The sequence below is a fragment of the Halichoerus grypus genome, chromosome 6 (genome assembly GCF_964656455.1).
Source record: "Halichoerus grypus chromosome 6, mHalGry1.hap1.1, whole genome shotgun sequence".
Taxonomy (NCBI): Eukaryota; Metazoa; Chordata; class Mammalia; order Carnivora; family Phocidae; genus Halichoerus; species Halichoerus grypus.
Window position 1 is genome coordinate 75,458,173 of NC_135717.1, and position 69,883 is coordinate 75,528,055.

Here is a 69,883-nt window from a genome sequence, read left to right on the forward strand (position 1 = left end):
CTAGATATCTAGATTTAAACACCCTCCTCCCGCCTCACTCTGCCACTACATAACACTAAAAAGAAATGTTTTTAAATGTTTTAAAACATTTGCCTTGTTTAAGGGGCGCCTGGGTGGCTCAGTTGGTTAAGTGTCCAACTCTTGATTTTGGCTCAAGTCATGATTGCAGGGTCCTGAGATTGAGCCCCGGGTCAGGCTCTGCGCTGAGCATGGAGCCTGCTTAAGATTCTCTCTCTCTCTTCTGGTGGCCTTCTCCCCCCTCAAAAAAAAAAAATAATAAAATAAATAATAATAATAGTTATAAAAATAAAATAAAAATAAATAAAATACAAATAATTTGCCTTGTTTTCTGAAACAATTTCAAAGTATAACTACCTCAAAGCTATAAAACATGCAGTTACAGCCACTGTTTTAATTTTCAAACACTTTGAACCCAGATTTTCAAGAGTCATAGAATGAAGTTTTATGTTTAAACATCTAAATTTAGCTTTCTTCCAGGAAAAAAAAGGAGAGGAGGTTGGAGGGGGATTAAGACTAAAACACTCTGATTTGCACAATTTGACAAAATCTTTCAAATTTCTCAATATATATGCTCACTGACCCAGCAATTCCACTTCTAGGAATTTTTCACAATATATTCACGTGAATGTGTACATAAACGTGTAGTGCTGCATCTATACCAGTAAAAACTAGAAACAACATAAATGCTTACGAATTATTTAAATAAATGATGTACTTGCCATATTATACATCAATTTTTTAAAAATGAGGTTGACATATCTATGTGTTTTGCAATGAAAAGAGGTCCATCATATACTGTTAAGTGGGAAAAGGCAAATTACAAAATAATTTTAATGACTTGTATGGATGAAAATTTCTGGTAAAGTATACAGAAAAATGATACTGAATTGAGGAGTAAGAGAAATTTCGGTTTCTACTCTACTCATCTGTCTGCATTTTTTTCAAAATTTTTTACAAGGTTGCAACACTTTTGGAATTTCTTTTTAAATTAAAAACAAAACGCAAGAAGTCCAAATAAATATATCAGGTTGCAAAAAAATCATGGGTCCAATATATGTATGTAATGAATATAGACCATTATTATAATTTGCAAAATCCAAATAAATTCCTTGATTGCCCAGGTGGCATCTGAGCAAAGCCCCCTAGGATGTCTTCCCTGGAAAGAAAGCTTCCAAAATTAACACCAAACTTGCCTCAATTTCCACGGAAGCGTCAAACCTCCTCTGCGAAGTTCGATGTTAGGGAAACTCAGAAAAAGCTTCTCTAACCTTGCTGGCACCGAGCTCGGCGGAGAATGCACAAGCGCCGCGGAGCTGCGGCTGGGTCCTCCAGTCATCTGGCCTAGCGCTAGATCGCAGGCCGCTCCTCCCCGGTTGGCTCAGGCCCCGCCCACCCACCGCGGCCGCCCAGCTTTCGTTTCCCACTGAATAGAAAGTGAAACTCAGCGAGAGGCGGGCTGCGCCGCTACCTCGGCGCGCGGGGAGGAGGAGCGATGCACGCCCCCACCCGGGAGCGCGGGAGACCCAGCGAGCCGCGGGGGGATTTTGGCTTTTAAAGATGTATGCGATGCTTCTGGTACTTGCCCTTTGCCTGCGATTCCAAGAATACATGGGTCTTTTTATCTGGCTTTTTATGATCATGCATCATTGAGGAGGGCACGTAATGTGATGAGCACTGAGTGTTACAGAAACTGATAAATTATTGAACACTATACGTGAAACTAATGATGTACTATAAGTGGGCTAACTGAATTTAAATATTAAAAAAAGGATATGTATTACAGTCGTTTGGTGTTTCATAGTATACATAACATTTTGTCTTTCGTAATTTCTGAAATTGTGTATCTTAAAATCGATGACTTGTAGATTCAATGAAATGTGGCACACAGGTATAAAGTCTTTATTCCTTTGTTCTGCTGCTGTTCTGCAGAGCCAGCAGAAGAGGACAGACATGGTGAATAGGAGAGCACAAAGGGTAAAGAAAGTAAACTGTTTATTCCTCAGAACTTAAAATGGGACGATCTAACAAGATGGTGCTCTCTGAAAGCATTGGTTGACATTTCTCAAAACGAGGCAAGAAAGAGTTTAAATTGAAACTGCGTAATAGTTGCTTCAAAAGAAAGTTTGGGGGGCACCTGGGTGGCTCAGTCCCTTAAGCGTCTGCCTTTGGCTGGAGTCATGATCCTGGAGTCCTGGGATCAAGTCCTGCAACCGGCTCCTTGCTCAGCGAGGAGCCTGGTTCTCCCTCTCACTCTGCCCCTCCTCAGCTTGTGCTCTCTCTCACTCTCTCTCAAATAAATAAATGAAATCTTAAAAAAGAGGAAGGAAGGAAGGAAGAAAAAGAGAAAGAAAGAAAGAAGAAAAAGAAAGAAAGAAAAAAAGTTTGTGCCCTAAGAAGCATTTTCTGTAGCTTGCATGGTTTCGCTGAAAATTGCGGATGGATTTCCTTCTCTTTTTCAATTTGAAGTGCCAGACAAGAAGCCATACCTAACTGCCTCACTTGAAAATTCTGCTTAAAAATTTAGTCACAGTGGAAGACGTTTGGCTGACTTTATGGGATTATCTAGTTCTCCTTTACTGTGGAAAGCTACTTTTAGAGAAAAGCTCTTTGTACAAGTTGAGGAACAATTTATAGAACCTGATGCTAATTTTTGTTCTAGGAAAAGGACAGGCTTTGTTGCATGGGATAAGGGCAAGTGGTGTTTTAAGAAAAAGGGGGAAAAATCAATGACTAATAAAATATATATTAGTACTTCACATAGCTCATTTCTCCACAAACACTTCTGGTTTCATGTGACTTGTTTGCTCATTCTCCTCCACAACTCTTTCCCTTGTCTATTTTCCTCTGCATTTTGTCAAGATATGCTTTTTTTATTTTTAAACTTTATTTTATTTTGTATGGTTCCAAAAATAAATTACAAGTTTTCTTTTTAGGTGTGTAGATTGAATCTCTCCCATAGAACTCCTTTGGGCAAACACAATCTTTTAAGGAGTGAGTGGAGATAAATTGAAGCAAACAGAACTCTTAAGTTTCAATTTCCTGGCATGGATTTCAGGGTAGAACTAAAACAGATTATGAATTGGCATCTGTTACCTTTCCTAAATTATTCTCTATCCTCTGGCAATTTGTTGCCTTAATGGAGGACTTTTTTTAATTAAATATTTTATTTTGGGAAAATAAATTTAAACATACAGAGAAGTTACAAAAATATTACAATGACCCCATATACTCTTTACTCACTGTTAACATTGTGGCACAGTTGCTTTATTACTTTTTTCTCTTGTGTACACATGCGCACACACACACAAACCCTATATGTATATATTTTAAATCAGTGTTCTTTTGTTTGTTGCTGAACTACTTGAGAGGAAATTGCATATCAAGATTCACCACCCATAATAATCCAATGCATCTCCTAAAACCAAAGAAATTTTCTTACATAAAGTGAGGGCAATTGTCAAAATCAGGAAATTTAATATTGATAAAATACAATTTTCTAACACATACAGTAAATATTTAAATGTTGATAATTATCCCAACTTGTCTTTATATTAACTCTTTTTTACCAACACAGAATCCAAGCTGTAATATTATTCATTTGGGTTTTTTTATTATTAAATATTTTATTTTGAGATAATTGTAGGGTCATATGCAGTTGTAACAAATACAACAGAGAAATCGCAGTTTTCCTAACCTGTAAAACGATAGCACACGTCACAACCAGGATATTGACACCGATGTAGTCACTGTCAATGCAGGACATTCCCATCACCACAAGAATCCTTCATGTTGCACTATTATACCCACACTTACTTCCTTCCAGCCCTGCTCCCTCCTCATCTGACATTACTCATCTGTTCTCCTTTTCACTAATTTGTCATTTCAAAAATGTTATGTATTTGTAATCACACAGTGTATAAACCTTTGGAAAAGTTTTTTCTTTTTTTCCACGTGGTATAATTCTCTTGAGATTTATCCAGATTGTTGAGTATATCAATAGTTTGCTCCTTTTTATTGCTCAGTAGTATTACATTGCACCATATTTAACAATTCATTTGTTGAAGAATATCTGGATTATTTCCAGTTTTTTTATAGGATTCAGAGGGAGAATTCTGTGATTCATCAGTTGTATACAACACTAAGTGCTCATTACTTTAAGTGTGCTCCTAAATGCCCATTACCGAGTTATCCCATTCCCCCATCCACCTCCCCTCCAGCAACACTCAGTTTGTTCCCTAGAGTTGAGTCTCTTACAGTTTGCCTCCCTCTCTGCTTTTATCTTATTTTATTTTTCCTTCCCTTCCCCTATGTTCATCTGTTCTCTTTCTTAAATTCCACATATGAATGCAATCATATGGTATTTGTCTTTCCCTGACTGACTTATTTCACTTAGCATAACACCCTCTAGTTCTATCCACGTCCTTGCAAATGGCAAGATTTCATTCTTTTTGATGGCTGAGTAATATTCCTGTGTGTGTGTGTGTGTGTGTGTGTGTGTGTGTGTGTGTACACAACTTCTTTATCCATGTCGAGGACATCTCAGGTCTTTCCATTGTTTGGCCATTGTGGACATTCCTGCTATAAACATTGGGGTGCAGGTACCCCTTCAAATCTCTATGTTTGTATCCTTTGGATAAATACTTAGTAGTGCAATTGCTGGGTAGCTCTATTTTTAACTTTTTAAGGAATCTCCACACTCTTTTCCAGAGTGGCTGTACCAGTTTGCATTCCCACCAACAATGTAAGAGGGTTCCCCTTTCTCCACATCCTCGCCAACATCTGTTGTTTCTTGAGTTGTTCATTTTAGCCATTCTGACCACTGTGAGGTGGTATCTCATTGTGGTTTTGATCTGTATTTCCCTGATGCCGAGTGATATGGAGCATTTTTTCATGTGTCTGTTGGCCATTTGTATGTCTTCTTTGGAGAAGGGTTTGTTCAGGTCTTCTGCCCATTTCTTGACTGAATTATTTGTTTTTTGGATGTTGAGTTTGAGAATTTCTTTATAGATCTTGGATACCAGCCCTTTATCTGATAAGACATGTGCAAATATCTTCTCCCACTCTGTATGTTGTCTTTCAATTTAGTCGACTGTTTCCTTTGCTGTGCAGAAGCTTTTTATCTTGATGAAGTCCCAAAAGTTCATTTTTGCCTTTGTTTGCCTGGCCTTTGAAGACATGTCTACCAAGAAGTTGCTGGGGCCAAGGTCAAAGAGGTTGCTGCCTATGTTCTCTTGTAGGATTTTGATGGATTCCTGTCTCACATTTAGGTCTTCCATCCATTTTGAGTCTATTTTTGTGTTTTTTTCTGGTTTGTTTTGTTCTTTTTCTGTTGTTGTGGTTGTTATTGTTGTCTTTTCTCTTTCTTTCTTCTATTCTTTTCTGAACAAAATGATGAGATAGAGAAACTCACCCCAAAAGAAAGAACAAGAAGTAGTACTCACTGCCAGGGATTTAATCAATATGGATATAACTAAGATGTCAGAACTAGAATTCAAAACAATGATTATAAAGATACTAGCTGGGCTTGAGAAAACATAGAAAAGAGTAAAGAATCCTTCACTGTAGAACTAAAAGAATCTAGGGGTGCCTGGGTAGCTCAGTCGTTAAGTGTCTGCCTTTGGCTCAAGTCATGATCCCAGGGTCCTGGGATAGAGCCCCGCATCGGTCTTCCTGCTCAGCGGGAAGCCTGCTTCTCCCTCTCCCACTCCCACTCCCCCTGCTTGTGATCCTTCTCTTGCTGTGTCTCTCTCTGTCAAATAAATAAAGAAAATCTTTAAAAAAATAAAAATAAAAATAAAAGAAATAAAGGAATCTAATCAGGCCAAAATTAAAAATGCTATTACTGAGATACAGTCCCAAATGGAGGCTCTAACTGCTAGGATAAATGAGGCAGAGTCAGTGATATAGAAGACAAAATGATGGAGAATAAGGAAGCTGTGGAAAAGCAAGAAAAACAACTACTGGATCATGGGGGAAGAATTCGAGAACTCAATGATTTGATAAAGCAAAATAATATTCAAATAATAGGGGTTCCAGAAGAAGAGGAGGAGAGAGAGCGGCAGAAGGTTTATTTGAACAAATTATAGCTGAGAACTTCCCAAATCTGTGGAAGGAAACAGGCATTCAAGTGCAGGAGGCCCAGAGAACCCCCCTCAAAATCAACAAAAATAGGTCAACACCTCAACATATAATACTGAAGCTTGCAAATTTCAAAGATAAAGAGAAAACCCTAAAAGCAGCTCAGGACAATAGGTCCTTAACCTACAAGGGTAGAAACATAAGGCTGGCAGCAGACCTGTCCATAGAGACCTGGCAGGGCAGAAAGGACTGGCATTATATATTCAACATGCTAAAGGGGAAAAATATGAGGCCAAGAATACTTTATCCAGCAAGGCTGTCATTCAGAATAGAAGGAGAGATAAAGAGTTTCTACGACAAACAAAAACTAAAGGAATTTCTGAACACTAAACCAGCCCTGCAAGAATTATTAAAGGGGATCCTTTGAGCAAAGAGAGAGTCCCAAAGTAACAAAGAACAGAAAGGAACAGATAATCTAGAGAAACAGTGACTTTACAGGTAATACAATGGCACTCACTTCATATCTTTCAATAATTACTCTGAATGTAAATAGACTAAATGCTCCAATCAAAAGACATAGGGTATCAGAAAGGATAAAAACACAAGACCCATCGATATGCTGTCTATAAGAGATTTATTTTAGACCCAAAGACACCTCCAGATTGAAAGTGAGGGGGTAGATGGGGCGCCTGGGTGGCTCTCTCATTAAGTGTCTGCCTTCGGCTCGGGTCATGATCCCAGGGTCCTGGGATTGAGCCCTGCATCAGGCTGCCTGCTCAGTGGGGAGCCTGCTTCACCCTCTCCCACTCCCCCTGCTTGTGTCCCTCTCTCACTGTGTCTCTCTCTGTCAAATAAATAAATAAAATCTTAAAAAAAAAAAAGAAAGTGAGGGGGGTGGGGAACCATTTATCATGCCAATGGACATCCAAAGACAGCTAAAGTAGCCATCCTTATATCAAACTAGATTTTAAACCAAAGACTGTAATAAGAGATGAAGAAGGACACTCTATCATAATAAAAGGGCCTATCCAACAAGAAGATCTAGCAGTTGTAAATATTTATGCCCCTAACTTGGAAGCAGCCAATTATATAATTAATAACAAAATTAAAGAAATACATTGATAATAATACAATAATAGTAGGGGACTTTAACACCTCACAGCAATACACAGATCATCTACAAAAAAGATCAGCAAGGAAACAAGGGCTTTGAATGACACACTGGACCAGATGGATTTCACAGATATATTCAGAGCATTTCATCTTAAAACAGCAGAATACACTTTCTTCTCAAGTACACTCCAAGTGCATATTCTCCAGAATAGATTACATACTGGGTCACAAGTCAGGTGTCAACCAGTACCAAAAGATCGAGATTATTCCACGCATATTTTCAGACCACAATGCTTTAAAACTTGAAGTCAACTACAAGAAAACATTTGGAAAGGCCACAAATACATGGAAGTTAAAGAGCATCCTAGTAAAGAATGAATGGGTCAGCCAGGAAACTGAAGAAGAATTAAAAAAAAAAAAAATACATGGAAGTAAATGAAAATGAAAACATGACAGTTCAGAACTTTAGGGATGCAGCAAAGATGGTCCTAGCAGGGTAGTATATAGCAATACAAGCCTTCCTCAAGAAACAAGAAAAGTCTCAAACACACAACCTAACCTTACACCTAAAGGAGTTGGAGAAAGAACAGCAAATAAAGCCTAAATCCAGCAGGAGAAGAGAATTAATAAAGATGAGAGCAGAAATCAATGACGTAGAAATTAAAAAAAAAAAAAAAAACAAAAAACAGTAGAACAGATCAATGAAACTAGGAGTTGGTTCTTAGAAAGAATTAAGATCGATAAACCCCTAGCCAGACTTATCAAAAAGAAAAGAGGAAAGCCCCAAATTAACAAAATCATGAATGAAAGAGGAGAGATCACAACCAACCCCAAAGAAATACAATTATAAGAACATATTATGAGCAACAATATGCCAACAAATTAGGCAATCTGGATGAAATGGATGCATTCCTAGAAACATATAAACTACCAAAACTGAACAAGGAAGAAATAGAAAACCTGAACAGATCCATATCCAGCAAGGAAATTGACACAGTAATCAAAAATCTCCCAAAAAACAAGAATCCAGAGCTGGATGGCTTCCCAGGGGAATTCTACCAATCATTTAAAGAAGAATTAATACCTATTTTTCTGAAGCTGGTTCAAAAAATAGAAATGGAAGGATAACTTCCAAACTCATTCTATGAGGTCAGCATTACCCTTATCCCCAAACCAGACAAAGACCCCATCAAAAAGGAGAATTACAGACCAGTATCCCTGATGAACATGGATGCAAAAATTCTCACCAAGATACTAGCTAATAGGATCCAACAGTATATTCAAAGGATTATTCACCAGGACCAAGTGGGATTTATTCCTGGGATGCAAGGATGGTTCAACATCCACAAATCAATCAATGTGATATACTATATTAATAAAGGAAAGGACAAGAACCATATGATCCTCTGAATAGATGCAGAACAAGCATTTGACAAACTACAGCATCTGTTCTTGATAAAAAGCTCTCTGCAGTGCAGGGATAGAGGGAACATACCACAATATCATAAAAGCCATATAAGAAAAACTGACAGTGAATATCATCCTCAACAGGGAAAAACTGAGAGCTTTTCCCCTAAGGTCAGGATCATGACAGGGATGCCCACTGTCACCACTGTTGTTAAACATAGTGCTGGTAGTCCTAGCCTCAGCAATCAGGCAACAAAAAGAAATAAAAGGCATCCAAATTGGCAAAGAAGTCAAATTTTCACTCTTGGCTGATGACATGATACTCTATGTAGAAAACCCAAAAAACTCCACCGCAAAATTGCTAGAACTCACACAGGAATTCAGTAAAGTGGCAGGATATAAAATCAATGCACAAAAATCAGTTGCATTTCTATACACTAACAATGTGACTGAAGGAAGAGATTAAGGAATCGATTCCATTTACAATAGCCCCCAAAACCATAAGTTACCTAGGAATAAACCTAACCAAAGAGGTAAAGGATCTATACTCTAGAAACTACAGAACGCTTATGAAAGAAATTGAGGAAGGCACAAAGAGATGGAAAAACATTCCATGTTCATGGATTGGAAGAATAAACATTGTGAAAATGTCCATGCTGCCCAGAGCAATCTACACATTCAGTGCAATCCCTATCAAAATACCATCGACATTTTTCATAGAGCTGGAACAAACAATCCTAAATTTTGTATGGAACCAGAATGACAAATCAGAAAAGAATATCCAACGGCAAGAAGACAGTCTCTTCAACAAATGGTGGTGGGAAAATTGGATAGCCACATGCAGAAGAATGAAACTGGACCACTTTCTTACACCATACACAAAAATAAATTCAAAATGGATGAAAGACCTAAATGTGAGACAGAAATTCATCAAAGTCTTAGAGAAGAACATAGGCAGTAACCTCTTTGACCTCAACCACAGCAACTTCTTGCTAGACACGTCTTCAAAGGCAAGGGAAACAAAGGCAAAAATTACTTTTGGGACTTCATCAAGATAAAAAGCTTCTGCACAGCAAAGGAAACAGTCAACAAAGCTAAGAGGCAACCCACGGAATGGGAGAAGATATTTGCACATGTCTTATCAGGTAAAGGGCTGGTATCCAAGATCTATAAAGAAATTCTCAAACTCAACATCCAAAAAACAAATAATTCAGTCAAGAAATGGGCAGAAGACCTGAACAAACCCTTCTCCAAAGAAGACATACAAATGGCCAACAGACACATGAAAAAATGTTCAGCACCACTAGCCATCAGGGAAATACAAATCAAAACCATAATGAGATACCACCTTACACCATTTAGAATGGCCAAAATTAACAAGACAGGAAACAACAAATGTTGGTGAGGATGCGGAGAAGGGGGAACCCTCCTACACTGTTGGTGGGAATACAAGCTGGTACAGCCACTCTGGAAAACAGTATGGGGGTTCCTCAAGATGTTCAAAATAGAGCTACCCTACAACCCAGCGATTGCACTCCTGGGTATTTACCCCAGAGATACAGATGTAGTGAAAAGAAGGGGCACATGCACCCCGATGTTCATGCTAAACTGTGGAAGGAGCCGTGATGTCCTTCAACAAATGAATGGATAAAATACTCTGGTTTCTCTTCAGATTGCATAAATCATTCGCCTTTTACAAATGAATGGATAAAGATGTGGTTCATATATACAATGGAATATTATTCAGCCATCAAGATGAATACCTACCATTTGCATCGACATGGATGGAACTGGAGGGGATTATGCTAAGTGAAATAAGTCAAGTAGAGAAAGGCAATTATCATATGCTTTCACTCATATGTGGAACATAAGGAATAGCACAGAGGACAACAGGAGAAGGGAGGGAAAACTGAATGGGAAGAAATCAGAGAGGGAGAGGAACATGAGAGACTCTGGACTCCAGGAACCAAACTGAGGGTTACAGAGGGAAGGGGGGAGGGGGAAGGGGTAACCGAGTGATGGTATTAAGAAGGGCACGTGTTGTGATGAGCACTGGGTGTTATACGCAACCCATGAATCATTGAACACTACATCAAACACTAATGATGTACTCTATGTTGGCTAACTGAACATAATAAATAAACAAATTAATTATTAATCCATTAAAAAAATTAATTAATTTAAATAAATTTTTTTTAAAAAATTGTGGGTCATAACTAAAACAGTACTAAGAAAGAATTATATAGGCTCCTGGGTGGCTTAGTCGGTTAAGCGTCTGCTTTCTGCTCAGGTCATGATCCCAGGGTCCTGGGATCAGGCCTGGCATTGGGCTCCCTGCTCGGTGGGGAGCTTGCTTCTCCCTCTCCTTCTAGTGCTCCCCCAGCTTGTGCTTTCTCTTGCTCTCTCTCCCGCTCTCTGTCAAAGAAATGAATAAAATCTTTAAAAAAAAAGAAGAAAGAAATTTATAGCACTAAATGTTTTTGTTAGAGAAGAAAAGTCACTAATTAGTAAGGTAAGTTCTCACTGTAAGAAACTAGTAAAAAAGAGCAATAGAAACTGAAAAGAAAAAGAAGGAAGAAATATAGGATAAATCAATGAAATTGAAAACAAATACACAATGTAGAAAAATCAGAGAAATAGAAAATGTAATCTTTGAAAGATGAATAAAATTGACAAACCTCTAGCAAGACTGACAAAAAAAAGAGAGAATCATTGACTTCTACCTCTGAAACTAATAATACACTGTATGTTATTTAGTTGAATTTAAATAAAATTAAATTTAAAAAAAGAAAAAAGAGAGACAATACAAATTACCAATATCAGGAATTTAAAAGGAGATGGTATTACAAACCCTGCAGATATAAAAGCATAAGAGAATACTATAAACAACTATACACACATAAATTTGATAACTTATTTGAACTGAACAATTCTTTGAAAAGCACAAACTACCATACCTCACCAACATGAGGTAGTTTGAATAACTCCATAAGTTTTAAAGAAATTGAACTTTTAATTTTTACAATTCAAAAAAGAAATCTCCAGGCCCAGTTGGTTTCCCTGTAATAGTACCCTGATACCAAAATCAGACAAAGTGCAAAAAGGAAAGAAAACTGCAGACCAATATTCTTTATGGATACTGATGTGAAAATTCTTCACAAAATGTTAGCAAATAGAAGTCAGCAATATATAAAAAGAATTATACACCTTGATCAGGTAAGGTTTTATTCCAAGGATACAAAGACGGTTCAATATTCAAAAATCAATGTAATCCACCATATCAGCAGGCTAAAGAAGAAAATCACGTGATCAAAATTAACTGATGCAAAAATGGCATTTAACAAAATTCAACTCCTATTTATGATTTAAAACTCTTAAAGAACTAGAAATACAGGTAAACTTATATAATATGTAACTCCATCTGTACAACATTTTCAAGGTAACAGAACTATGGAGATGGGAAAAAAATTAGTGATGGCCAATGTTTAAGGGTTGGGGGAGGAGGATGAGTAGGAATAAAGGGGGTAGCAGGAGAGAGATCTTTGTAGTGATAGAACAGTTTCTTGTCTTGACTGGAGTGGTAATTACACAAATATACACAAGTGATAAAATGGCATAGAGATATGCCCACAAATGGTGTCAATGTCAATTTCCTGAGTTTGATATTATGTAAAATATAATTGTTGGAGGAAACTGGGTAAACCTCTCTATCATTTTTGCAACTTCCTGTGAATCCCTAATTATCTCACAATAAAGGTTTTTTAAGAAAAAGTAATGGGCAAAAAAAATAAAATGGGCATTTTTATTGGATTACATTAAATTTATAAATTACCTTAGGGAGAATAATATATTTATTTTGTTGACAGTTACTATCCAATAATAAGGAATGTCTTTAAATTTATTCAAGGCTATTTTTGTGTCTTTGAGTTTAAAGTTTTCTCATAAAGGCTTCTAAACCTTTCTAGTAAATTGTTATTTCTAAGTATTTCTCTTTTTGTTTCTGTTCTTAACAGAAGTTTCTTCCTCCACTAACCAATTATTGTTATTTGTGAAATCAAGGCTACTAATACCCTGCTACCATACTGACATATTTTGTTTAAGTTAGTCTTATAGAATAGGGTTTTCCAAATGTACCATCATATCATTTACAAATAGAAATAGTTTTACTTCTTCATTTCCAACTATTATTCTTCTATTTTCCCTCATCTGAATGCGTTAGCTTTCACATAATTCTAATAATTCACATAATTCACATAAGTCTAAAGGAAAGGAACACACCATGAGTGATTTACCACAGCCCTAAACCCTGGCCTTGAGGATGTGTTATTTTCTCCCTAATTAGGTCATAGTTACACACCCAGGAAATTTTGAGGCTTATCTGAAATCCCATGGGTAGGTCTCTCAACTTGCATCAAGAGAGAATATGCCCCTTCCTGAGTTCCTGACCCTAATTCTCTCATACAATTCTCTAATAAATTTGTCTATGCAGATACCTATGGGACTTGGTGCAGGAATGATCCTCAGATAAGGAAGCTCACAATGGACAGCAGATCTGGACCTCCTTTTTTTTTTTTTTTTTTTTTTTACCATGATCTCCTTCATAGAAGAGCAAGGAAGTATGGTTTCTCTGAAGACAATCCTCTAGAAGTGATTAGCATTACTTCTTACCTAACCTTCCTTTTCTTGGAACATTTTATTCTATTTTTCTCAGGGCTACCAAGGAATATACAATAAAAATTAGGGAAAATCAACAATTAACAAGATGTACATTTAATACACAGGGACCTACTGTGCTCCCAACCCTGGGTATCTTACCAATAGTAGTTGCATAAGAACAGCTTTTTGATTTCACTAAAATCCTACCAGAGCTGCCAACTTCAGAGAAGAGATGCATTAACTCATCCTCTCTTTTGTAAATGTTATATACTTTTGTTTCTCCTCCATCCATCATTCTATGAAGCAGCAGTTGAAACCTGGGCACAGATACCAAGGCATAGAAACAGTGCAGGTAGACAAAAGAATAGAATTGGTAGTCCCTGTTATCTGAGCTTTCTTACTATATGCAACATATCAACTCTGTAAACCCCAGTTTCTTCATCTATAAAATGAGCAGAGTATCCATTTGAGATTGTTGGGAGGATTAGAGATAAGGTATGTACATATATAAAGTATGGTATATCCTGCTTAAAACCTTCCAAATGTTTGTTTCACTTAGAGAAAAATCTAAACTCCTTACCATGCTCTGTATGCTCTGGCCCCAGCTTGGCTCTGGGATCTCATCTCCATCTCACACCATCCTCTAGGCACGTTGACCTCCTTTATGTTCTTCGGACATAAGCTTGTTCCCACATCTGTGTTTTGTTCTATGTCCAGCACTCTCTAACTCCAGAACTTCACATGATGGCTCTCTCCTGTCATTCAGGTCTCCATGAGGCTTTTTCTGACCACCCAGTCTAAAGGAGCATTCCCCCAGACACTTTCCCTCATCATGGTTTTTTTTTTTACTTCATATCAGTTAACACTACCTGAATTATCTCGTTCATTTATTTGTGTTTTTACAAGGGCAGGAAATGTGTCTGTCTTGTTTCTCACTCTCTAACAGTGTCACTCCCTTCCTTCCTTCAATCTTCCCAATGCCCAGATCTTTCCATAGCCAACAGGCTACATTTTAGGGTGGGCCAAGACTAATCCAGAATTTAAAATCCTGATTAGGTCTCTTCACAACATGTAACCTGGCTTCACCCTAACTAGAGACAGTGACTCTCATTTTTTGTGTGTGTGTGTGACACAAAGCTGCTTTTACCCAAGGGAGGGTCTGAACAGCTCCGCATTCATTTTTGGCCCAATCACCCACAGGCACTGGTGTTAGATACCTCTTCTAATGGAAAACAGAAATTAGTCTGGGCTTAGGAGTATAGTCTGTTACTCTTGGAATAGTTAAACGTGCTTTGAGTGGAGAAGCATAAATAAAGAGACACAGCCAAGGGGAAAGTGTTATATTTAAAACTCCTCCCCTTCATTTTCTTCTTCAAATGAATCAGTCCCCACTTCTTCATAATCCTTCTCCAGAGCAGCCAGGTCCTCCCTGGCCTCAGAAAATTCTCCTTCTTCCATTCCCTCTCCAACATACCAATGCACAAAGGCCCGCTTGGCATACATGAGGTCAAACTTGTGGTCCAGGCGGGCCCAGGCCTCCGCAATTGCAGTAGTGTTGCTCAGCATGCAAACAGCCCGCTGGACTTTGGCCAGGTCCCCTCCTGGCACCACGGTGGGTGGCTGATAGTTGATGCCCACCTGAGGAACAGAGAAAGAAGAGGAGCAAGAAAAGAAAATGCAGAGCAGCCAAAGGATAACTCAAGATGGGGTTACCTTGGTAACATGGTGTGGTAGCAAGACACAGTCATGGGGTGGGAATGGGAGCAGGCCTAGATGTGAAAAGAAGGAACCAAAAGGTTTGAGAAACAGACAGGTAGAGAGAAGTGAGTGTTGAAGAGAAATTAAAAGTGAGTAGAATTGGGTGAAGGCAAATTCAAGGGAAGGGTTATAAAATCTAAAGACTGCAAAAGGCTAGCTGGAATTTAAATAAAAACTTGGAAGAAAAAAATAAAAACTGCAAAAGAAAAGGAGGAGAACAGGGATGCCTGGGTGGCTCAGTTAAGTGTCTGCCTTTCACTCAGGTCATGACCCCGGCGTCCTGGGATCGAGTCCCACAGCAGGCTCCTTGCTCAGTGGGGAGCCTACTTCTCCCTCTGCCTGCCACTCCCCTGCTTGTGAGCTCTCTCTCTCTCTCTCTCTCTCCCCCACCCCAACAAATAAATAAAATCTTTTAAGAAAAGAAAAGGAGGAGAACAGGGCTGGTAATAGGTAGAAATGTTAGTGGGGGAGATTCAAGTAGACAAATGAGGGTAATGAATGAGATTATTATTAAGGGGGGGGTGTACACTACATGTTTATCTTGAAAAGGGAAATAGATCCTCTTTATAGGCAAATTAATTTCTAGACTTGAAGTTTACTCTTTTCCACATGGTCATCTAAAGTTTCTTAGTTATACTGTCAACAAATTTAGGGAAATTTCTCTGCCAAGGGCAAAGGGCTGTTTAAAGATCAGGGAGGTGGGTGGGGGGATGGGGTAACTAGGTGATGGGAATTAAAGAGGGCACATGATATGATGAGCACTGGGTGTTATATTCAGCTAATGAATCATTGAACATTATATCAAAAACTAATGATGTACTATACGTTGGCTAATTGAATTTAAATTAAAAAAAAAAAACGATCATGGAGATAATCCAGAGCAATAAATTTAAAAATCCAAAAGGTCCTGGAGATGGTGTTAGTGTTAACCTGGCCCCATGTCTCAGGGGAGTGAGGCTTGTTAGAAGAAAAGCAAGGACTTCAATCAAAGAAAGTTAATTAAAACTCTTGCCTGGACAAGCCAACTTTCCAAGATATGGTAGCATGGCAGGGTCCTCTAAGCTAACCCAATCTGATATTAGGGGCACTGAGAAATCTCCCTTCTCCCTATACACATATCCCAAATCAAAGCCAATCCCAGAAAACTGGAAGAAGTCGAAGGTAAAACTGTGATAATATTTATGGGACACAGAACCACAAAAAATACCTCTCCTACCCAGGTCATCATGCCTTATTTGTCAGCCTCTTAATTTCATAGCTTTAAAATGCATGTTCTCTTGAGATGTAGGTAGGAGTTACAGCAGGCTATATAGCCAAGTGTGTAGCCCATTAAATGAATTCACAATCATCTATCATTCCTCTTAGACAAAAGTAGTATCTTGGTGGTAGAGGTGAGGCTGCGACAGGGGCAAAGGACCAAAAATGAGAAGGGGATGTGCAACGAATATAAACTTTGCTGTATCACATATTTTGCTAGATCTGACCCTGACCAGCAAAAAACTTTGTGCCTGGAGCCAACTCTCCTCTCTCAAACAGTAATTATCCCTTCAACTGAGTCAAATAGGGACAAACTCCCTTGGGGAGGATGTGAGAGGATGAAGTTCAACAAACATAAGCTTTTCCAAAAAGCAGCTAAAGATGCTAGACCTACCTATCGTTCTGGACATAATCCCCAAACTTCAGCTTAAAATAGAAGAGAGAGAATGAGGGGCATCTCCTTTTTGTTAACTTCCCCACTACCCTCACATCTCATTTTTTCTTTTTTCCTATTCATTTTCCTACTAGCTTGTTTTGTTGTTTCCATTTTAAAAATTTAAAAAGAACTCCATATTTTGGAAGATCTTGATAATTTTCACATGAATGACCAAAACTGATCCATAAAAATAGGTGTAGTCTAGGAGGGAAAGATTGTGTATATAGCTAGGAGTATAGCAGTGAGGGAAAATGCTACAAAAGGAGATCAGCTAGGTCAAAGCCTCATATGCAAATAGGTCAGTCAAGAAACTGGCACATGATGCCTTGTTTTTGTAAGCACCATCAGGGAAAAACAGACATGCTCATCTCTTTATATCTAGCAACTGGTATAACCACCCCTGGTGCTGAGTGAACCTCTGAACTATTAAAGGCATGGCTGGGGGTTACTAATTAATGTAAATGATGGTAATTATTTTGATAATGGAATCTGATTAAAGACCATGGGAACACAGGACAAAGTGGTCAAACAGTTCACATGCACAGAGCCAGCTGCATGCCTTGCCAGTGCAACTCAAAGGAGTGACTTCTAACATTCAACATTCACTAGTCCTGAGATCCATGGGTTTTCCCTGGCTATTGTACCTACCCACTAACCCTCAGAGTCTGGCATTTTCCAGAGTGCGGACACCTGATCTACAACAGGCTTCCTCAGCTTCTTCTTACTCCTGGTTAATGGAAAATGTCAGGGCTTCACAAAATAAGTGACTCACAGTCCTATAGTAACCATAAAATTTCTTATCCTCACTCTAAGTTAATTAAGACTTACAGGATGAATATTTAACTTTTCAAAATAAATTGGGAGAGGAACACATCTTTTGTTAAAGGAGGGAATTATATCTCTCTGGTAACTTGAATTAATTTGGTTAACTCCATTCTCTGATCTATTGTCAGATTACATCTACCTCCACTCATTCATCCTGTTCATCCCACTTGCCTGCCTGGGTTCTTTCCAGCCTGTTCAGTCCTCCTTACTAGAGAAAAGCCCTTTTCTTCCTGACCTTTGAGATGCTTGCAGATGTTAGGGTTCAGGAGCAGTAAGAGCCTTCTCCCTACTGCAGTATTGCCCTTCTGAGTATTGCAATTGTCCTCCTCCTACTTCTTTCAATAATCCTTTCAAATAAAGTCTCTCCTTACCTAAAATGAATGAACTAATGAAATTACGGTTATATTTGTCTTAAGCCCTCCTCCCATATCATCCCATGAAGCCTGAAGCTCCCATGGAATTGTATGTCTAAGACCCTGGAATTTACACATCTTCCTCCCCCATCCCTGGTAATCTCCCTCTGCTTCTCTATTTGTCTCTCTTCTCCCTAAGTCATCAGCTCTCACCTTAAAGCCTGTGGGACACCAATCTACAAACTGAATAGTCCTCTTGGTTTTGATGGCAGCAATAGCGACATTCACATCCTTAGGCACCACGTCCCCCCGGTAGAGCATGCAGCAGGCCATGTACTTCCCATGTCTTGGGTCACACTTCACCATCTGACTGTTGGGCTCAAAGCAGGAGCTGGTTATCTCAGCCACGGAGAGTTGTTCATGATAGGCTTTCTCAGCAGATATAATGGGTGCATAAGTGACCAGTGGGAAGTGGATGCGGGGGTAGGGCACCAGGTTGGTCTGGAACTCAGTGAGGTCCACATTAAGGGCCCCATCAAAGCGGAGAGAGGCAGTGATGGAAGACACAATCTGGCTGATGAGGCGGTTGAGATTGGTATAGGTGGGGCGCTCGATGTCTAGGTTCCTGCGGCAGATGTCATAGATGGCTTCATTATCCACCATAAAAGCACAATCTGAATGTTCCAGTGTGGTGTGAGTGGTCAGAATGGAGTTGTAGGGCTCCACCACTGCAGTGGAGACCTGAGGGGCTGGGTAGATAGCAAACTCTAGCTTGGACTTCTTGCCATAATCCAGGGAGAGCCGTTCCATCAGCAGAGAAGTGAAGCCAGAGCCAGTGCCCCCACCAAAACTGTGGAAGATCAAAAAGCCCTGCAAGCCAGAGCAGGCATCTGTCTGGGGAGAGTAGAGCATGAGAAGAAATGATGAAGACAAGTTTACGAGAATACCCTCATGTCAACAAAGGCAAGCAATCCTCTCTACCTGCCCCACTCTATTCCTCAACATTTTTATGTAGGTAAAATCAAAACAGCCTTGAAGAAGTAAGATAAAAGGAGTTGGGTTGATCTTGAGAGGACTAGCTAAAATATATAGGGTGGCAAACAGCACAGGTACATGCCACTAGGTACATGGAAGTTTCCAGCCCAGTAGCTTGGTTGAACCAGGAATAAGAGTTTCAGAACCACAATGATTAATAACTTTGCCCTTTGAGAACCCCAACTCCTTGCCCATTTTCCCTGCCCTTGTCATTGGTTTTGTGGGAGCTGCTGAAAGGAGCCTTGAAAGGTGGCTCAGGGTACCAATTTCAGAAATATAAATGGAGTCAGAGAACCTGAGTTTTAGTATCAATTTTGTCATTTCCCAGTTGTAAAAACTTGAGCAAGTTATTGAACCTCTCTAGATTTCTGTTTCTTCCTGACTAAAGTAGGGCAATAAAAAATATACTCATCTCTCAAGGTTATTGTGATTATCAAATGAGATAGCATGATATGATTAAGTACTCAATGAGATAGCATGATTGAGTAAGTACTCAATGTTACCTCTCTCTTATCATAACAAAAGGAATTCATACAGTCACAAATTTTCCCATTGGGTATGATCTATGATACTGGTTCTGAACTTTAGGGGCCCACACACGGCTTTGAGACAGATAACCCCTATGAGCCCTCCACTAAACAGAAAAAGTGAACATATACAAAAATTTGGCATCCTTAGCTCCCAAGAATCCCTGATCAAGTCCAACCATTTCCATTGTAAAGATAAGGAAATGAAAGCTCAAAGAGATAAAGTGGCCCACCCTGCAACTCAGAGCTTTCTAGCCAAAAGAACCTGATTCAAATCCTAACTCTGCCACTTTCTAGTTGTGTGACCCAGCTAAATTATTAAGCCACCCTGGCCCTCAATTTCTTCATCTGTAAAGTAGAGGGAAATGACTTTCTCTTTCTCTGTATGATTATTAAGGGAATTAAGTGAAGGAACGTATCTAATTGACATTTGTAATGGCATTTGTAAGTGCTCAAATGTATCAATAATCTCTTCCTCTTCTCTTCCAAGGTAAATTCTGTGTTAACCTATGCTTCCAACAAGCAAAGAGCTAGCCTTCCTTATACCTGGAATTTCCCCCAGATACTACCATAGAGTATCAATAAGAATTAGTAGGGCATTGGCCTGTAGGGTAGTTCATGATGTCCAGGTGGAGAAAGGGGCATCATCACTGTGAATGCTTCTTACACAACATAAGCAAAAATTCCCAAATCTTAGGAGCTCTATTCTGTAGCCAGGGGTCATGTGCCTCCACTAATTCTGTTCAGGCTTAGGCCTGTCCATTTTAGCCTGACTCATCAATTCCCTACCCTTGTTAATACTTACCAGCTTCCGTATGCGGTCCAGCACCAGGTCGATGCTCTCCTTGCCCACTGTGTAGTGGCCCCGGGCATAGTTGTTAGCTGCATCCTCCTTCCCTGTGATCAACTGCTCTGGATGGAAGAGCTGACGGTAGGTTCCTGCCCGAACTTCATCTACCAAGAGACAGAAACTATCAGGTCTTACTACCTTGTTTCTAGAGGAGATGCGTCCCTCATTAAATATCATATAATACTTTTCTGGGTCTCCATTTCCTCTACCTGTAAGACTCCACTGAGGTAAAACCAGACAACCCTATAATAAATCTGCAAAAGGTTAAGAGAATTCCAGGGTAACATAGGCACTAATAGAACCAGAAGCCTTAGACTCAAATAGGCAAAGAGAAGCTTTCCTGCTCTGCTGGCAGGAACTTTTAAAAGCATCAGGTTCACAAAGTTCACCAAACACCAAAGTTGATTGCCCCTCTTTCCTTCCACTTTGGCCCCTCAAGTCTTCCTTTTTACTTTTTTTCTTTCATACTGCAAGGTTACCCAAAACTTTAACCCAATTTCACTTGCACTAAAATGTTCTAGGGATACAGAGAAAGATTCCAGGTGATCTGCTCTCCCAGGAATTGTCCCACCCCTAACCTAATATATGTCAGGCACTGGAGATATTTTAGAATGACTTTGAAGCAGAGCTATGTTCCAGATTCTAGAAGAGCAGGAACCCTAGAGAGGGTGGCTATTCAGCTCACCTCCAAGGGTCCACACAAAGTAGATATATAGCAGATCAAGATATATCAAGGCCCAACTACATGTCCTCTTTTCTTCAGAGTTCCTCTACGCCCCCACCCAGGGAAATCATCCATTTGCATAGTGCCTGGGAGGGTAATCTGCACATTTTGTATTTGTACAAAGTATCCAAGGGTTGTGTACCTGTTGCCCCTAGAAATTAGTGTTTAGGCATTACAGACATTAGCCCAGATATCTCTGTGAAACTTACCCATCCCTTGCTTGGTGAACCAGCCTTGAAGCTAAGGAAATCCTGATGTTGAGCTGAGGATTGACCCAGGAGTCAGACCCAAGGGAAGTGATGTTGCGGGGGAGGGGAGGGGGAATCAAGGGAAAGGTGAAGAACCAAGAACCCTGTCCCAACACAAATCAGAAGCCTTGTTTTCTAGGATCCTGAAGAGGTTCATTCTAGAACTACAGCAACCTCTGGCTGTAAGAGAATGTGTCTGCTATTACTCCATTTTTTGTAAGATATGTAAGGTTATGCCAGACCCATGAGAAAAGACTGCAATTATTATAGAATCAGAAACCTATACTTTGGAAAATTGACTATTTGGAGACCTCTCATAATTCCTAAAATTATTTTTATTTTTTACTCTTAGCATATAGTTAAGAATCTTGACAATTTGGATCTTTCTCAGCAGGTTTAAGGGGTTTAAGTACAGGGTATTTTGTTCTGCATAGGTTACAGCTACAATAGGGGAACAGAGATCTGTGATTCCTATTGTAAGACTCCCCCAGACTGTGGAGATTTCAAGAAACTAACAGAAATAAGTGTGGGGTGGGGTGGGGAGTTTCTAGCTGAGCCACCCCCACCTTCCAATTAGAGATTCTGCTGCCTTAGCTATTATGGACCAAAGGCTCTGCAGCTTCATGTTGTTTTCTGTGGAAAGGATCCTAGCCCATACTCACCTACTACAGTAGGCTCCAGATCTACCATGACAGCCCGAGGCACATGTTTCCCATTGCCAGTCTCACTGAAAAAGGTGGTGAATGAGTCATCGTCGTTGACCTTGCTGGCCTGGACACTAAAGGTGCCATCCGCCTGGATGCCGTGCTCCAGACAGAAGAGCTCCCAGCAGGCATTGCCAATCTGAACTCCTGCTTGACCCACGTGGACTGATATGCACTCCCGCTGTGAGGAGAGTGCAGAATCAAGGTCAGAGAGTCCTAGGCCTTCGTCATGCCCTTATGCTATATCCTGCACATCTGAGGACTTGTCTCTCCCTGTCATTCAACTCGCATGATATCCGTCCCTACAACCATGCCATATAAAACCAAGTGGTGTCTGAGGTGTCAGGTGTCTGGGCACCACTGCATCTGGACTGAGACTTGGCTCTGAGGCTTGCTCTAAAGGTTGTTTCCCAGGGTTAATCCTTTGTGCCAAGAAAAGGAAAAAGAGGACAGCTATACTGATAAAACAAGGGGCTAATTCCAAACCATGAAATTCCTGTACTGATGAAGGAGGTCAAAGGATGAACCAATGATAACAGCAGAAACTGTCCATAAATTCACTACCATACACAGTGGCAGCTCTCATATTCATGCCTAAACCCTGACCTTCCTAGGCAACAGCCCCTCTCAATCTCTCTCTTTCTCCTTCTCTTTCTCTCTTTCCTTCCCTCCCCTCCCTCCCTTTCCCTCTCTCTTTCATGCATGCGTGCGCACACACACACACACACACACACACATGCTCACACACTCAGAATATCATAGAGCAGATAAACACTCATGGAAGGAAAATACTTTGTAAGTAGGTATCATGGGTGTCTTTAGTATTCTGGTCACAAATGTAGGAAGAAGAAAGGATTGTTACATCAGCAAAGGAGAATTGGGAGTGTATAAATTAGGCTCTTCCTAAAGTTGGAAAATTTCTTTGTAGCCACCATAATCTGCTCCTTTGCCTATGTCAGGACACATATTAAAGCTGACCTTTAGAGGGTCCTTACCTCTTTGTTACTCTGGTATGAAGCCACAATTACCTGATTGGTCATAATACTAATAGTTGAGGATGAGAATGGGTGTGTGTGTGTGTGTGTGCACGAGAGAGAGAGAGAGAGAGAGAGAGAGAATGTGTGTGTATTAACAAAAGCTGGGGTTTTACCAGAAAGCATGGCCGCATCACCTCCATATACCCACCTGTGAGGAAGCAGTGGCCAGCACACGTGGCTCTGTGCCTGCGATGCCTGCTAGAGCCCAGCTGGGAAGCATGTGCTTCGTCCATGGGTTCTATTCTTATCCATGACCTGACCTGGCATTTTCCAGCTAGGTAACCCAAGCCAGAAGAAGGGCCTCCAGAGAATTTGGCTGGGCATTGAAACACACGGAGTCAGAGGGAACTTGGAGGTTCTCTGGTCATGGGAACAGGGCAGCTGCCCTGAATAACACCTCAAAGAGCCAGAGGTGCCAGGACCCATTACTCCCTAATTCAGTTTTAGAACTGGGCACCTACCCTACACCTGTCTCTATGCCCTTGCCTTGGGGAGCATAGGGCACAGGTGTTCACAGCAGCCAGTATGAAAAGTAGCCCTATCTGGGAATACAACCCAGCTATATTTCCATGAATCTGGTGGCCAAAGAAAGGCTTCACTCACAAAGCTGTCCACACCCCAGGGTTTAAATCTCGCCTTCTCCATTTACTTGCTGTGCTGTGTGACCTTGGCTGAGTTAACTAACTTCGCCTCATCTGAAAATAATAAGTTAGCCATGATTATAGTTGTTTTTGCCTTTAGCATTATCATTTTCATTATGATACTACCTTGTAGCTTTATTCTCCACCCAGAAACACAGGTGGAAAGTTAGAGACTCCAGGTCCCCATTCTACTCACCTTTACTGTGAGGTCTATTTTCTGCCTTCACCTTAGGTCTTAATTTAGACTTTAAAAAAGTGTCCTACACCCAGGAACCACCCCACAACCAGCGTGTTATCAATCAGTCCACATCTTTCACATCCAGGCAGCCATGGCTTCCTAAAGAGGTATGTAAAGCTGATGGGACTTTGGAGAGACCTAAAAAAAAAAAAAAAAGTCTGATCCTATGTATCACCTTCTAGGTGACAACATCTTCTGTGGCCCTGACCCTCAGTCTTTGGAACCTTGCACCCCCGCACCAACCACCACCACACCCCAACTATCCTCCAGGCCTATCTGTGGTGCTATTTGCGCTCCAGTCAGCCCTTCTTTCTGGAACACTCTTTCTTTCTTTCTTTCTTTTCTTTTTTTTAAGATTTTATTTATTTATTTGACAGAGAGACACAGCGAGAGAGGGAACACAAGCAGGGGGAGTGGGAGAGGGAGAAGCAGGCTTCCCGCTGAGCAGGGAGCCCGATGCGGGGCTCGATCCCAGGACCCTGGGATCATGACCTGAGCTGAAGGCAGACGCTTAACGACTGAGCCACCCAGGCGCCCCTGGAACACTCTTTCTTTTTCAGCAAGAATGCAGGGATATTTCAGAAAGATCAGAGGTCATAGGAGGAAGAGTAAAGGCTCTTTGGGACCAGAAAACTACCAATATGGTGATATTAATGATATCAGCCTCTTTTGATAACCCCTTTAATCTCACACATACTGATAAATATGCCAGTCTTCACAAACTCTCTCTCTCTCACACACACATACATACACACCCCTTAGGAAGAGCTATTTTCCCTGTTAAACTAATTTAGAGTAACTGGAAGTATAAAAGAGGTTCAGAAATAACTGATACGTTCATAGATGCTTCCAAAACCCAAAAGCCACTACACCAATCAAGAGAAAAGGAAGATTCCCTCAATACCATTCCCCACTAACAGGAACCAGGGCTCCTGGGAGAAATGAAGAGTTCTAGGTGTGGGGCAAGGAATATACAAGATGAGCCTGGAACATCTTATGGTGCCTGAAAGCACAGAAGCTAACACAGACCGGGATGATGTCGAAAGATCTCAGAAACCAACTTGAAGAAGCTCCCACTGCCAAAGATGAGACAGTATGAGCATCAAAAAGAAGAAGAATGGTACTTGATTGCAACAGGATGTATATAAAAATCCACAACTCCTTAGTGTTATTAAGAAAAGAAAACAAAATTCATTTGTCCACAAACAGCACTGTTGATGAGGGAAAGCTCTTTTTTTAAACTGAAGAATGTCAGCTAATAAATGTACAAGGAATGATATATTAAGAAATGTTGCCATATTACAGTTCTTAATTACATAATTGATTTGGACAAAGATGCCAACACCATTAAGTGAAAGGTTGATGGGAAAAGAAATGGATATTCAAATAGCGCCAAAAAATCACTGTTACTTACAGGTTACAAGGGGAAAAAGTAACCACAACAGTTACTAGCCAAACACTGGGATCAATCTTAACAGTACTGATAGAAAACCAGACATTAAGAACCTCCTTATGTGATGCAACATGACATACACAACACCACCCATGAGGAATTCTTATACTTAGCCTTGGAATGCCCGGGTGGCTCAGTTGGTTAAGCGTCCAACTCTTGATTTTGGCTCAAGTCATGATCTCAGGGTTGTGAGATCGAGCCCTGCATCAGGCTCTGCACTGGGCCTGAAGCCTGCCTAGGATTCTCTCTCTCCCTCTCCTTCTGCCCCTCCCCGCCCCACTCAGTCTTGCGCATGCACTCACTCTCTTTCTAAAAAAAACGAAAACAAAACAAAACAAAAAATACTCATCCTTAATCTATTAAACACTTTAAATTTAGTTTCCACATTATAGAAAACACCAGGATCAGAGTGATAAGTGACGTATTGAGAAAACAATAAAATAAATCCAGAAGGTGAAACATTCTACAGGGCAACTGATACAATCTTTTTAGTTCATAAAAAATAAAGATAAAAGGAGAGACTGTTCCATATCAAAAGAAATTCCAGAAACATAAATCCACATGTAGTATGTGCATTTTGCCTGAATTCTGGTTTGAACAAATCAAAATTATTTGGGGGACAAATAGAGAAATTGATTAATTTTGTTAAGCATGATAATGAAAGTATAGTTAGGTAGGACAATATCCTTATTTTTTAGGGTCACTTTTTTTTTTATTATGTTCAGTTAGCCAACATATAGTACATCATTAGTTTTTGAGGGTCACTTCTAAAGCATTTGGGGCAAAATGCCATGACGTCTGTTTTTTACTTTAAAATACTTCAACAAACACAGCAGGTAAAGTAAAACTGGCAGAAAAATTATTATTATTATTAAATCTAGATCGTATATGTATGGGTGGCATTATAGTACTATTCCAGATATTTAAAATTTTTCATACTAAAAAGAAAAAACTTAAAGAAAGGAACTAGAGGAAGAATGGGAGTAAAGATTTCCACTCACCATAATTACCTTATCCTGCAGGGCCCAGGCTCTTCCTGTCCCATTTCACTTAGTCATTTATTCAACTAACAATATTAAGAACTAATTTGTCAGGGCACTGAGCTAGCCTTCTCCAGTCACTGCCTGATCACCATCCCCCTCTTCCTCCCCAGAAGTTCTACATAGATAAACACAGAGCAGACCCAGTGCTGATGGCCTTGTGAGGTCACCCCTCATGCCAAAGAGAGGTCATCCATCTGGCATAACCAGGGATGTTATGTCAACTGTAAATGTTTAGGACACTAGAACCAGACTGGCCTCATGGATCACCAAATATGATTCCCTCCCCATTTTACAGATGAAAAATCTGAGGCTCAGAAAGGTAAAGGGACAGATTCAAGATTTCACAGCTCTGCCGCAAGAGCCCAGACTGGAATCCAGGTCTTCTGACCTCAGCCTGAGTTCTTTCCTTTATACAACACAACCACCAGCCTCACTTGCACTCTGAACTTCCAGGGCCCTGGGGTATGCCCACATCTACATCAATGCAAGCCTGAGAGTGTATATAGCAAGGCCAAGCTTGTATAGCAAAACTCCAAACAGAAAAAAGCTCCAGCGCAGAGAGAAACTGAGAATGGCTTATGGTGGTAGCCTCTTTGAAAATGGGTCATCCTTCTCTGATAGAACCAGGAATCTGTTTCTCAGGGCTGGTGTGTACAAGGAGAGGGAGGGGGCCGAAGTATAGAAGCAGCTGACCCAGCAGAGGATATTTAAGTCCTAAATTTGCTCCAAACTCAGATTTCAGATTCCCCTCTCTAGCCAATCAGAGCTCATGTTTTCTCTCTCACGCTATTTCTCTCTCAGTTCCATTTTGAATCTGGGCTTGTAGAGCTCAGACCACTTCTGTGCTCCAGGGATGCTGGGAGGTGAAGGGGGTTCTCTGTGTGCTGCTGAACCTCTCTGCCCAGCAATCCAGAAGGTGAAGATGAGGAGATGGAGAGACCTAATAAAGGAGTTTCCTTTCCTCAAGAAAAGTATGACATATCTTTACAGACCTAGTGCTGGTATAACTACAAGAGTTACCCACTCTGTTCATTCCTACAACAAATATTTATTGTGTTATTATGTGTAGGAAGGTATCAAAAGGTACTAGGCTAACTCCTACTCATCCTATTCATTAAATGTCACTTCTTACAGGAAGTCTGGAAAACCACAAACCAGCACAGGGCCCCTATTATGTGCTCCCACAATCCTCTTCTTCCCTATCATTGTATTTATCATACCATATTATGGCTGCTTGTTCAATTTTCTGACTTTCCTAGCAGAGAGAATAAGTTCTATGAGGGCAAGGAACTCTTGCTTACTCAGTGCATCCCCAGCCTCAAGCACAATGCTTGAATGTAGTGGGTGCTCAATAAATGTAGGGATGATTAGAATGAAAACTCTGCACTGAGGGGTCTTATAATCTATTAAACAAGAGAAGAGCCAGTGCCAAAGACACAATGGGAGTTCAAAGGAGAAAAAAACAACTCTGGCTTGGTTTCCTGGAACAGGAATATTTGCAGTGACCTTGACGAATTTAGACATGCCAAAATGATCATTTTAGTTGAGCTTAGGAGCAATGTGAACAAGCGGCAGGAAAATTTAGGGCAAGTCCCACAAACAGCACAGTTTGCCTGACGTGTAGGCTCATGAAAAGCAGAGCAGATGAGACATCTGTGCCACCTACCTTCATCTTCCATGGGGAGGGGACCCTATGTTTTGCAGAATATCGAAAAAGAAATTCTAGAACCTTACAGTCCTTTTATAATTCCACTATAAGAAACCTTTTCTTATATCAATCTTATATTTCTACTTAATATTAGTCATTCCCTTTTGTTTTGCTCTCAGAGGACTAAGATCAGCTAATTAGGACCCTCTGTAGAAGGAGGCTTTGTAGCTTCAAAAATCATTCTGAAGTATTGTAAAACTGGCATATTATCTAGGGAAGGAACTGACACAGACCAGTGGTATATGCCATGTGAAAACCTGAGACCAGTCCACATCCCCTGTGGTCAAATGCCACACAGTTGCTTTCAGGAAGCATATTATTACCAAATTATGTCTAGTTGTCAGGTTGGGCTAACAAATTACCTATATTTTAGGATCTAGGTCAAAGATGGCAAATAAAAAGTAGATCCACAGTGTTATGGAGGAATAACTAAAGTAAGAAGAAATGTGATTCATAAAAGATTGCTTGAATTATCTCTGCTCAAAACCCTTCAATTACAGCATATTTGTAATCACTCAGAACAAAGAAAAGATAGCAAGCCAGAAACAGCAAGAACAAAAACTTGACCTAAATTAACATCAGTGAGTGAAAGTAGCTCAAGAGAGGGGGCTCAGATTATAGGCACTGCATTTAGGGCAGCAATAGGGATGACATAAGACCATCTTTAGGAATGGCAGGGGTGTGCGGTAAGTAGACTCCCAGCCTAAGAGACCCACTGGTGTCCGAAGGCCCTTAGGCTTTAGCTGACCTCAGGGGCAAGTGTGAGAGACAGTTAAGGAGTTTTAATCTGGTGCATAACCACCTACTCCATTTTCCCATTCTTCCACAGTTCATTATGTGGGAGAAATTCTAACAGGAAGACACAGACAGGGGAAATGTCAACAACGGCCACAGATAGCGTTACTGGTCCCTTGGTGGCCAAAGGGAAAAAGAGCAGTTGGTCCACTTCCGCCCCCAAGGAAGGAGCAGTTGGGTCCACCCACCCCCATCATGGGTCCTGAATTCACCAGTTATTTCCCCCTCAGAAGTTATTTTTAACTTTTCATCTTCCTGTCAAGGTCACTCAGAAGCCCCCTCAGAAAGAAAACTCAGCAACAGCAGTGGCCCTCTAGCTCTGCATGGCCTGACCTGAGCCTGGAAGCTTCCTATGAAAACTCCTCCTCATTTAGCCAGCACCTGTGCCCTAGCTACTGCCGAGGGAAGTTCTGGTCATCAGGGCTCCTCTGCTGTTCAGAGGCATGTACCCCCACAACGTCTGGGGGAACCTGTCCTTAGTAATGGGAAGGGCAGATGCAGCAGTGACTCCAGAAGTGGTCTGAGGTCAGAAAATAAGTATGGACCCTGCAGAGCTCAGCCACACCTGCCTACATGGGGGCAGTTTGCAGAGGACTGCAGACACAGAAGCAGTGTCCCTCTCGCCCCCCCAGACACTCTCCCCTCCCCTCTATTTTTTTGAGGAAACATGCTCTTTGTTGCCACTTCATGCCTATCCCCATCTGAACCAGTGCTCCCTGGTTCAGAAGGAATGCAGTTAAGGAGGCTGCGCTGCAGATGTTCTCACCTCCCCATAAACCCAGACACTCTCTCTGTGCCCTGGTATCTTTGACATGGGCTTGGCTTGGGACACCTGGCCAGGAGTCTCCATCCCACTTTCTCCAAAGGTGTCCTAGTCTCAGTTCCCAGAAGAACTGCTTACTGGAAGGACACTGGGAGCAGATGGGAATGCTCAGTTATAGGATTAGTTATACATTTCTTACTCAGAACCTACATAAATGCTGAATCTAATTCTTCTTCACACAGAAGCAGCCTTCTCCCTCCAACCCCCACAAGGGAAGGGAATCCTGGAGGGTGGCTGCCTGAAACAATCTGTTAAAGTAAAGTTCTTTCTGCAAGGGTAGGATTCTTTGGGTCTTCGTTTATTAGATGTGTCATCCTAGCCTTTCAGGAATGGGTCAAGAGATTTTTAAAAAGAGGTTCTATGAGTAGGAAATGGCCAATAAAAAATGTTTTCCCATTAAGACAATGCTGCCCATGTAACTAAATATTTTAAACACAACCTGTTTTACAAAACTCAGTTTCAAAATAAATAAAAGATATTCTCTTTTCAAAATATTCAACCACAGGTTTTCAGTTAAACAGCCACATTTAAAATAAGGTTTTACTGTTAAACATTTTTATTTACCAGATATTTTCAGAAACTTGCCTATTGAATATATATCAAAGTTTGCTCAGAGGGCTAGATTACGATCCTTGACTCCCCTGTAAGCCTCCTTTAGGCTCTACTCTGAGAGTTACTACGGCATTCAGGTCAAAATTAAAACATGCAAGAGAAAACACTTTGAAAATTATACAGCACTACATTCTAGATATTATAAATATTAAATATCAAATTCTGAGTATGCTGCCTAGGATTTGCTTCAGAATAATGGGAAGTGAGGGAAAGGGGAATAAATGAAGCAAGACTTGTCCTAAGTAGATAATTGTTGAAATTGGATGAGGCATATACTGGGGTTCATTATATCATTCTCTCCCCTTTTGTATATGTTTGAAATTCTCCACAATAAGAAGTTTAAAATAGTAAAGCTAGGTGGAGCCTTGGAAATTGTAACCATAACCCCTCTTCATTTTGTAGATGAGAAAACCAGTCCAGAGAGGTTAATCGACCTTCTTGAAGCTCGCTGCAGAGCCAGGAGTCAAAATTCTTCTCTGGGCTTCTTCTATGACCTCACATCAGGGACCTCGGACAGGAATGGATTCCTTTGGCCACTATCACCAATATCCCCCAAGTTCTTCAAGCTCCCAGGTGGGTCTGCCAGCATGCTCCAGAGAGAGAGGCTGCTGGACAGACCTCTAGCTAGAAACAGGGCTGGAGCCAGAGCTAGAGGCCCTGGGCACTTTCCAAACACAGCAGAGGCTGGGGGAGGAGCGGAGTTTTCTCGCCTGCCCTGCTCGGTCACCTGACACCTAGAGCAAGAGTGCCCAGAGAACTGACCTTGACTTAGGAGACTTGCTTATTCTGTCCCCCTCCTCCACCCAACCCTCCCAACCCACCTCCCCGCTACCAAAATACCAGGGCTCTGAACAAGGAGAGTCTGGGTTTTCAGGCATTCAGGGAAGTGGATCGGGAACAATTTTACCCACTCCCGGGGGAGAGCGTTGGGGGGGGGGGCGGGATTCTAGAGGGCCTGGAGAGGCCCCCTCCAGCAAGTTAAGATCTGCGTCTGCAAAAGGAGATAGATTTCGGGGAGGGAGAAAGGAGCCGCCGCTGAGCCTTAACCATGATAGTAAACAAAAAGAGGTCTGAGGTCCCCTTGCCTTCGGGAGGGAGACTTCTGTGTGCCAAAAACCTTCCCATTTCGACAGCTGGAAAAACTGGGGAGTTGGAGTGGGTGCTAGGTGTCTGGGAGGCTGAGAGCACTCCAGTTTTAAATGCCCCCCCAAACCCAAGCTAATGTTCAGAGACGAGAAAGGAAAACAACCTCAAGCGTGGGGAGACTGTGACGCCCTAAGTCCTCTGTCACATTCTGGGGCTCTCTCACATTTGATTGGATTTGGGGACCTAACTGCACCCACTCCCCCAGCCGCCGGGGCCAGCTCACCCATCTGGAATCCCTGGACTGTCTCCTACTTACCCCACTCTAGACCCTGAGCTGCCCGTCTGGGGATCCCTCAGAATCTCACCTCTTCGGCGCGGGCTTCCCAAGTCCTCCCTCTCCTCACCTGCGTGCGCAAATCTCCCTTAGGTCCCTTTGAGGGGCGATTCGCCTCAGGTCTCTACTTTATGTATATTATAAAGGGTACTGGCACGGGTGTCCTCCGCCCGAGGGTACGGACCCCCTCGACCCTGAACTGACACCCCAAGAGACTTCAAGCTCTGCAGATCCAAAGCGATGGATCCATTAGCCCCCGCGTAGATATGGCTCTCCGCTGGGTGCCAGCCCCGCGCCCCAGATCCCCGGCCCCCAGCCCCGGGCCCTGGAAAGGCTCACCATCGCGGCTGCTCTCCTCGCCGGCTTGCCTCCCAGCTGGGCCTGCCCACCCCAACTGCTCTAGATACAGCCGCCTCCGCTGTTGTGACACACCGGGCGGGAGGGGGCCGGGGACAGACATGCGGGGCCAGCAGCTGCCCTGCAGCATCACAGTGCCCAGGGAGGGGAGGGACCAGGGCAGGTCACAATTGCTCCTCCCCGCCCACCCCCGGCTCAAATCCCGGGGCAGCAGAGGTGGCCCCACCCCGCCTCTGGGTCCACCCTCAGGCATCTTGGGCGCTGTTGTGCTGGGAATTGCGCGGTTGGGTTCCTAGCGCTTCCATGGCTCGGTGGGGGAGGCAGTCCTATTTATTAGCAAAGCGCACTTGTACACTCTGTGTGAAAGCTGCTTAGGAAAGAAATGTAAAAGTGCTGCTAAACAAAATGTTCATCACTGCCCAAACTTTCATTCTCTCCCTGCTGCCAAACACTAGCCACCTGACTGGGGTTTAGTTGACTGCAGTCACCCTAAACCCAGGAGAGCACAAGCCTCACTGCTAGGAGCGGGCTTCCAAGCTCAGCTCTGTTTCTTACCTGCCTGTGCTCGAGCAAGTTGCTGAGCCTCTGCTCTAGTAACCTGTTTCTACTTCCATCAAAGCCTATGTGGTCACTGGAGAGTTAACTGAGATAACATAGATAAAGCCATAAAGCTCCTGGTACACAGCAGGTGCTCGATACTTAAGCTGTTTCTGTTTCTACTGCTCTATCAGTGTACATCACTCCTCCACCATTATTTTCAAATCTCTTTCTTGATCCATTTATCATCACTCCCTCTTCCTACTTTTAAGCCCAGAATGTACTAAATGATACAAGAGTTCTGGCTTCCTCTTTGCCCAATAATAGGACCTCCTCTTGGTAGCCACAATGATGTTGAAGGGCAAGGGATTTCCTCTACTTTCTAGTTGGAGAGGGCTGGGGGCAACTGGGTCTGGCCTTGGTAAGAGCCCCTCTTTTTACACTTCAGATGTTGGCAACATTATTAAACCTCCATCCACTTTCCCCAGCAGAGGCCAATCAATCCCTGCTAAAACATGAAACCCAGTCTCACATCCCACTTTTCTCAGGCACCTGACCACCAACCATCGAGTCACTCCAGGCAAATTAATGGCTTTTCTGCATGATACTACTACACAGAGCTGCTTTGACAAAACTACTACACTTTACTCACTGATACATAGAGTACTTATTAGATTACGAGTTGAATTTTTGTCTGTCTTATAATGTAAGATCCTGAAAATTGAGAATCATGATTAAGCTAACTCCCAAGCATATAATGGTAAATGCTCAATAAAGGATGACTATTACTAACTATATATTTCTTTCTCTTCCAAATCCCATAGCATATTCCATTACTTCTTCCATTACATTTATTACTTTCCACTTTGGATTCTAGATATGTGTGGGTGTGCATGTGCTTAAACGTTCCTACAAAATTGGAACACCTTAAAGGCAAGGATTCTGTTGTCCTCCCCATCAAAAGTAGCTAGTTGAGCCTAGGTATTTACTCAAAGGATACAAAATTATAGATTCGAAGGGGTACATGCACCTTGATGTTTATAGCAACATTATCAACAATAGCCAAACTATGGAGAGAGCCCAAATGTCCATCAATTGAAGAATAAAGAAAATGTGGTGTATATATACAATGGAAAATTACTCAATCATCTAAAGAATGAAATCTTGCCATTTGCAATGACATGGATGGAGCTAGAGTGTATTATGCTGATATAAGTCAGTCAGAGAAAGACAAATATCATATGATCTCACTCATATGTGGAATTTAAGAAACAAAATAGATGAACATATGGGAAGGGGGAAAGGAAAAAAGGGAGAGAGGGAAACAAACCATAGAGACACTTAACAACAGAGAACAAACTGAGGGTTGATGGAGGGAGGTGGGTGGGGCATGGGCTAGACAAGTGATGTGTATTAAAGAGGGCACTTGCTGTGATGAGCATTGGTGTTGTATGTAAGTGATGAATCACTGAATTCTATTCCAGAAATCAATATTGCACTATATGTTCACTAATTAAAATTTACATTAAAAAGAGACCTGCTATGTGGCCATAGGATTGACAACAGACCCAATATGACTGGCCGTTCATGTATCTGCCACACAGAGGAGCGAGAGCCCCACAAAGTTACAGAGATCAGTAAGGAATAGCAAAGACAAGACTGAGAACAGCTGGGTTTGGATTTCCTGGAAATCCTGGGACAGAGGCCAAGACAGAATGCAGGGAGCAAAGTTGAGTGGTTGTTAGATCAACAAGCCCATGATGAGCTGCCCAAGGGTCAGTGTCCATGAGCCAGGCGCGGACACAGCAGAGGCTGGGGGTGGGAGAGAGCTGTCTGGGAGATCCGGATCTCTCAAAGCTCCTGAGCACCTACCCTTTCAATCAATTTCACTGATATTTATTGAGTATCTACAATGTGTCAGATACTGTCTAGGTGGGGGATATAGAAATAAATGCATCAGACAAAAAAAAAGTAGCTAGTTGAATGTATCAAAGATGCTCAATAAACATTGTTGAATAAAATGATTTTTGAGTTCTCTTTGTGAACCACTAAATTAAGAACCAGGTTCTTAATGTCTCATTATGACAATACTAGTGATTATGATGATGGCCTTTGAACTTTGTCATCCTTCCTTTTATGGGGTTTGGGCTGGAGGGAGCCATGACTACCCCATAAATGCTGGATTGTGCCCCCCCCCCCCATTCCTATGTTGAAGTCCTAATCCCCACTGTGACTATTTGGAGACAAGGCCATTAGGGAGGTAATTAAGGTTAAATGAAGTCACTAAGAGTGGGACCCTAATCCAATAGTCTGGTGTCCTTATAGGAAGATGAAGTGACACCAGGAGTTCACATGCACAGAGGAAGGCCATGTGAGGACACGAAAAGGAGGCTGTATATAAGTCAGAAAGAGAGGTCTCACCAGAAACTGACCCTGCTAGATGTTAGTCTTGGATTTCCAGGCTCCAGAGCTGTGAGAAAATTCATTTCTGTTTAATCTACCCAGTGTGTGATATTTTGTTATGGCAGCTGGAGCAGACTAAGACTGTGGCCTTGAGTCTTTGGAATAAAAAAAAAAAAAAAAAAACCTTGTTTCCTTTTAGTTTTTAAGTCCTCTGTCTTAAAATTATTTCACTTGTGGTAACCCAGATCTCATTGATAAATCCCCATCCCACTTCCACTCTATGCCTTTTATCCCTGAGTAGAAGTTTGGAAAGGAGGAAGGACATGTTTTTTCAGTCCCTGTGATGATTATTATGTGTCAACTTTACTGGGTCATAGGATTCCCAGATATTTGGTCAGAAAATTATTATGGGTGTGTCTGCAAGGGGATTTCTGAATGAGATTAACATGTGAATCGGTAGACTGAGTAAAGCAGACTGCCCTTGATAATGTGGTGGGTTTCACCCAATCAAATGAAGACTTGAAGAGAACAGAAAGCTAAGTAAGAGAGAACATCTGCCTACCTGACTGCTGGGCCAGGACATTAGTCTCTTGCCCTTGGACTAAAACTATACCATCAGCCCTCCTGGGTCTCCAGCTTGCTGACTGCAGATCTTGGGACCTGTCAGCTCACATAATCTTGTGAGCCAATTCCTTAAGTAAATACTTCTCTCTCTCTCTCTCCCTCTTGATAAAAATGATAACAAAAATACTAGTGATTATATTTATATTTATGAGAAAACAAGTTCCTATTCAGTGTAATTTAGGCCTCATAAAGAAATTACTCCACATCCCCGTTACTACATATAAGTGTATTTCTTGTATGAATTTTTGGGCTGTGAAGTCACATTCTCAAATATAATCATTATTGTGATAGCCTAAAAAGTTGAGCCACATCAATATGAGTAGGAGGTAAGGTAATTTCTATCAGTCACCCAAGAGAAGAGTTAGTCTTCATGATATTTATATATTTATTATTTATATAATATTTATTTACACTTACATCTAATATTTGCTGACACTGAGTACTTTCTATGTGCCGAACACTATGCTAAGGACTTATCTCTTTTATTCCTTACCGCAAACTTCTGAAATTAAAAATTTTATTATCCCATTTTACAGATGAAGAATCTGACTTAGAAATGTTAATGTCAATCGTGGGGTGCCTGGGTGGCTCAGTCGCTAAAGCATCGGACTTTTGGTTTCAGCTCAGGTCATGATCTCAGGTTCGTGGGATTGAGCCCCGCGTTGGGCTCTTTGCTCATTGGGAGTCTGCTTGAGATTCTCTCTCTCTTTCTGCCCCTCCCCCCCTCAAATAAATAAATTAATAATAATAAAAAAAAGAAATGTTAACTGAATCCTGATCACAACTGTTAAGAGGTAGAGCTGGGGTTTGTACTCAGGGAGTCTGGTACTAAAGGCTAAGCTCAAATGTTCCATCATTACCTATAAACTGGAATTGGAAGGGCAAACTGCAGGTAGAGAGGACTTCTCCTCATTCTCTTAGCTTAGACTTTGAGAGTCCACATATCTAGGTTGGTGCTCCCAGGGGTTATGTATTAAAGATGGAGTTCCCATGTGGAGGAAGACTGGGAACCCAGAGGAAGAGATATAAAAAAAGATCTGTTAATTTCCAGGCACCTACACTGATGGGAGACTACAAATTCCAGAGAGAAGATTAGATTTTATCATCAGATTATCTAAATTTAGGTATTCACCATATTTACTTAACTTTGGTTATCCTCTAGCCTTCAGTACACTTGCACATACATATTAATAGTCCAAGCCGTTTCTCCTCTGCTGCCTGGTACTAAAAAAAGGATGGGAATCTTTGGCCACAGTAATCACAGATGAAATGGGTCCCTTTGAGGTCTGCATGGTTGCAGCCACCATAATCATCAAGAGACCATCAAGAAGGTGAGTCTCAGGATAAATTTGGAGTCACACAATCCAGCTTACCTTCTCCCGGGCAAGTCTCCTTTCAAAATCAACCTTAGAGTCTGGGTTGTTTTGTTTTAAGCTGGGGAAGGCAGTATTTTCCTCTTGGCCCTGATTCTTCCCCTGCTCACACTTCTCCCAACTGGTTGATACCAGAAATAGCACCTTTCAGTGTATCATCTCCATAACTTTAGCTTTTAATCCCTGTTAAACTTAGCTCTCCTGGGAGTGGGCAGCCTTTTAGGCTAACATCAGCCAGCCACATAGAATTCAGCAGAAAGATGAGGCAGTGAGAATGTGAGGCAGTGGGCACTTAGGCCTGGGGGTCAAAGACAGACTAGCAAATTGCAAAGAACACTGAGGTTGGGGAACTAAGAAAAACTAATGTCCCTCACAAGTGGGCTCAAGCTGATTAGAGGCCAATGTGGAAGCCCTTACCCTCATTGCAGCTAAGGTTCTGTTAGAGATCAGGTAACCACTTTCTCAGCTGCCAGCCCCTAAAAAAGCATCAACAGATCTGTGTGGGATAAAGTGGCACCATAGGAAAGATAAGGCAGTTGAGTCATTACCTTCTTGAGTCTTACCTTCTTGAGTCTTAACTATAGACTATTCTGTCTATAGTTAATTCTTTACTTGTTAGATAGTTAATTCTTTACTTGTTAGCCTCCTGTTGGACACTGAAACAATTAGTTATCTCTTTTTTTTGTCCAGTTATTTCACATATTGCCATGAGTATTGCAAAGTGATCCAATCTCTCTGGACCACACCCTGGCAGTATGTTAAAAGAGCTGGAAACCTGTTCTCACCACTGACGTTAAAATTGACTTTGGAAAATTATCCCAAGAAAATAACAGACAAGGAAAATAATAGTACTGTCACGTGGCATTTTCATACGCATCCGTTTAGAGCTGCTATTCATATTAGCAAAAAAGTCAGAAAGAACTGAAATGGCCAACATATTAATAGGAAGGAATACGGGGCACCTGGGTGGCTCAGTCGGTGAAGCGTCTGCCTTCAGCTCAGGTCATGATCCCAGAGTCCTGGGATCAAGCCCTGCGTCGGGCTCCTTGCTCAGCAGGGGTCTGCTTCTCCCTCTCCCTCTGTGCTTTCTCTCTCTCTCTCTCTCTTTCAAGTAAATAAATAAAATCTTTAAAAAAAAAAATAGGAAGGAATACTATATGGCTACTAATGTACAGCAGTGGATTGAATTGTGGTCCCCAAAAGACATGTCCACTCGGAACCTCACACTGTTATTTGGGATACCAGTCTTTTTAGATGCAATTAAGATGTATCAAGATGCAATCATCTGGATTAGGGTGGGTCCTAAATTCAATGACAAGTTCCCTTATAAGCATCAGAAAAGAAGATAGAAACACAGAAGGCCAAATGAAAATGGAGGCAGAGATGGGAGTTATGCTGCCCCAAAGCAGTGAATATGAGGAGCCACTCATTTCTCCAGAAAGGGATTCTCTAGTGTCGTCTATGCTTTTTTCAAGCCCAGGTAGTATCTTTATAATCATTATTCTGAACTCTAGTTCCGACATCTTACTTATATCCATACTAATTAGGTCCCTAGCAGTCAGTACTGTCTCTTGTTCTCTTTTTTGGGGCGAGTTTTTCAATCTTGTCATTCTTGCAGAAAGTGGTCCCTTTTCTATTTGTAGAATTGCAGCAATTATCTTAGAGCTCCGGTTAAATTCACAGGTGTTCAGAATGATTTGATAGCTATCTAGCTGAATTCCAGAGGCCAGACAAAACTAAGGTCCCCTACTCCTCCACCATCTTCCTCCTTCTCCATGTGAGGAGCCACTCAGACCTGAAAAAGGCAAGGAAGGATTCTCTCCTACAGCTTTCAGAGACAGATGCCTTAATTTTGGACTCCTGGTCTCCAGAGCTATGAGAGAATAAAGTTCTGTTGTTTTAAGCTACCCAGTTTGTGGTAATCTGTGACAGCCACCCTAGGGAACAAACACAGATGGAAAGGAAGTAGATAATGTTGGAAACTGAGTAGATGATAATATTAAATGAAAAAGCTGCAGAACTCAAAGTAGTCCGTATGTGCTTGTGATAAACAAATATGAATGTATATCACAGAGAAGATTTAGACTAATTTTCATGGGTATTTTTTAGTAAAGTTGTTTGAATAAATAGAAAATATTTGATATGTTAAAAATATAATAAGTAATATGGACTGTTAGGAGCACCTGGGTGGCTCAGTCGTTAAGCGTCTGCCTTTGGCTCAAGTCATGATCCCAGGGTCCTGGGATCGAGCCCCGCATTGGGCTCCCTGCTCGGTGGGAAGCCTGCTTCTCCCTCTCCATCTGCATCTCCCCCTGCTTGCGTTCCCTCTTTCACTATGTCCCTCTCTGTCAAATAAATAAATAAAATCTTAAAAAAAAAAACAAAACCTAAAAATAAAGTCCATTCCATGTAGCACCAGAGCCAGGTTAGGACCCAGGCTATTTTTCACTCCAGTCAATTTGATTTTTGGTTTTTGACCCCAGTAATATTGCCTCATGAATCCATTTTTAAAACTCAAGTACCCACCAAAACCTTATCCACCTGTACCTGCTTCCCTGTCATGGACTCTTGTTTATAAAGTAGATTTACCCCTCTTGGTCCAGATGCCCCAGCCTTTGTCTTTAGCCAAACAAAATATTCTCTCACAAAAGGAACCCTTGTGCACTGTTGGTGGGAACATAAACTGGTGCAACCACTATGGAAAATAGTATGGAGGTTCCTCAAAAAATTAAAAACAGAATTACCATGTGATCCAGTAATTCTACTACTGGGTATTTACCCAAACAAATGAAAATACTAATTTGAAAAAGATGTATGTACCCCTATGTTTATTGCAGCATTATTTATAATAGCCAAGATAATGGAAACAACCCAAGTATCCAACAATAGATGAATGATAAAAGAAGATGTGGTATATATACATACATACATACATACATACATAATGCAATGGAATATTACTCAGCCATAAAAAAGAATGAGATCTTGCCATTTGTGACAACATGGATGGACCTAGAGTGATTTCATTTATATGTGGAATCTAAAAAACAAAACAAATGAATAAACAAAAAGCAGAAACAGACCCATAAATACAGAGGACAAACTGATGGTTGCCAGAGGGAAGGGGAGTGAGGAGAGGGGCAAAATAGATGAAGGAGAGTGGGAGATATAGGTTTTCAGTTATGGAATAAGTCATGGGAATAAAAAGTACAGCATAGGGAATATAGTCAATGGTATTGAATAGCATTGTGTGGTGACAGATGGTAACTACCTTTGTGGTGAGCACAGCATAACCATAGCATAAGCTGTCAAATCACTATGTTGTACACCTGAAACTCATATAACATTGTGTGTCACCTATACTTCAATTAAAAAGAAAATGGAAATATGGACACTGGGGAAGGTATGTGTTCTGGTAAGCGCTGTGAATTGTGCAAGACTGTTGAATCTCAGATCTGTACCTCTGAAACAAATAATGCAATATATGTTAAGAAAGAAAAAAAGAAGAAGAAGAATGTAGCAGGAGGGGAAGAATGAAGGGGGGGAAATCGGAGGGGGAGAAGAACCATGAGAGACAATGGACTCTGAAAAACAAACTGAGGGTTCTAGAGGGGAGGGGGTTGGGAGGATGGGTTAGCCTGGTGATGGGTATTGAGGAGGGCACGTTCGGCATGGAGCACTGGGTGTTATGTACAAACAATGAATCATGGAACACTATATCTAAAACTAATGATGTAATGTATGGGGATTAACATAACAATAAAAAAATTAAAAAATAAATAAATAAATAAATAAAAAGAAAATGGAAATATATATATGTATATATATATAGTACTAGTTTGAAAAAAAAATTCACTCACAAACTCAATTACCTCCTCACTCACCAGTCCTCACTCTCCTAAGTAAAGGTAAGGCAGACAGCATATTATTTTTTTCCCTATTACCTGATTATTTTAAATAGTTCAGAGAAAGTGTTAATTTGTAGTTGCCTATGTAACTATACACAGTTCTCTAGTGGATCATTTAAGTCTTACTTAATTCAACTAAATGGGCCTATATGAAAAGTCTATTTAGCCTTCCTATTTCATGCATCTATTTCAAATATTTTCTCTTTTTAAAAGATTTTATTTATTTATTTATTTATTTATTTATTTGAGAGGGAGAGAGAGAGAGCAGGAGCAGAAGACCAGGGGGAGGGAGAAGCAGACTCCCCACTGAGCAGGGAGCCTGACACAGGACTCAATCCCAGGACGCCAGGATCACGACCCAAGCTCAAAAATTTTCAACCTATTTTAATAAAAAGACTTAACCATCCTATTTTATAATATTAAATATTATGTAGTGTTTTCAGTACTCCACCCCATGTATAACACTTAATACTTTTCACAGTTTTTATAGACTTTTGATCACTTGAAACAAAATATTATAAGGCAGGTAATTTTTATCGCCATCTTTGAAGTGAGAAAATTGTGACCCAAGATTAAGTGATTTTTGCAGTTATAGAGCAAGTTAATAGCAGAGCCAGAACCAAAACCAGCCTAGACCTATTTCCAAAGATCCACATTAGAGTAACATATTTTCCTTTATCTCCCTCAAAATCATTCTAATTCTTTGAAAAAATAAAAAACAAGGAATAAAACAGTGTATATAACATACTACTACTGTGTTTGTAAAAAAAGAAAAAATAGGATCTATATCCATATATTTTTTAATATATGTACAAAGAAACTCTAGAAGAAGAAATTCAAAAATGAATAGCAGTAGCCAGTACTTGGGAGAGGAAGGAACTTGCTGGATGATAGACAGGAATGGAAGGTTCTTCACACTAGGCCTTTTCATACTTTTTAAAAAACTGTATGACTATACTGCATATTCAGAACTAAATATGTTCTTAAATAAACATACAAAAAAGGCTTGGCTCTTCTTTAAGTAGTTAGAGTCACCTGCAAAGCCTAGTTCCTGAGGTGAGAACCAGGAATTGGGGGAGGCTACCTGTTCACAGTTTGATGATGATGAATGATTTAACACTATGAATGAATGGATGATCTAACTCTACTAACTCTCCCCTCCCACATCTCACACTTAATTAATGGTAATGGTTAAGAATAACAAGCACCTGCTCACTTTATGCTATGAATTTTTTTACATGTTAGCACCATTTAATCTTCACAACAAACCAATGAAGTAAATATAATTTATATCATTTTGCAGATGAAGAAAGTAAGGCACAGGAAAGACAGTTTGCCCAAGGTCAAAGTTAGGAAACCAAGATATAAACTCAGGTATTAGGGTCCCAGGGCCCACACTCTCAAACACCATCCCACACTGCCTCTCACTTATACAGCAAAATTATCCCATTGGGTTTAAGTCTGATTTCTTTTAAAAAAAAAAAAAAGCTTTGTAAAATTCCCTGTGTTTCTTGGGAGGATTCATGGGGCATATCTTTTAACCATTGTCTTTAGCACCTCTAAAACAGCTAACTGTCACCTAGGAGATGATGAAATCCACAAATAGGACAGAACTGTAATGAATACTAAGAGGGAAGGGGGTAGGATCTTCAGAATGTTCCAGAGCAGTAGGTACCTGCTGGGAGGAGGCTGTCATCCACAGTCAAGAGACCAAATGCTCAGGGAGATCTGGAGTGGGTAGGGTGACTCTTTTAGGGTAACAAGTCAATTTTAGCAGCATTCCAGCTTGGCAATGGATTAGGAAGGGTGAGCAAAACTCTCAGACAACACTTTGAAAGGGATCAAAGAAACAGCGTAGCTTCCTTTCAGAGAAAGCAGCCCATTCCTTGGGATCCAGCTGAGTCTGCTGGTAACCAAGAGCCTGGCTTATCCATATAAGTTACCTGATAGAACCACAAGCTTGTATTTATATCTACACTGAAGGACACCTGGCAGACTGTCTTTGTCATCACTGGTACACTTGAGAAGGAATACCTCCTGCTCTTTCCCTCTGCAGTGAGCTGAGCAATGATACTGCTAAAACAGGTGCCAAAGTCCTGTGTCCTTTCTTCTCTTTCTACCTCCACCTCCACCAATAAGAATGAAGACCAAGAGTCTGGATGGGGGACTTGAGGAGGAGGAGAGAAGTAATGTGGGTCCAGGTTTTCTCTGCAGTTGGAAATATAATTAGACAAACCCTGAAAATCAGAGACGGAGTTGGAGACTGGGGGTCATTCAGATAGGTACTTGAATCCATGAGAGTAGAAAAACTCACCAAGAGAAAATATGTAGAAAGAGAAGAGCTATGGGCAGAGCCTTGAGGATACATTCACTTCAAGTTTGAAGGCCAAAAGAAAAAGGGAAACCAGCCAAAGAAACAACAAAGGTGGAGTCAGAGAGGCTAGAGACAGATAAAGGAGCCAACGAAGAGATAGTACTCTATTGCATTTGGAAAACAAGCCTTTTGCATAAAAGTGCGAATGTTTTTTTTCTTAGAATGTAACTTATCTCTGAGGATGAGAACCTGTTGGTTACATTCTAAGGACCATCAATTTGGTTTTCTGCCCAAGGAATTTCTACGTATAAATAATATTGATGTTATTATTATTATTTTAAGATTTTATTATTTGAGAGAGAGCACACACAGAGGAAGAGGGAGAAGCAGGCTCCCGCCCCAGCAAGGAGCCCGATGCAGGGTTCCATCCCAGGACCCGGGGATCATGACCTGAGCCAAAGGCAGACGCTTAACCGACAGCCACCCAGGTGCCCTGATGTTATTATTATTAAAGTGACTTTTTTGGGGGCACCTGGGTGGCTCAGTCGGTTAAGTGTCTGCCTTTGGTCAGGTCATGATCCTAGAGTCCCAGGATCGAGCCCAGCATCAGGCTCCCCACTCAGTGGGGAGTCTGCTTCTTGACACTCTCCTCTCATTCTCTCTCTCTCTCAAATAAATAAATAAAATCTTAAAAACAATATATTGTTGGGGCATCTGGGTGGCTCAGTCAGTTAAACATCTGACTTCAGCTTGGGTCATGATCCCAGGGTCCTAGGATTGAGCCCCACATCGGGCTCTCTGCTCAGTGAGGAGTCTGCTTCTCCCTCTCCCACTCCCACTCCCCCAGCTTGTGCTCTCTGTCTCTCTTAAATAAATAAAATCTTAAAAAAAAAACAATATGTTGTTAAAAAAATAAAATAAAGTGACTTTTTTCTATACTGACATACTTCTACAAAACTCCTTTTTTCAACCAAGTCTCTAAATACTATCTTATGTGTGTCAGTCCCTACCTCAGATAGTATAATAGGGACAAGGGGATGTTAAATGTTTCAAAGAAATAGGAGCTTGGAAATTGTGTTAAATATGAGCCTGGGTCAGTATTAAAATTAGAAGTAGGTAATAAAATCCCAACCCTACCTATTGGGATCTGGCAGTGTTGGTGAAAGCACGCATTAGTGGATATTTCATCATTCCTTTATGCCTCAAGTTATTTAGCCACCACAGAACAATTGGCTGCGTGGCCTCTTCTCCCCCGGCCTGACCTTTCCTAGATCATTTCTACTCTCTTTAGTAGAAGGCACCCAGCTGATACCCTACGACCCAGCAATTGCACTACTGGGTATTTACCCCAAAGATACAAATGTAGTGATCCGAAGGGGTACGTGCACCCCGATGTTTATAACAGCAATGTCCACAACAGCCAAACTATGGAAAGAGCCAAGATGTCCATCAACAGATGAATGGATAAAGAAGGTGTGGTGTACACACACACACACACACACACACACACACAGGAATATTATGCAGCCATCAAAAAAATGAAATCTTGCCATTTGCAATGACGTGGATAGAACTAGAGGGTATTATGCTAAGCGAAATAAGTCAATCAGAGAAAGACAAGTATCATATGATCTCACTGATATGTAGAATTTGAGAAATAAGACAGAGGATCATAGGGGAAGGGAGGAAAAAATGAAACAAGATGAAACCAGAGAGGGACACAAACCATAAGAGACTCTTAATCTCAGGAAACAAACTGAGGGTTGCTGGAGTGATGGGGGGTGGGAGGGATGGGGTGGCTGGGTGATGGACACTGGGGAGGGTACGTGCTATGGTGAGCGCTGTGAATTGTGTAAGACTGTTGAATCACAGACCTGTACCTCTGAAACAAATAATACATTATATGTTTAAAAAAAAAGAAGGTAGTAGGAAAGGAAAATGAAGGGGGAGAAATCGGAGGGGGAGATGATCCATGAGAGACTATGGACTCTGAGAAACAAACCGAGGGTTTTAGAGGGGGGGGGGGATGGGTTAGCCTGGTGATGGGTATTAAGGAGGGCACGTACTGAATGGAGCACTGGGTGTTATACGCAAACAATGAATCATGGAACACTACATCAAAAACTAATGATGTAATGTATGGTAACTAACATAATAAAATAAAATTAAAAAAAAAAAAAGAAGAAGGAACCCAGCTGAGCCAGTTAGTCCCACTCATGCACAAACCATTCTGTCTGGAAATTTCCATTTTTTCACAGCTTTTCAAGCACCTGGGCTACCAAGAGGGTTAGATGCTTAAAAAAACTGAGGGCACCTGGGTGGCTCAGGTGGTTAAGCATCTGCCTTCAGCTCAGGTCATGATCCCGGGGTCCTGGGATTGAGCCCCACATCCAGCTCCTGGGTCAGCGGGGAGCCTGCTTCTCCCTCTGCCTGCTCCCCCTTCTTGTGCTTGCTCTCTCTCTCTCTGACAAATAAATAAAATATTAAAAAAAAAAAAACGGAAAGAAAATCAATCAATATTAACAGTGGTTATCTCTGAGTAGTGCGGTCATGAGTCCCATATTTGCTTCTATGCAATTATTAATATTTTCCAAAATATATATGCATTGCTTTAACACAAGAACAATATAGTCATTGTTTTATCAGGAGGCCTGGAGGCCTAGAGGCCAGCAAACAATATCTGGATCCCTACGTTACTGTTGGAGGAATGGCACGGAGAGGGATTTCATAGGCTGCTGATAGCACTGTGCACACTGCCTTGAACTTCACTTCTTACCAGTCCATAAAACTAAGGTTTCCAGAGGGAGGGAAGCAAAAGGGCCCTACTTTCTTCTAGTAAACACTTCATGTATTAAATTCCAAAGGGGTGCTATGGCAGGGAGCTTGCCTAAGCCGGAGAGTAAAATTAGCAGAATTAAAACAGGCCTCACCTGTGCATGCCAGAGGTCGAATTCCAGTGGCCCTGGGACTCCTCCACGCCAGAAGGGAAAGAGGGCAAGGTAGTGAGTAGGTGTCTATTTGCAACTCATGTCAGGCCTTTCTCTTTCTGCCATTTCCTCTGGCTCTTTCCAGCAGATGGCAGAAGATGCTTGAGTGCCAGTCCAGATTCAGAAAAATTGAATGTCCAGGGTGAGCAAGGGCCTGCTCTTATCTGCCCACTGTGGCTGTGGTAGTTACCAGACAGGCTGAGCAGACTGCTCCATGTTTGCAAGGAAGTGACAGTAAAGAGGCAGGACCAGTACCTGTTAATCTCAAACTCAGAGTTGCTGTGTTTCTAGGCTTAGGAGAAGGTTGAGAGGTTTCAATATATTAAAAAGGGATAGCGTGGAGGTTTTCTACACTGTGATCCTATCACACAATGGAATACTGAATAGCTAGTAAGAATGAGCTGATGAGGAACAAGCATCCAAGATTAATCAATTAACGGTGGTGGCCTCTGGGCAGGAAACTGGGGGTGCAAAAAAAGGATATTCTTTTCTATGAATATCCTTTTGTAATATTTGAATTCTGTACCATATATATAAAACTTCAGTATCATTTTTAAATGGTCTACATGCACAGATGGTACAAACACATACATGCAAAAGAGTGCAGATCACCTGCAAAAAGCTATGACATACTTCCTCAGTCCCTTAAAGCTGCTTTCTAGAAGTAGAACAACTATGTCCTTCGCTGGCCCATCCACCTCCACCCCTGTGATTGCCCATAGTAGCTTAATTTCATCTCTCCACCTCACCCCAACCTCCCCAGCCTCCTCTCTGACCACAGAATAGCATTATCCATTGCTGCTCTCCTCAGCATCCCTGTATTTTAAAATATGTTCTATGTTGTATTCTCTCAAAACCTTGTAAAACTAATCAACTAACTCCAGCTAAAGTTACCCCTCCCAGGATATGTTTGCATATTAACAGTGAATTTCAGCCAGAGAGTGACTGATTTTAGGGCAAGTGAGGCAGAATCATAGCGCCAGTGAAAGGAATACCGGAGTTGAGGTCAGGAGACCTTGATCTTATTCAGGCTATTCGACTCAGGGCAAATCACTTCACCTCTCTGGGTCTCAATTTCCTTAACTTAAAAAAGCGGGGCGCGGCTATAAGAGATGATCTTCCCAGATCTAACATTCTACAAAATCCCATCATACAATGCTGACTGCCATCCCCTCTGAACTTGATGTGTACTGTGTGTGTTCAACAGCACTGCCCGAAAGAAATATAGTGTGAGTCATATATGTCATTTTAAACATTCTAGTAACCTCACAAAAAAGTAAAAAGAAACAGCTGAAATTATTTTTAATAGATTTTATTTAACCCAATATACCCAAAATATTATCATTTCAACATGCAATCAATATAAAAATTATTGAATTTTCATTTTTTTAGTACTAAATCTTCAAAATCCAGTGAGTATTTTACATTTACAGAACATCTCGATTTGGACCAGCCACATTTCAAGTGCTCAAAAGCCACCTGTGGCTAATGGCTACCATATTGGACAGCACAGCTCTAAGTCTAACAAGGAAGCCTTCCCTTCATTTCTGACCTCCTTAAGCCCAGACTTGAAGACTGATATGAATACCAGCCTCCATTCTTAGAAAAGGTCAAAGTCATCAGAGCAGTTTTGGTTCTGAGTTCCTTGACTCACTAGGAAGGTAGCTGGGGCTGGTGACCAGACAGCACTGCAGAGTTCAAGACAAACATCAAACAGAGAACCAAGAGGCCTACAAGCTAAATAATATGGAGGAACTTCAAGGGACAGACAGACTTCTTTTTACTCAGACTTTTCACAATACAAAATACACCAAAAGCACATGGATCTTTTGTCATGGCAGCTGTATCAGTTCATTCATTTAAACACCTCTGATACCTTCATATGTCCTCGGCTAGGCCTAAAAGTCCCTACAAGATAATAACTCACTAACAGATGAGGACATTGAGGCTGAGAAAGGATAGGTCACTTTCCAACAGTCACATGCCTCATGAGTGGTAGAGCAGGGATCCAAACCTGATTCTTTTTTTTTTTTTTAAAGATTTTACTTATTTATTTGACAGAGAGAGACAGCGAGAGAGAGAGCACAAGCAGGGGGAGAGGGAGAGGGAGAAGCAGGCCTCCTGCAGAGCAGGGAGCCCAATGCGGGGTTCGATCCCAGGACCCTGGGATCATGACCTGAGCCGAAAGCAGACGCTTAACGACTGAGCCACACAGGTGCCCCCCAAACCTGATTCTTAAACACTGCAATGAGCCACATTCCCCAGCTTCAAAGAGCTCACAGTTACTGGAGGTAACAAAGGACTTCACAATTATAAGGCCATGGGGTCACTACCACAAAAAGGTGGAAGCAGAGGACATCAGGACAGGATTCCCAAAGGTAACCGTTGAGTTAAGTCTGGAAATTCGAGGAGCTAACCAGGCAAAAAGTGGAAGCTGGGCCTTCCAGAGGGAACAGCAGGTGCTAAAGTTACAGTGGTGTGAAGGAGCATGAAACGTTCAGAAAACTGACTGGCTGGGCAGCTGGAGGGCAGCGTGCATGAGGAACAGAGTCCCCGTATCAAAGTGGAGGTGTTAGCCAAGACCAGTGCATAAGGGGCCTTAAATTCCATGACGAATTTAAGAAGAAATGCCATGCGAGGCATGGGAAGACATTAAAGAGTTTTATCTAGGGTAGTGAAGGACCAGATTTTCATTTTGAGAAATCATTCTAACAAATCTCAAAGCTTATCTGTCTCCTCTCCTCTCCCCAGGGTTCTTAACTCTATTTAAAAGCCCATATGTAAAAGCACAGATTTGTTTCCTACAGAGGTGGACCACACCCTAGGGACTTACCTCCCAAGGGCCTGTGAGGTTTACTCCTTCTACCCACTTTACTAAAGAGAATTGTTCACTTGGAACTCCTGAAAACCAACCTCTGGGAAACTACTAAGCACCTCCTCTATTCCTGGCATCAACACTGCCTGAAACCCCAGCTGGGGGCAGTTTGCTTGGCCTTCAGCCTCAAAAAGGCTAGCCCCTGCGGGAAGCCTTTTACAACTCCGACAGCATAGTAGTGTTTTACGTTTACTTGCACAGTAACATGTAAGATTCTTGTGGCCAGTGACAGAAAACACTGAAACATTTCAAATACCCAAATGCTATGGCCCCAATGCCTCCTCCCCCTAACAATGAATTGTTTATTGCCTTCAAAACCCATATCTCCCCTCTGCCCAACTCCCTCTACACATCCCTTCCAGCTCACCTGATTACCCAGTTCCATTTTCAGCTCATCAGCCTCTGAGCCTGGCCTACTTTTCAAGGCCACACGAGCGGAAAAACCTGTACATTATACAAACAATAGACTATAGCTAGAACAACAGGACATAGAAGGGGGAGGGGGACCAGCAATGGTGTATACCAAGGAGGCAAGGATGGAGGGCAGAACCTGGTGAAACAGCCATTGGACAAAGTACAAAAGTACTATTGCAGGGCAGTGAGAAGGAACTGACAGGAAGAAAGAGAACACAGGAATACTGAGTGTGTAATAGAGCAGGACTTGGCCACTGACAACCTGGAAAATTGAGCTGAAGCCCAAGAGGCACCAAACAAGATCACTTTACCCAGTGAGAAGAGCAGAGCCGCCTTATTTTGCTTTCAACAGTTACCTGGGTGGTTCTGAAAGCCACGTCCTGGTCTGAAAAGAGAGGGCCCAAGCAGTTTCAAGCCCATTGCAAAACCACAGGAATGGTGTATTGATAAATAACTTCTCTATGCACAGATTTGGTGGAAAGGAGCATAGAGGAGAATTAAAAGGCCCTCTCAGATCCTCACTCTGCCTAATTAAGGGCCTACCCTGTGAGGCAATTTTCAGAGGTAAGTTTTCCACAGAAGTGAAAGGCCAACGGTCATTCTATCAGAGTTTTCTGAACTTCCAGCTTAATTAACACCCTGACCTGAAAAATCAATCCCTTGCCTTTGCCAAGAAGAAGGAGTATTTCATGGACACACTCTCCTTTCCCAAACCCCTCCTTTAGAAGGGGCCTCTGGGTATAAGGGAGTATTATTCTGGAGGACTTGTGCTCTCTGGCCCCACTTTGTTCCCACATTACCTACCAACACCAGCCAAAGTGGGGTGCAAGGGGGATAACATTCAGGTGGCAAAATACAGTTCACCAGACTGGATCAGGTCTTTCTAGAATTGGGGCTGGCCCCACTCCTGAGGGGGCCCAGCCAGCAACAGGTGGGCTGCCATGGATGAGTTACTCTGCTTCTGTCACAGCCGACCTGGGGAGTGAGAGGTTGAGTGGAATGGGAAAGACCACTCAGTCGTGGATAGGAAGCCGGTAGAGAGAAAACATGGCCTCCTGGATCCGATGGAAGAGCTGAGCCAGCTTGTAGAGGAAGGGCAAGGAAGAAGGAGAAGCTGCAGGAAAAAGGAAGATTGTTGTCAGTGTGCCTGCCTTTACTCCCCTCCTCTTCCCCTCAGCCTCAAGTCCCTTCCCTTGGAAACCCTACCACTTTGGGAGTATGCGTGATCTTTGTAAAGCATATGTTGATGCTTAATGTTATTTGCTCTTCCTCCCCTTCTCAACAATAAAGAAAACTTTCATTTTCTCTAGGATATATTCTCTGGGATATATTTTCTTCACTTGGATTATAGTGACCTTAAGTTTGCTGAGAAAAAGATCCAAACTTATTATGTTTTAGCCTAGCTTTATGATACACACACAAAAAACTGGTAATGGTGGCTGTCTCTGGGAAGATAAATTTGAGAAGAGACTTCACTACATTTCTTTTCATACCTTCTCAACCTGGAGCCAAGTGACAGTATTACCTATTTTTATCCTAAGTTAATCATACTGAAAATAAAGTACAATCTACCTCTTGGGAATTAGGGCTGAGTTGATTGGTTGGTTTTTCCTTATTTGATTACTGATTTTTTTTAACTGATTTTTTTTTTTCTTTCTTAAAAAGAAAACTGTTATTTTTAAAGAAAGCTACTGACAGTCTACTCTTTTTATATCCTTCCTAGAGAGTTCTAGTTGCTGCCTGGTCATGGGCTCTCCTCTCCCACCGCACCACCACTGCAATGAGTCAAGTCCGCCACTAGGGGTGAGCAGTGCCAGGCCAGGACACCGGGAAGAAGCTCTGCGCAGCCTTGGAGGCAGCAAGCTCAAACTGCCTCTTGCTGTCCCCACTCAGAAGAGCAGGACTTACAAGCACCATAAAAAAAAAAAAAAATTCTAAATTTTTATCAAGTCTCTGGAACAAAGTAGAAGTCAGAGAGTGGACTGGAATGAACACAAACTATCCTCAGCTTTCCTGAGAACTAACTCAGGACTCTTTCCTTAAGCAAACAGAGCTATTCAGACGGAATTCCTGCTCAGTGTTCAGCAAAGTGAAAAGGACAACTTTGAGCTGTGCAAAAAAAGCTCACTGAATAAGAGAAAGGGGAATGGGGAAAATGGGGAAGACCTAAAGATTAAGACAAGAACTGGCAGGTTTTGTTTTCGTTTTGTTTTAAAGATTTATTTATTTCTTTGAGAGAGGGAGAGCACACATGCACAAGAGCATGCATATACGTTCACAAGTGGGAGAAGGGTCAGAGAGAGAGAATCTCAAGCAGACTCCCCCGCTGAGCTCAGAGCCCACATGAGCTCCATGTGGGGCTGGATCTCACAACCCTGAGATCATGACCTGAGCTGAAACCAAGAATCTGACACTTAACCAACTGAGCCACCTAGGTGTTCCAAGAACTGGCAGTTTTTAAAATAGACAAATTATTTGTGTGACCCTAGGCTAGTTACTTTTTTCTGTAGTTCTTAGGTTTCTTGATCAAAAAAGAAAGAAAAAGAATATGAAGGGACTGGAATAAGGGTTTCCAGTTTTCCCTGCAGTTTTGAAAGTTATATAATTCTATTCTAAGTCGAAATTCATGAGAAGAGTAGCGATTAGATCATAACTCACATAGAGTAACACACGAACATAAAAATCTAAAAGAATGGGGGCGCCTGGGTGGCTCAGTCGTTAAGCATCTGCCTTCGGCTCAGGTCGTGATCCCAGGGTCCTGGGTTCGTGCCCCACATCGGGCTCCCTGCTCAGCAGGAAGCCTGCTTCTCCCTCTCCCACTCCCCCTGCTGTGTTTCCTCTCTCGCTGTGTCTCTCTCTGTCAAATAAATAAATAAAATATTAAAAAAAAAAAAAAAAATCTAAAAGAATGTGCTCCTAATCTTTGGTCCAGCACTTAGTTTTGAGGAGTTAATCCTCAGGAAATAACCAGGGTTGTTCCCAAATAGCACTCAGGGAGCTCATGTCTGCTTCATAGCACTGTAGAAAACAGAGTAAGAAATAATCAAAATGTGGGGCACCTGGGTGGCTCAGTCATTAAGCATCTGCCTTCGGCTCAGGTCATGATCCCAGGGTCCTGGGATCAAGTCCCACATCGGGCTCCCTGCTCAGCGGGAAGCCTGCTTCTCCCTCTCTCACTCCCCCTGTTTGTGTTCCCTCTCTCGCTGTGTCTCTCTCTGTCAAATAAATAAAAAAATCTTAAAAAAAAAGAGAAATAATCAAAATGTTCAACAATGGGGGTTATTAATCAATCATGGAAGTTTCTATAAACTGGAATATTATTTAGCCATCTAAAGCCATGTTTTAAAAGATATTTATAACATGCAAAATTGCATCTGTATGATGAATGGATAAAGAAGATGTGGTATATATATACAATGGAATATTATGCAGCCATCAAAAGGAATAAGATCTTGCCATTTGCAACGACGTGGATGGAACTGGAGGGTATTATGCTGAGCGAAATAAGTCAAACAGAGAAAGACATGTATCATATGACCTCACTGATATGAGGAATTCTTAATCTCAGGAAACAAACTGAGGGTTGCTGGAGTGGGGGGTGGGGTGGGAGGGATGGGGTGACTGGGTGATGGACACTGGGGAGGGTATGTGTTCTGGTAAGCGCTGTGAATTGTGCAAGACTGTTGAATCTCAGATCTGTACCTCTGAAACAAATAATGCAATATATGTTAAGAAAGAAAAAAAGAAGAAGAAGAATGTAGCAGGAGGGGAAGAATGAAGGGGGGGAAATCGGAGGGGGAGAAGAACCATGAGAGACAATGGACTCTGAAAAACAAACTGAGGGTTCTAGAGGGGAGGGGGTTGGGAGGATGGGTTAGCCTGGTGATGGGTATTAAGGAGGGCACGTTCTGCATGGAGCACTGGGTGTTATGCACAAACAATGAATCATGGAACACTATATCTAAAACTAATGATGTAATGTATGGGGATTAACATAACAATAAAAAAATTAAAAAAAAAAAAAAAAAAAAAAAAAAAAAAATTGCATCTGTATCCATATAGAAAAAGACTACAGTACAACCATTACAATAACAAACTTATAGGTGATTTCTGTTTTCCTCTTTATACTTTTCTCTATTTTCCACATTTTCTAAAATATACATGTATTTCATTTACAATTTAGCACAATTTTTTAGGTATTACGACGAGGAAAATTTTTTTTTAAATTCTCACATTCTGGTCAGAGTTCACCCTTGGATAAAGTAGATGACAATGACTCAAAGTCAGTGTTCAAGGGTCAACAGAGTAGAGTGAATTTCCTCCAGACTACTCTCATGGACTCCAGGGCTATTCTCTCCTAGGTGGGCTGAGCTGGCTCTCACTGAGGTCTAACAATCCCTCCTTATAGAAGAGACTCAGGGAGAAGTGGCACCGGAGATGCCTCCATGGAAGGGCAGGAGAGAAGACAGGCTTCATTACTCACCTGGATCAAACCTTACCACCAAGAGGCAGAGGATCAAGGCGGCCAGGAGGCTCTTTCTGAAGGGCATGGAAAAGAAGTGGCTCACTGTAGAATCCCAAAGCCGGCGAAGCAACACCATTAGTGACAGGAACTTGTGGGAGGAGGAGCCTGGTCAGGGAGACAGAGCATAACTGCAGGGTAACTCCACGAGAACCAGCTTCCCTGACTCTGAGCTTTGAGCTGGAATATGAGAGTTGAGCAAAAGGTAACAAGACTAGTTCACTCCTGTAGTTCATAAAGTAGTTCTAAAAGAGATTCCAAAAGCTCCAAAAATGTTTTAAGGAAAGACTACATCGCTAGAATGTCATCTCCTTAGGAGAGACTTTTAATAGACAATATCTACTCAGCTGGGTAAACCTGGCATATTTAGTGTACTTTTTAAATATTATTTTATAGCATTCTTTATATTTTGGCCTAAGATATGTACAGAGAGTTATACAGAGCAATAGTTCTTGATTATCACATTAATGCAGGAAAATGAAAGGCACTTAACATATATAGTGAAGAATTCAAAAGTCTTAGATTTTAAATATGAACACCATCAACTCAAGAACAAGTGGTGCCAAGTCCTGACAGAACACTCTAAACTTGCCATCAAACCCTTTCCCCATCCTTTCTTCCCCAGGAGATGGAGGGGCAGAGGGCTTGGTTAGCCACAGGCAATTCCTAAAGCCAACAACCTGTTTGCAAAGAAGTGATTCTACCTCAGGAGGTTCATCCTCTTTAGCACACAAAGAAAAAAACACTTTGGAGAACAGGATTATAGTTGGTTAAAGAACTCCATATAAAAAAGAAGGATCAGGCCTATTCTGTATGTACCAAGAGAAAAATCAAAGAACAGTGGCTAAAAACTACCAAGAAAAAACTTAAATTCAGCATCAGGAAGAACTTCCCTACAGAACTGCCCATAGATGGAATGAGCTGCTTCTGGAGACAGTGAATTTCCTATCCTTGCATAGACTAGATGATTACTCGAGGAAAAGAGGATGAAAAGGATTCAAAGACCAGGGAAGGGTCTGGAGTAGAGGATCTTTAAATTCCCTTATAACAAAATAACCCCTACACCTACACCCACCTCTATGTAGGCATCCCTTGTAGGATAATAGGTGTACGATGTTGGGTCTTAAAATGGTTTCCCTAAAAAGCCATTGTGTGAAACTGCACTCCAATGGGCAGAGGTGGGCTGCCCCTTAAAGGGGGACATCAAACACTGAAGAACATACCCAGGAGATCTAGTAAGTAAAGGCAGACAGGAGGCTGGGCAGTGGGGCCCAAGCTGAAGATAAGTAATTTTTATCTAAGTCAAGTTACCAAGTTATTGTGTCAGTTTATTTTCCTTTGGCTATCCCACAGCATACCTCAGCTGTGTCTGTATTTGGGCCAGCCTTTAAAGGAGGAATAACATCCCACTCAGGCCAGCATGATAGAGACAAGAGATCTAGTGAGAGGACCCTAAGAAGAAGGTGGCTTTCAAGAGATAAGAGTTAAGGTTCTGAGATTCAGCGACACCTCCCAGAGATTCTCCTTCCACTGCCAACTACAAAGGGTCAGGGCTTGGCTTTTTAATCTATTAACAGGTTTCCTATTCTGCAATTTGGGAGTTGCTCATACAAATAATTGCTCCCAAGCTCCCAGGAATGTCATGATAAACCCCAAGGTATAAGGGAAAGCCCACAACTCCACTTTATAGAGGCTACAGAAGGATAATGTCCTACCTTCCTGGTTTAGCTTCTGGGCCTCCTCAGAGCCTGAGTGTTGGTGTTTCTGCTGTTGCCTTGCCTTATTCATGGTCTGGAGTACGTCCAGCCGCTCTTCCTCACTGAAGGCTGCAGAGCCCACCACGAGCTCCTCAGCCTCTGACAAGCAGCCCAGAGGCAGCAGCACCCGCTGCAGGTGAAGTTCCGCCAAGGCTCTGTATTCTGGAAGGCCCTGATTGTCGGGGTCTTGTAGCCAAGCACTGACCACTTCCAGCACAGCTCCAGGCTCTTGCATTTTGCTGTATAAAAGAACACTGCAGCCCCAAATAACCCAATTTCAAAAAAAGACAGTCAGTGCTCCATGGTTGGTTCACCTCTCATAACTACCACCCTCTCCCACCCAATCCCTCCCCTGTGTCCTCCAGGCCTTCCCTCTGGGATGATGATATATATATATATTTTTTTAAAGATTTTATTTATTTATTTGACACAGAGAGACATAGCGAGAGAGGGAACACAAGCAGGGGGAGTAGGAGAGGGAGAAGCAGGCTTCCCCCGGAGCAGGGAGCCCGATGTGGGGCTCGATCCCAGGACCCTGGGATCACGACCTGAGCCAAAGGCAGACGCTTAACGACTGAGCCACCCAGGCGCCCCGGGATGATGATATTGATAAGAATTAGGAATTCCTAGGAAGTAGCAAGAAGCTCTCTCAGCTAGGACATACTCCACTTCTGTCATCCCACTTCACATCTCCTATTCCCACTGTCCCCTCTCCTCCTCTTTCCCTCTACCCCACTCCTAAATTCCCCCTTCCTCATCTTTTATAGCTAGGTTTTGAGGTCAAAAACAAAACAAAACAAACAGGGTAAGAATTAGATATAGAGGGAATGGTAGGGAAGGGAGAAAGAGAAGATATTAGGCACTGATTCAAAAAAGGACATGAAAATCCTCTTGTTCCTGAACTGATCCAATGAGCCAGAACAAGGACCTACCATAGTTCCAGGACTTTGGGAGGTAGCTTTTCAGGGACCTGGTAATACTGAAGAACCCAGGACAGGACTTCCTGCCACCGATTCATTTCTGCCAGGGCCTGGATCCCCACAACACACAGGGAGCATTTCACCTCCAAGGAGCTGCCAGCAGAAAAACCAATTCAGGTTTAGAAGTGGTTACCCTCCAGGGGCACCTGTTAATAGGTGACTCTTGGTTTCTGCTCAGGTCATGATCTCGGGGTTGTAGGATCAAGCCCTGCATCAGGCTCTGCGCTCCAGCTCAGTGCAGAGTCTGCTGGAGATTCTTACCCTCTCCCTCTGTCCCTACCCCCGCTCTTACAAGCTCTCTAAATAAATAAATAAAAATCTTAAAAAAGAAAGGAAGGAAGGAAGAAGAAAGAAAGAGAAAAAAAAAGAAAGAGAAAGAAGAAAGAAAGAAAGAAAGGAAAGAAAGAAAGGAAAGGAAGGAAGGAAGGAAGGAAGGAAGGAAGGAAGGAAGGAAGGAAGAAAGAAAGAAAGAAAGAAAGAAAGAAAGAAAGAAAGAAAGAAAGAAAGAAAGAAATGGTGCCCCTGTTTCCATTCCCACCTCCACCCTGGGACTGTTCCTCCCCAGTTCCCAACTCAGCAGCCATCACCTCTATCCTCCCCATTAGTATTTAAGTGGAGCTCAAATTACAACCGGTCTCACTAGCCCCAACACAGAGAAAACTGCCTTTTCCCCTAGGAGTTCAAAGTTCCTGTAAATCTGGAGGCAACTCAACTGTTGCCTGGTTACACATCTTTGAACCCAGGTGACATCAGGAAAGGGGAAAGGGATAACAGGTGTGTGGGTGGAAAGAGAGCTGGAGCTAAGAGTTTGTTTTAGTGAAGAAGTGGGGATGGAGCAACGTTTCTGCCTAAGTATAGGAACTTCACAACTGGCCTGTTAGCACCACCAACTGAAGTACCTCCAGGCACCCCAAATACAGCCTCCAGCATTTACTGCAACAAGCCCCTACCCCACCCCCTAAAAACACAGCCAGGGCTCCCCAGTTCATCCTTCTCTGGGGTCAGCTTTGACTATTCTACCCACCACCTCCCTAGTGTAGCCAAAATCAACATTACAATCCACAGAGAAATGATGCCCTCAACTTCCCAAGAGGCTAACAGCTTTAGAAAGAGCAATGTCTCAGAAAACAAACAGGGTTGCTGGAGCGGTGGGGGGTGGGAGGGATGGGGTGGCTGGGTGATAGACATCGGGGAGGGCATGTGCTATGATGAGCGCTGTGAATTGTGTAAGACTGATGAATCACAGACCTGTACCTCTGAAACAAATAATACATTATATATTAAAAAAAAGAAGAAGAAGATACTAGGAAGGGAAAAATGAAGGGGGGGAAATCGGAGGGGGAGATAAACCATGAGAGACTATGGACCCTGAGAAACAAACTGAGGGTTTTAGAGGAGAGGAGGGTGGGGGGATGGGTTAGCCTGGTGATGGGTATTAAAGAGGGCACGTACTGCATGGAGCACTGGGTGTTATACGCAAACAATGAATCATGGAACACTACATCAAAAACTAATGATGTAATGTATGGTGATTAACATAACATAATAAAAAAAAGAAAGAAAGAAAGCAGTGCAGGACCAAGATTTTCTCCAGATTGACTCTTTAATCCAATCCTTCAACAGGACCAGAACACTACTCCTGCTCTGAACTCCATTTCCATTCATCAACCAAGGCCCAAAGTGAAGAACTTGGGGGAGAGGAGTGTAGCTAGGAGAGGACTTCCACCACCTGCTTACTGAACCTGCTTACCGAAATAATTTAACACTTAATACATATCTTATCTTCTCACCATGCCATTCTACACTGGAATAGGGAGAAAGGAATTGGCTGTGGATTCTCACTAAGCTCTGTTACCCGACTTGACCACTTCTTCCCATTGTGCAGTGCCTCAGTTTCCTCCTCTGTAGAATGGGCACGCTAGCCTCTCAGAGAGAAACCACTAATGAAAGCAAGGTGTAAGGCTCCTTGTGAGCAATCTGGGAATGACAGAACTCCCAAAATCTTGAGTCCTCCCCAAGATCACCCGGAAATGAACGGAGCCCAGCACGTACGTGCCCGCATCATCGTTGGCTAAGCTCCGCCAGGCGCGTTCACAGGTCTGCAGCGCTCCCCGGAAGTCCAGGTGCACCACCAAGAGGTCTGCAGCCTCCTCCAGCAGAACCACGGCTGCTGATGGAGGTGGGGCGGCGCACACAGGCTCGCTGCTCTTCAGGGGCGCCCCGAGCCCCCTAAGGGGGGCTGCAGGGGTCGAGGAGTCACTCTTCATAGCCAGCCTGGGCCTAGGGCCTGTCTCTTCAGACATCAGAGTGGCAGCCTCTCCGGGGGATCCGGGATATCCGGCGTCGGCCTGGGAGAAGAGGGACAGTCCTCATACGCTTACCCACAACCCTTCCCGAGGCCGAGTCCTGGAAGAGGAAAAGTTAGTGGCCATGTCTAAGTTAAAGGCTGGGTTAGCCGGGCAGCTGCTCCAGCTCAAGACAGCCTGAAACACGGGGAACCAGTTTACACCTCACATTTGCAGAACAGCTACATTCCTGGAATACCTGCCTCTAGCTTCTCTGGCCCCACGGCATGTACTGATACCACCTTAGCCCCGGGGAGTGCCGTTCCAGGTTCCTTTTTATGAATATAGCCGCTCACTGCAGGCGCGGGACAAGGGAACCGACATCTTTCCGGCTCTCGCAGATCCCTGCAGACTCATGGCGTCCCGGCGGCGCGGAGGACTCTGGGAGTTGTAGTTCCCTGGCTCCCGGCTCAGTCGCCCTCTTGATGTAGATGGGGGGGATTTCGGACTACAACTCCCAGCATACCACGCAACAGAAACTGTCACTGTCCCCGGAGAAAAACTGGCACTTTGCAAAGCTTTGGGAAATAACAAAGCGAAGGCTGTGTTGTGAGATGGGGGAGGTCCCTTCACGAACCAGTTCCAGCAGAGGCCGGAGAGAGGAAATTCCAGTAACAGAGGTGGAGTTATGAGCAGGCTTCTAATTCTGAGCTTCTGCAGGAATAGCGATTAGAGCGGAAGGAGGACAGAGCAGGAAAAGCACTGAAAGGAAACAGAGCTGGACACTTTTCCTTATATGTTCCGCCTTCCCAGGCACAGTCACATTTATCCAGTGCGTACAGGGCCTAGCACTATGCTAAGCGCTTTTTGTGCAATCTCATTTAATCCTTCCCTCAACCCTGGGAGTTAAGGACAACTGTTATCCCCATTTAACAGGTGAGGACATTGGAGCTTATTTAAACACTTTGCTGAAGGTCACACAACAAGGAGCTGGCAAAAACTAAGTCAACAAAGCTATTTTTGCTCAAAGCCATGTATTTAGCCACTATTCTGTTCTGCAGGACAGAGTCTAGAGTCTATGCTCTCTATTCAGAAAATTTACAAATCATTCCCCAAGCAAGTTACATAAGCTCATTGAGCCTCGTTGCTTCATATAGAGATATTGTGAAAACAAAGCCACACGGTGTGTAATGCAATACATAATAAAGTACTAGAATAGAGCAAGTATTCAATAAATTATAGCTATAATTATTAGATAAATTTACACAAATACATAAATTACATTTATTATTGTATTATGTGCTTCACCCAGACTCTGCTGAATTTATACTAGGTTGTCTCAGCTTTAGTTTCTCCTCAGTTCCCTACCTTTTGAAATCTTTGCAAAGCTTCTCTAGAATTGTTTACTCCCCTGGTGATTAGATTAGAACGGCCAGGCACAGGGTAAGTGCCCATTTATGCCATACATTCCCTTCCCTTGTCACTAGATATAGACACACCCATTTGCTGGGCTTTCAGCTCTCTGCAGAAAGTCCTCATGGAAAGAAGAGGCAGAAACATGAAATCCATCAAACTCTGAGGAAAGAGAAGTATGGACACTGTAACCATATAAGGTGATGAAGTCAAGACTTCACTTATTCCGTAAATACTTTTTGAACACCTACTAGGTGCTAGGCCCTGTTCTAAGTACTGAAGATCACACAGTGAACAAAAGAGACAAAAATATCCGCTTTTGTGGAGTTTATGTCATAGTGAAAGAAAACAAATTTTTTAAAAAAGCAAGTGAAGTACAAACAGTAGTATGTCAGATGATAATAAATGCTGAGGAGAAATAAGAGAGATTGGGAGTGACAGCACTAGAGAGGTAGAGTTGGTATCTACATTTAACTTTGTTTTCTAACAGGAAATCCAGGGTTGGGGGCACAGCAAAGAGAAAATGTGGACCTCCTGCTCAGGACTAGGCTCTGTCAGCGGGATCACTATTCATTTTGGAGCACTGCCCTTGGGACCAACATATTTTCAGTGTTGCTTGTGAGAAGCTCCACCCTAAGTCTCTCTTCCCCACCAGCCAGTATTCATTCCCACACAGAAAACTCCAGAGGCAAACAGAGATCCCTGGAAAGTGTGGATCAGTCTCAGAATGAAGTTACCAAAGTGTTTTATCAGCTCTGCCTCAGATTTTATTATTATTGCACTGCAAATAAAAACCCTGTTCTCAGAACTAAGTGTAGAGGTCTTTTCCTGAAAAATCAGGAAAGCAGTAGGTGCGTCAGAAAAACAGACTGGTGCAGACCTAGGCAGGTTGAGACTGGCACAACCACTTCACGTCACTTCCGGAAGCACCACCTTAGATTGCCGCCTTGAAAGGGTCCCTTCCTTAAATCGTAACAAGAAGTTTCTTGCTATTTCCAAATGCTTCCAGGAGATGGCAGCACAGCCTTAAAAGAAGCAGACCTGCCAGAAACACATTTGCCTATTTCGTGGTATGGCTGCCATAATGAGGTCAAGATTGGGGGCGGGGGGGCGGGGGTTGCTAAAAATCACATAAAAATATGATTGTGTTCTATTTCTGTGTTTCACCCAATTTTTGACTATACAGGACTTCACTGGTCTGTATGTCACCACTTAACCTTTAGCATTGTTAAGCCCACAAATTGACTCTTTAACCACTGTAACATTCCATTGTCTCCCCTGTCTGAATGTACCCAGAATTTCTCAGGCTCACAGCAATCCTAAACATAAGCAAGTTCATTCCACCCGAGGGAGAGTGAACAGATATTATATATACCGAGCCAGTCTTTCTGACTCAGGGCTCACGACACAATCTTTGAAAGCACCTATCCTCCCCTTGGGATAAAACAAGAAGTGGAAATAAGGCCTGATCTATAAGACCAGATCTAAGGTTTGGTCCATGCTAATATTTGTATTATCGAATCTTTTCTTTTTAGGAAAATAGAGTAAATGAGATGAAAAATCCACTTTGTGAGCTATCCTTTGACCCCAACCCAAACTCTGGGACTTCTGCTCAGTAGGGTGCTCATTCTATCTATGTATTGCCTTAAGCTTAGAATGAGGATTTGCTCTGCCTGCTCTGAGCAGTTGACGAGTAGGTATTTTTGTAGCAGAAAGAACTACAGAACACTCATGAAAGAAAGAAGACACAAAAAGATGGAAAAACATTCCATGCTCATGGATCAGAAGAATAAACATTGTTAAAATGTCTATGCTGCCCAAAGCAATCTATACCCTCAACACCATCCCGATCAAAATACAAATGACATTTTTCAAAGTGTTGGAACAAACAATCCTAAAATTTGTATGGAATCAGAAAAGACCCCGAATCGCCAAGGAAATGTTGGGGAAAAAAAAACAAAGCTGGGGGCATCACGTTGCCTGATTTCAAGTTATATTACAAAGCTGTGATCACCAAGACAGCATAGTACTGACACAAAAACAGACATATAGACCAATGGAACAGAATAGAGAGCCCAGATATGGACCCTCAACTCTATGGTCAAATAATCTTTGACAAAGCAGGAAAAAATATGCAATGGAAAAAAGACAGTCTCTTCAATAAATGGTGCTGGAAAATTGGACAGCCACATGCAGAAGAATGAAACTGGACCATTATCTTACACCATACACAAAGATAAACTCAAAATGGATGAAAGACCTCAATGTGAGGCAGGAATCCATCAAAATCCTAGAGGAGAACATAGGCAGTAACCTCTTCAACATCAGCCACAGCAACTTCTTTCAAGACACATCTCCAAAGGCAAGGGAAACAAAAGCAAAAATGAACTTTTGGGACTTCATCAAGATAAAAAGCTTCTGCACAGCAAAGGAAACAGTCAACAAAACAAAGAGGCAACCCACGGAATGGGAGAAGATTTTTGCAAATGACATTGTAGACAAAGGGCTGGTATCCAAGATCTATAAAGAACTTCTCAAACTCAACACCCAAAAAACAAATAATCAAGTCAAAAAATGGGCAGAAGATATGAACAGACACTTCTCAAAAGAAGACATACAAATGGCTAACAGACACATGAAAAAATGTTCATCATCATTAGCCATCAGGGAAATTCAAATCAAAACCACATTGAGATACCATCTTATACCAGTTAGAATGGCAAAATTAACAAGGCAAGAAACAACAAATGTTGGAGAGGTTGTGGAGAAAGGGGAACCCTGTTACACTGTTGGTGGGAATGCAAGTTGGTACAGCCACTTTGGAAAACAGTGTGGAGGTGCCTCAAAAAATTAAAAATAGAGCTGTTCTATCACCCAGCAATTGCACTCCTGGGTATTTACCACAAAGACACAGATGTAGTGAAAAGAAGGGCCATATGCACCCCAAAGTTCATAGCAGCAATATCCACAATAGCCAAACTGTAGAAGGAGCCAAGATGCCCTTCAAGAGACAAATGGATAGGGGCACCTGGGTGGCTCCTTCGGCTCAGGTCGTGGTCCCAGGGTCCTGGCATCGAGCCCCAAATCGGGCCTCCTGCTCCTCAGGAAGCCTTCTTCTCCCTCTCCCACCCCCCCTGCTTGTATTCCCTCTCTCGTTGTGTCTCTCTCTGTCAAATAAATAAATAAATAAAATCTTGAAAAAAAAAGAGAGAGACGAATGGATAAAGAAGATGTGGTCCATATATACAATGGAATATTACTCAGCCACCAGAAAGGATGAATACTCAGCTTTTACATCAACATGGATGGGACTGGAGGAGATTATGCTGAGTGAAATAAGTCAAGCAGAGAAAGTCAATTATCATATGTTTCACTTATTTGTGGAACATAAGAAACAGCATGGAGGACATTAGGAGAAGGAAGGGAAAAATGAAGGGGGAGAATCGGAGGGGGAGACGAACCATGAGAGACTATGGACTCTGAGAAACAAACTGAGGGTTCTAGAGGGGAAGGGGGTGGGGGATGGGTTAGCCCGGTGATGGGTTAAGGAGGGCATGTATTGAATGGAGCACTGGGTGTTATACGTAAACAATGAATCATGGAACACTACATCTGAAACTAATGATGTACTGTATGGTGACTAACATAACATAATAAAAATAATAATAATAAAAAAAGAACTCTAGACTGGGAGATGAACTATCCCAGTTAGAATACTGGTTCCTTTGGTGACCAAACCAGTCACCAGACCTCTAGAAATTCACTGAAACCCTCTGGGCCTGTTTTCTCATCTGAGGACATGGATAACAACACCTGCCACATAGGGTGTTTTTGAGTGTCAGAAGAGACCATGTGACAATGGCCTATTGAACTCTCTAAATCTCTGGAATAGTTCAGGCTGATATAAGGCCAGTTAGTATAATATATTGGAGAATGAGTAAAGAGAAAAAGAATCTCATTCCATCTCAAAGTTCTGTAATCTTACTTTCTGATCTAGAATTTGACTTCACTCTTTCTTACAAAGGTCAGTAATGTTCATCCTGTCCTGCCCTCTCCAAGCTGGTTCTACATTCTGTGACAATAGACAGCATCCATAGCTGCCCCTTCTAACACATCTCTTCCAGCCAGGGACGTTGGTGATAAAGCTCCAATGGAGTAGAATCATACCTAGTGTGGACCTTTGACCAGAAGCAAGCCAGAGAGATAAACATTAGCAGGGTGGAGATAATGTTTTTCCAGGATGGCCAAGGGGTGTGCTCCCTCACTCCAGACCTTCACTGGCATTTTTATGGCTCTTTTATAAAGCCTGGACTTGTTGTTTAAGGCAGAACTCAATGCTTCCTATTTGCTCCTCTCCAACCAACCTGTGAACAAGGTACCATATATTATTATTATTCCTATTTATAGCTAGGAAGCTTCTGTGTCTAAGAAGTAATGATCATAATCATAATCATTCTCTATAGTACTTTACAAAAATAAGATCAGTCAATTTATATAGTATGGTATTAACTCTATGTACTAGGTGCTATTCTGAGTGCTTTACACTTAACTTATTGTAATCATCAACAACCCTATAACATAAGTCTTAGTGTCATCCCTATTTTGTAGATGAAACCAAGGCACAGAGAGGTTAAGTGACTTGCCAAAGGTCACACAAGTGCAAAGAAGGGCTGGGACTTAAATCCAAGCAGTTTAGCTCTAGAGTCTTTCTTCTTAACTAATACATAATACTTAACTAATACATAATACATAATATTCTATTTGAGCTTAACAACCAACCTGTGAACAAGGTACCATATATTATTATTATTCCTATTTATAGCTAGGAAGCTAAAGCTCAGAAACTGCCCAAGTTCAAAACATTTGGTCTCAGTGGCAAAGCTGACAAAATTACTGGAGTTTCTTTTTTTTTAAAAGATTTTATTTATTTATTTGAGAGAGAAAGAATGAGAGAGAGAGAGAACACATGAGATGGGGGAGGGTCAGAGGGAGAAGCAGACTTCCTGCTGAGCAGGGAGCCTGATGCAGGACTTGATCCTGGGACTCTAGGATCAGGACCTGAGCCAAAGGCAGTTGCTTAAACAACTGAGCCACCCAGGTGCCCCAATTATTGGATATTTCTAACCAGATCCCATGCCCAGAACATTCTTCAAAGGGCCACCAATAGCTCCTCTTCATCACTTGAAGGTGACTGGGGGAGACACTCTGTGGAGACCTGTTGTCCAATTTCCACCATTTCTCACCCATTATGGGAGTCAGAGGATTCACTCAGAGAAATCCGAGCAAATCTTCATGATGCCAGACCAAGCCTGAAAAATGAAACAAGTAATGGCTGCTCACTAGGAACAAGTCCGCCATGGCGCTCTCATGGAACAGTGGAAAGATGCTATCTCCTCCCTGGAATCTTTCCTGATCACACCTAATTCAAGCAATCATCTCTTCCTTCAAACTCCCAATTGTGCTTTGCTCTTTTATGCCTTTCTTGTTGGTCTTTCCCAATTTCCAAGTCTTCTTATGGTTAGTTTGTGTCATTCCCCTATTCAGCTGTGCCCTTCCTGAGGGCGGGGACAGAGTCTCACTCATCTCAGGATCCTTGCATGTTCTAGCAATAGGCATAAAGCAATAAGCACACAATGCTCAGGAAGGACCCCACCTCTCCTGAGCTGCTGGGCATCATTTGGTCTTGACATTCTCTGGTGAGCACTATGTGAAAAGGAAACTGAGGAGATACCAGCCCACAAAAAAAGAGAGACACCTAAAGGTGTTTCCAGGTACCGATACCCCTGGCCTGCTTTCTTGTCCATGGGCAATTTGCAATGCTCCTTCTTGTGGTCTCTTCCTTACTTCGTAAGAAATAATTGAATAACCTCAGTCACTCTGAGTGATAGAATTTTAGAGTTGGAAGGAGGCTTATCATATTACATACGGCCAAGGAAACTGAGGCCAGGGGAGGTTAAGCAATAGACTGATATTACACAGCTGAAGAAGGCAGCATTCCTTGCCCTACCACATGCTGCCCCAGAGAGGACCTCACCTTCACTTAAAAGTGTTTTCCTCACTAGCCCAGAAATCCCTGCCATTAATCATACTTTGGAGTAATGTATAGCATCCAGGTCACTGCTAATATGCAGATACCGGCTGGGAGGGCAGCACATGGAGCTGTTGCCAGCCACGGACCCCCAGCCACCAGGGCTCCCCTGCTCTGCCGAGAGCAGCAGCAGCTCTCAAACCCTGCAGTTGTTACCCCTAGCAGGCCTTCTGGGGAAATGGGATGGAAGTGTTCTCAACACACAGCTTTGATATTTCAAGAAGAAATTGTACATTTACCTGGTATAAATGCTTACTTGTTAATAGATTTTATTTAGTAGACAGAACATTCCAAAACAGGATTGATGGAGGGGCAATTAAAAGTGATCATTTGTTGGCCAACAGACACATGAAAAAGTGCTCAACATCGCTTGGCATCAGGGAAATCCAAATCAAAACCTCAATGAGATATCACCTCACACCAGTCAGAATGGCTAAAATTAACAAGTCAGGAAACAACAGATATTGGCGGGGATGCAGAGAAAGGGGAACCCTTCTACACTGTTGGTGGGAATGCAAGCTGGTGCAGCCACTCTGGAAAACAGTATGGAGGTTCCTCAAAAAGTTGAAAACAGAGCTACCGTACGACCCGGCAATTGCACTACTGGATATTTACCCCAAAGATACAAATGTAGTGATCCAAAGGGGCACATTCACCCCAATGTTTATAGCAGCAATGTCCACAATAGCCAAACTATAGAAAGAGCCTAGATGTCCATAAACTGATGAATGGATAAAGAAGATGTGATATATATAGACAATGGAATATTATGCAGCCATCAAAAAATGAAATCTTGCCATTTGCAATGATGTGGATGGAACTAGAGGGTATTATGCTAAGCAAAATAAGTCAATCAGAGAAGGACAAGTATCATATGATCTCACTGATATGAGGAATTTGAGAAACAAGACAGAGGATCATAGGGGAAGGGAGGAAAAAATGAAACAAGATGAAACCAGAGAGGGACACAAACCATAAGAGACTCTTTATCTCAGGAAACAAACTGAGGGTTGAGTGGAAGGGGGTGGGAGGGATGGGGTGGCTGGGTGATGGACGTTGGGGAGGGTTAGTACTATGGTGAGCGCTGTGAATTGTGTAAGACTGATGAATCACAGACCTACCCCTGAAACAAATAATACATTATATGTCAATAAAAAAAAAATTTTTTTTTAAAGAAAGAAGAAAAAAAATCAAAACTAGAAAAAAATTCAGGGAGGGAAATCTCTTATTTCTCCTAGTAAAGTCATTTTAAAAAATTAAAATAAAAAAAGATCATTTGTATACAAAAGGCTGAGAGGGGCACCTTGGTGGCTCAGTCATTAAGCGTCTGCCTTCGGCTCAGGTCACGATCCCAGGGTCCTGGGATCGAGACCAGCATCCGGCTCCCTGCTCAACAGGAAACCTGCTTCTCCCTCTCCCACTCCCCCTGCTTGTGTTCCCTCTCTCACTGTCTCTCTCTGTCAAATAAATAAATAAAATCTTTTAAAAAATAAATAAATAAAAGGCTGAGAACCATGAGAGAATATTTATGTCCCAAGTTATTTCCTGAAATTATCTTTGAAGTACAATTTTGAGTCAACAAGCCCAAATTCCATAAGGTATTTGAGGAGTGGCAGAGAAGGGAGAGATTTTGGGAGGATTTCCAGAAATCTTAATCTTAACCTCATCCAGGTGAAGGCAGTAAGAAAGGAAGGGTATGACAAGAACCTCAAAGAAGCTTTAATTTAAAAAAAGAAAACAAGTGGTGAGCATTTGGTAATGCATATAATTGTCAAATCACTATTTGTACACCTGCAACTAATATAATATTGTATGTCAACTATACTTCAATTAAAAAAAAAATGTTGAAGGGCAGACATTCAATCTTACCAATCCTGGTAGTTTTAGTAAACCCTAAAATTGGATTTCTTACTCATTGAGTACAGCAAGTAAAACAAATATTTGCCCAACACTGTTCCATGTGTCCAGGGCCTAAAACAAATAATGTAACAATATAAAATAAGTAAAAGGAATTGCAGTTTGCCTTTGCATTTGTTTTAATTATTATCCTCAGACAGTGACCTCAAGAGCATCTTGGTATCCCCATCCCTAACCTAGTGCCATGGTCCATAAATACTCTGACCCCACGCAGCAACTGTTTCTGGAGCAGAATATGAATAACACCAGAAAGAATATTAAAAAGTTAGTAGAATGAGGAAAACAGATGTCTGACCATATTTTTTAACCAAAAGCAATTCAGTTCATTTTAAAAATTAAGGACTACTCAGCAGAGCTCCAATCTGTTGTCTTAAAGGCCTCTTCCTCTGCAAATCAGTATGCTTAGTGGGAGGGAAAAATACCATTCCTGGGATTCACTGAGGCTCAACTCTGGGAGGTGTCATTCACACAGAGTCTGTGTGAATGGCACCCTCTGGGGTTGTGTAATTTTACAACCTACAAGCCCCACCATGGCAGCCCTGCTTGTTCTTGGCTCCACATTAACATGGGCTTCGATGCTGAAATCTGAAAACGTTCAGTTCTTTCTGCAGACAGTTGTTCATGACAACAGGGATGAACCTGCCCAGCCCCCCAGCCTCACTCTTTTGTCCTCCCTGGGGATGGGCTGCACAACAGACAAACTGCCGCCAAGCTTGTATGGACTTGCCTGTGGGAAGTTTTCTGGAAAGAGTATCATGAATGGTAATGCATGCTGTCACCATCCTTTTTATTTTGTGTCCCGCTGGGAAGTTTGTTCCTTTGAGTCTGGTTCTGAAATGTAGCAGGACAGTGGAAACCGATTCCTGAGTAAGCTCACCACACCCTTCCTCTAATCAGCCATGACAAAGGGTGATTACCTGAGCAGCATGAATGAGTGGGTGAGTTCCTAGTTCTACCTGACAGCAGGGTCTAAGGGACCAGAAAGAACAGAGGTAGAAGAAGAGGAATCACATGTTACCATAGCAAATAAGGAAACTCATGAGTAAACAGGCTGTGATTGAAATTACCATATTATTACAGCCTAGGAAATAAACAGGAATTCTTCCTTTCCTTTCAGGGCCATGTTGGAGGAATTCCTTCCATTCCCCTCCAACTCCTCTTCACAGGCATTTGTCATTACCATGTTCACAAACTTCTCCTTGTTGCCAGAACTTCGTTTTCCATACCTAAGAAAACGTTCTCTGGGGTAAAAGGACCACAGAATAGATTCTCCCAGAGTTTTACAGCCTGAGATCTGCCTGTTTGATATGGGCTCTTCTTCTGTCTTTTAACTGTTGTTAAAATGATACATATCCAGAGTGAAAATA

At 41.9% G+C, this 69,883-nt stretch overlaps 2 protein-coding genes and 1 non-coding gene across 5 annotated transcripts in view; all 3 read right to left on the reverse strand.

Moving 5' to 3' along the window:
• The window catches only part of LOC118542362 (uncharacterized), a 19,803-nt gene extending 18,441 nt beyond the window's left edge, over nt 1-1,362 (reverse strand). Inside the window, exon 1 of the transcript XR_013448520.1 lies at nt 1,215-1,362. This is a non-coding gene — a transcript (uncharacterized LOC118542362). The remainder of the gene's footprint in view (nt 1-1,214) is intronic.
• Nucleotides 1,363-14,600: 13,238 nt separating this feature from the next.
• Nucleotides 14,601-49,622, reverse strand: TUBA8 (tubulin alpha 8). 3 transcript variants are annotated; one of them, XM_036102459.2, is made up of 6 exons: nt 32,102-32,249; nt 23,867-24,046; nt 21,951-22,173; nt 20,272-20,420; nt 18,118-18,798; nt 14,601-14,913 (listed from the first exon to the last, which is right to left on the reverse strand). In XM_036102459.2, exons 3-6 carry the CDS (start codon nt 21,976-21,978, stop codon nt 14,620-14,622), a joined length of 1,152 nt encoding a protein of 383 aa, XP_035958352.1. In that variant the 5' UTR covers nt 21,979-22,173; nt 23,867-24,046; nt 32,102-32,249; the 3' UTR covers nt 14,601-14,619. The 3 variants fall into 3 exon arrangements, with proteins under 3 accessions (XP_035958352.1, XP_077931508.1, XP_035958351.1); XM_078075382.1 differs by lacking the exons at nt 23,867-24,046; nt 32,102-32,249 and adding an exon at nt 49,508-49,622; XM_036102458.2 differs by lacking the exon at nt 23,867-24,046 and having other exon boundaries at nt 32,102-32,258.
• On the reverse strand, nt 47,562-59,551 carry PEX26 (peroxisomal biogenesis factor 26). The gene is made up of 6 exons (XM_036102461.2): nt 59,362-59,551; nt 58,866-59,161; nt 56,766-56,906; nt 55,792-56,087; nt 54,038-54,184; nt 47,562-50,668 (listed from the first exon to the last, which is right to left on the reverse strand). The coding sequence occupies exons 2-6, from the start codon at nt 59,114-59,116 to the stop codon at nt 50,568-50,570; spliced, it is 936 nt and encodes a 311-aa protein (XP_035958354.1). The 5' UTR covers nt 59,117-59,161; nt 59,362-59,551; the 3' UTR covers nt 47,562-50,567.
• Nucleotides 59,552-69,883: the final 10,332 nt, after the last annotated feature.

Excerpts from the sequence above, each read along its gene's own strand:
- TUBA8 (XM_078075382.1), bottom strand. Across the intron at positions 20,421-21,950 it reads TCTGGAGCCTACTGTAGTAG|ATGAAGTTCGGGCAGGAACC; the intron begins GTGAGTATGGGC and ends GTCTCTTGGTAG. Across the intron at positions 18,799-20,271 it reads TGGACCGCATACGGAAGCTG|ACAGATGCCTGCTCTGGCTT; the intron begins GTAAGTATTAAC and ends TACTCTCCCCAG.
- PEX26 (XM_036102461.2), bottom strand. The coding sequence starts at position 59,116 with ATGTCTGAAGAGACAGGCCCTAGGCCCAGGCTGGCTATGAAGAGTGAC. Across the intron at positions 56,088-56,765 it reads CCCAAAGTCCTGGAACTATG|TGTTCTTTTATACAGCAAAA; the intron begins GTAGGTCCTTGT and ends TTGGGGCTGCAG. Across the intron at positions 54,185-55,791 it reads CCAGAAGCTAAACCAGGAAG|GCTCCTCCTCCCACAAGTTC; the intron begins GTAGGACATTAT and ends CTCCCTGACCAG.